At 42.2% G+C, this 72,089-nt stretch overlaps 1 protein-coding gene across 1 annotated transcript; it reads left to right on the forward strand.

Moving 5' to 3' along the window:
- Window positions 1-14,639: 14,639 nt before the first annotated feature.
- On the forward strand, window positions 14,640-44,876 carry LOC128644721 (very-long-chain (3R)-3-hydroxyacyl-CoA dehydratase 3-like; the record flags this gene model as incomplete). The annotated part of the gene is made up of 4 exons (XM_053697242.1): window positions 14,640-14,780; window positions 22,180-22,292; window positions 25,856-25,962; window positions 44,745-44,876. Coding segments are annotated over 4 exons (493 nt in total), but the record flags the coding sequence as incomplete, so codon positions are not given.
- Between the last annotated feature and the right edge of the window lie 27,213 nt (window positions 44,877-72,089).

Here is a 72,089-nt window from a genome sequence, read left to right on the forward strand (position 1 = left end):
TGCCATTTCTTTGGCATCTTGGTTGAAATCTTTAATTCATCATGCCTATGTTGAGTCGGGTAAAACTCCGCCTCAGAGGATTACAGCTCATTCTACTAGGTCAGTTTCTACTTCCTGGGCGTTTAGGAATGAAGCTTCGGTTGATCAAATTTGCAAAGCAGCAACTTGGTCGTCTTTGCATACTTTTTCTAATTTCTACCATTTTGATGTGTTTTCTTCTTCTGAAGCAGTTTTTGGTAGAAAAGTACATAGCAGCTGTTTCAGTTTGAATCTTCTGCTTATGTTTTCATTTAAACTTTATTTTGGGTGTGGATTATTTTCAGCAGGAATTGGCTGTCTTTATTTTATCCCTCCCTCTCTAGTGACTCTTGCGTGGACAGATCCACATCTTGGGTAGTCATTATCCCATACGTCACTAGCTCATGGACTCTTGCTAATTACATGAAAGAAAACATAATTTATGTAAGAACTTACCTGATAAATTCATTTCTTTCATATTAGCAAGAGTCCATGAGGCCCACCCTTTTTTGTGGTGATTATGATTTTTTTGTATAAAGCACAATTATTCCAATTCCTTATTTTTTATGCTTTCTCACTTTTTTCTTATCACCCCACTTCTTGGCTATTCGTTAAACTGAATTGTGGGTGTGGTGAGGGGTGTATTTATAGGCATTTTGAGGTTTGGGAAACTTTGCCCCTCCTGGTAGGAATGTATATCCCATACGTCACTAGCTCATGGACTCTTGCTAATATGAAAGAAATGAATTTATCAGATAAGTTCTTACATAAATTATGTTTTTAATCCTTGTGACGACCGGGGTTATCCAACCCTGCGCCAGTCACTTATTTGCACAGAAAGGGTTATCAGACCCCTTCTACTCTCACTAATATGTCACTATCTAGCCACACCAGGCAAACTTGTGATTTAGTTCAGCTTCTGCCATTTCTTCAACACTCTCCAGTCTGTACTAGACGTAAAAGAAATGCCCAAAACTCCCCTTTAATGCCACCCACAATTTAGCAGAAAATAACCTAAAATATACAGTTCTAATATTCCAGTCTCTTTCAGTAACGTGGTTCAATTATTAGACAAAGGTCAAAGCTTAATAAATGAATTATTTATTATGCCAAAAATATTATGCACAATGCATTATTAATAAAAAAAAAAAGTTGTTACAAAAAAAAATTACACACAGCAAACAGGTTAAAATAAAATGAAGAAAATAACAGACCTAATACTTTCCTAGCTTATAAGTCTGCCCCAGGGAGATGGGCAAGAGATGATGGTCACTCATGCTGTAGCAGCCTCCCAATGTAGAATGAACAATTTTTACATGTTGAAACATCAAATTTTATACAGTTTTTAAGAGATCAGGTTGCTTCCCAAACCTTTTCGCAGGGGCTAGGAAACCCCATACCTTTTACGACCTCCAATAAACTCTAAGTCTTTGCCTGAACTTATAGAATACATAATTTATGCTAGGTAAATCTATTTCTCCAACATTGGTGTGTCCGGTCCTCGGCGTCATCCATTACTTGTGGAAAATATTCTCCCCCACAGGGAAAGGCAAGGAGAGCACACAGCAAGAGCTGTCCATATAGCTCCCCCTCTGGCTCCGCCCCCCAGTCATTCTCCTTGCCGCTCTGAACAAGTAGCATCTCCACGGGGATGGTGAGGAGTTTGTGGTGTTAGTTGTAGTTTTTTTTCTCCTGTTAAGTGTAGTCAGTCCACGGGTCATCCATTACTTATGGAATATATCTCTTCCTAACAGAAAACTGCAAGAGAATTACCCAGCAGAGCTGCTATATAGCTCCTCCCCTCACATATCATACTCAGTCATTCTCTTGCAGCCTAACTAAAAAGGAAGCTGTGAGAGATCTGTGGTGTTTTTTAACTTAGTTTATTTCTACAATCAAAAGTTTGTTATTTTTAAATGGCACCGGAGTGTGCTGTTTATTCTCAGGCAGCATTAGAAGAAGAATCTGCCTGGGTTTTTTTTCTATGCTCTTAGCAGACGTAACTAAGATCCACTGGCTGTTTCTCATCTGAGGAGTGAGGTAACTTCAGAGAAGGGGAATAGCATGCAGGGCTCCCCTGCAACAAATGAGGTATGTGCAGTAATTTATTTTCTGAGGAATGGAATTGACTGAGAAAATACTGCTGATACCATTGTAAAGTAAGTTCAGCCTTAAATGCAGCGATAGCGACTGGTATCAGGCTGATGTGTTGTGTGTGTGTGTGTACACTGAATGTATTTCTCTAAGGAATGGAATTGACTCTGAAAATACTGTTAATACTGAAATAATGTATGAGCCTTAACTGCAGTAAAAACGACTGGTAGCAGGCTTATTAATAATAATACATAACTTTCAAATGTATGTTTAAAACGTTTACTGGCTTGTTAATCGTTTTTTGTGAGGTACTTGGTGATAAAACTTATTGGGGCATGATTTTTACCACATGGCCATTTTTGTTTTCTGCATAGAAACAGTTTCTGAGCTTCCCCACTGTTGTAATATGAGTGGGAGGGGCCTATTTTAGCGCTTTTTTGCGCAGTAAAAATTCAGTCACAATCTGTCTACTTCATCCTCCATGATCCAGATCGTCTCTAGAGAGCTCAGGGGTCTTCAAAATCCATTTTGAGGGAGGTAATCAGGCACAGCAGTCCTGTGACAGTGTATTTGACTGTGAGAAAAACGTTAATTATATAATTGTTATCCGTTTTTGGGTACTAAGGGGTTAATCATCCATTTGCTGGTGGGTGCAATCCTTTGCTAACTTAATACATTTACTGTGAAAATTTGGTTGCTATAACTATTTTGGTCATTGTTATTTCAACTGTCAGTTTTTCTGTGCTTCTTAAAGGCACAGTAACGTTTTTTATATTGCTTGTAAATTAATTTTGAAAAGTATTTCCAAGTTTGCTAGTCTCATTGCTAGTTTGTTTAAACATGTCTGACTCAGATGAATCTCTTTGTTCACTATGTTTAAAGGCCAATGTGGAGCCCAATAGAAATTTGTGTACTAATTGCATTGATGCTACTTTAAATAAAAGTCAATCTTTACATGTAAAGAAATTATCACCAGACGACGAGGGGGAAGTTATGCCGACTAACTCTCCTCACGTGTCAGTACCTTCGCCTCCCGCTCAGGAGGTGCGTGATTTTGTGGCGCCAAGTACGCGGATGAGATGAGAGCCATGTCAGATACTGCGTCACAGTTTGCAGAACGTGAGGACGGAGAGCTTCATTCTGTGGGTGACGGATCTGATCCAGGGAGACTGGATTCAGAGATTTCCAATTTTAAATTTAAGCTAGAGAACCTCCGCACATTGCTAGGCGAGGTATTAGCGGCTCTGAATGATTGTAACACGGTTGCAATTCCAGAGAAATTATGTAGGTTGGATAGATACTATGCGGTACTGACGTATTTCCTATACCAAAAAGGCTTACAGAGATTATTAGCAAGGAGTGGGATAGACCGGGTGTGCCTTTTACCCCTCCTCCCATATTTAGGAAAATGTTTCCTATTGACGCCACCACACAAGACTTATGGCAGACGGTCCCTAAGGTGGAGGGAGCAGTTTCTACTTTAGCTAAGCGTACCACTATCCCGGTGGAGGATAGTTGTGCCTTTTCAGATCCAATGGATAAAAAAATTAGGTTACCTTAAGAAAATGTTTGTTCAACAAGGTTTTATTTTACAGCCCCTCGCATGCATTGCGCCTGTCACTGCTGCGGCAGCATTCTGGTTTGAGTCTCTGGAAGAGGCCATTCGCTCAGCTCCATTGGATGAAATAATCAACAAGCTTAAGACACTTAAGCTAGCTAACGCATTTGTTTCTGATGCCGTTGTGCATTTAACCAAACTTACGGCTAAGAACTCCGGATTCGCCATCCAAGCGCGCAGAGCGCTATGGCTTAAATCCTGGTCAGCTGACGTGACTTCTAAATCTAAATTGCTTAATATTCCTTTCAAAGGGCAGACCTTATTCGGGCCCGGCTTGAAAGAAATTATTGCTGACATTACGGGAGGTAAGGGCCATGCTCTACCTCAGGACAGGGCCAAATCAAAGGCCAAACAGTCTAATTTTCGTGCCTTTCGTAACTTCAAGGCAGGAGCAGCATCAACTTCCTCCGCTCCAAAACAGGAAGGAGCTGTTGCTCGTTACAGACAGGGCTGGAAAGTTAACCAGTCCTGGAACAGGGGCAAGCAGGCCAAGAAACCTGCTGCTGCCCCCAAAACAGCATGAAGAGAGGGCCCCCTATCCGGAAACGGATCTAGTGGGGGGCAGACTTTCTCTCTTCGCCCAGGCTTGGGCAAGAGATGTCCAGGATCCCTGGGCGTTGGAGATCATATCTCAGGGATATCTCCTGGACTTCAAAACTTCTCCTCCACGGGGGAGATTTCATCTTTCAAGGTTATCAGCAAACCAAATAAAGAAAGAGGCGTTTCTACGCTGTGTACAAAACCTCTTACTAATGGGGGTAATCCACCCAGTTCTACGGACGGAACACGGGCAGGGATTCTATTCAAACCTATTTGTGGTTCCCAAGAAAGAGGGAACCTTCAGGCCAATCTTGGACTTAAAAATCCTAAACAAATTTCTAAGAGTTCCATCATTCAAAATGGAAACTATTCGAACCATCCTTCCCATGATCCAAGAGGGTCAGTACATGACCACAGTGGATCTAAAGGATGCCTACCTTCACATACCGATTCACAAGGACCATTACCGGTATCTGAGATTTGCCTTCCTAGACAGGCATTACCAGTTTGTAGCTCTTCCCTTCGGATTAGCTACGGCTCCAAGAATCTTTACAAAAATTCTAGGATCACTTCTGGCGGTTCTAAGACCGCGAGGCATAGCGGTGACTCCGTACCTAGACGACATTCTGATACAAGCGTCAAGTTTTCAAACTGCCAAGTCTCATACAGAGATAGTTCTGGCATTTCTGAGGTCGCATGGGTGGAAGGTGAACGTGGAAAAGAGTTCTCTATTACCACTTACAAGAGTTCCCTTTCTAGGGACTCTTATAGATTCTGTAGAGATGAAAATTTACCTGACAGAGGCCAGGTTATTAAAACTTCTAAATGCTTGCCGTGTCCTTCACTCCATTCCACACCCGTCAGTAGCTCAGTGCATGGAAGTAATCGGCTTAATGGTAGCGGCAATGGACATAGTACCATTTGCGCGCCTGCATCTCAGACCGCTGCAATTGTGCATGCTAAGTCAGTGGAACGGGGATTACTCAGATTTGTCCCCCCCTACTAAATCTGGATCAAGAGACCAGAGATTCTCTTCTATGGTGGCTTTCTCGGCCACATCTGTCCAAGGGGATGACCTTTCGCAGGCCAGATTGGTAGATTGTAACAACAGACGCCAGCCTTCTAGGCTGGGGAGCAGTCTGGAATTCCCTGAAAGCTCAGGGTTTATGGACTCAGGAGGAGAAACTCCTCCCAATAAATATTCTGGAATTAAGAGCAATATTCAATGCTCTTCTAGCTTGGCCTCAGTTAGCAACTCTGAGGTTCATCAGATTTCAGTCGGACAACATCACGACTGTGGCTTACATCAACCATCAAGGGGGAACCAGAAGTTCCCTAGCGATGTTGGAAGTCTCAAAGATAATTCGCTGGGCAGAGTCTCACTCTTGCCACCTGTCAGCGATCTACATCCCAGGCGTGGAGAACTGGGAGGCGGATTTTCTAAGTCGCCAGACTTTTCATCCGGGGGAGTGGGAGCTTCATCCGGAGGTCTTTGCTCAACTGATTCCTCATTGGGGCAAACCAGATCTGGATCTCATGGCGTCTCGTCAGAATGCCAAGCTTCCTTGTTACGGAATCAGGTCCAGGGACCCGGGAGCGGTGCTGATTGATGCTCTGACAGCCCCTTGGGTCTTCAACATGGCTTATGTGTTTCCACCATTCCCGATGCTTCCTCGTTTGATTGCCAAGATCAAACAGGAGAGAGCTTCGGTGATTCTGATAGCGCCTGCGTGGCCACGCAGGACCTGGTATGCAGACCTAGTGGACATGTCGTCCTGTCCACCGTGGTCTCTGCCTCTGAGACAGGACCTTCTAATTCAGGGTCCTTTCAAGCATCCAAATCTAATTTCTCTGAGGCTGACTGCATGGAGATTGAACGCTTGATTCTATCAAAGCGTGGCTTCTCGGAGTCGGTTATTGATACCTTAATACAGGCTAGGAAGCCTGTTACCAGAAAAATTTACCATAAGATATGGCGTAAATATTTACATTGGTGCGAATCCAAGAGTTACTCATGGAGTAAGGTTAGGATTCCTAGGATATTGTCCTTTCTACAAGAGGGTTTAGAAAAGGGCTTATCTACTAGTTCGTTAAAGGGACAGATTTCTGCTCTGTCTATTCTTCTACACAAACGTCTGGCTGAAGTTCCAGACGTTCAGGCTTTCTGTCAGGCTTTAACTAGGATTAAGCCTGTGTTTAAGACTGTTGCTCCGCCGTGGAGCTTAAACTTAGTTCTTAATGTTCTTCAAGGCGTTCCATTTGAACCCCTTCATTCCATTGATATCAAGCTGTTATCTTGGAAAGTTCTGTTTTTGATGGCTATTTCCTCGGCTCGAAGAGTCTCTAAGTTATCTGCCTTACATTGTGATTCTCCTTATCTGATTTTTCATTCAGACAAGGTAGTCCTGCGTACTAAACCTGGGTTCTTACCTAAGGTAGTTACTAACAGGAATATCAATCAAGAGATTGTTGTTCCATCTCTGTGTCCTAACCCTTCTTCAAAGAAGGAACGACTTTTGCATAATCTGGACGTAGTCCGTGCCCTGAAATTCTATTTGCAGGCAACTAAGGATTTTCGTCAAACTTCTTCCCTGTTTGTCGTTTACTCTGGACAGAGGAGAGGTCAAAAGGCTTCGGCTACCTCTCTCTCTTTTTGGCTTCGTAGCATAATACGCTTAGCCTATGAGACTGCTGGACAGCAGCCTCCTGAAAGGATTACAGCTCATTCTACTAGAGCTGTGGCTTCCACCTAAGCCTTTAAAAATGAGGCCTCTGTTGAACAGATTTGCAAGGCTGCGACTTGGTCTTCGCTTCACACTTTTTCAAAATTTTACAAATTTGACACTTTTGCTTCGTCGGAGGCTATTTTTGGGAGAAAGGTACTTCAGGCAGTGGTTCCTTCTGTTTAATGTTCCTGCCTTGTCCCTCCCTTCATCCGTGTACTTTAGCTTTGGTATTGGTATTCCATAAGTAATGGATGACCCGTGGACTGACTACACTTAACAGGAGAAAACATAATTTATGCTTACCTGATAAATTCCTTTCTCCTGTAGTGTAGTCAGTCCACGGCCCGCCCTGTTTTTACGGCAGGTCTAAATTTTAATTAAACTCCAGTCACCACTGTACCCTATGGTTCCTCCTTTCTCGTCTGCTTTGGTCGAATGACTGAGTATGATATGTGAGGGGAGGAGCTATATAGCAGCTCTGCTGGGTAATTCTCTTGCAGTTTCCTGTTAGGAAGAGATATATTCCATAAGTAATGGATGACCCGTGGACTGACTACACTACAGGAGAAAGGAATTTATCAGGTAAGCATAAATTATGTTATTCTTCTATCAAGAGTTTGTTATTTTAAATTAGTGCTGGCTTGTACTATTTACTCTACAACAGAAAAGTGATGAAGATTTCTGTTTAAGAGGGCTATGATTTTAGCACAAGTAACTAAAATCCATTTCTGTTACCACGCAGGACTGTTGAAACCAGAGAACTTCAGTTGGGGGTAACAGTTTGCAGACTTATCTGCTTCAGGTATGACTAGTCTCCTTCTAACAACACAGGCTAATGCTAGATGACAGTCATTTTTCCCCTCAGGGAAAACGGTAAGCCATTTTTCTTTCACCTCAGCAAAAAAGATAACAGGCTTCCCCTTTTTGATTTTTATGCTGGTAGACACTGTCAGGGGCCAAATTGATTGTTTTTTATTACAATATGATGGCAATTGAAATGTTTTATAAGCTCATATACACTTGGGGACGTTTTTTATTGATCTGGCTTGCTTTAGACACCTAAATCTAGTCAGGAAGGCCCCTTCACTCTAGTGTACTGAGGGAGGAGGCCTCATTTTGGCACTTCAGTTAATTTCAAGGCAGTGCATGCAGTTCCATGTGAGAGGGTCCTGTGGCTCAGAAAGTGACTCCAGAAGGCTTATTTCTGTGGAAAGGTAAAAGCTGCAGCAATGCTGTAGCAGGGATTGTGGTGTATAAAAACGGTTAAATCCAACAATTAGCTCCGGTTGGCTTGTTTTAAGAGCTAGAGTCTCCATATTTGCTGTGCAATACTTTCTAAGCATTAAGACACTGGAGTCCAAATTTCAGAACAATCAGATATTGCCTTCATAGTTTTTTGAACATTCAGAAATAAAGTGTCATTTTATTATTTAAAGAGACAGTAACGTTTTTGTTTAAAATCGTTTTTATTGCATTGTTTGCCTGCCTAAATCTGTTTAACATGTCTGTGCCATCAGATAACCTATGTTCTGTGTGTGTAGAGACAAATGTGGTTCCCCCTTCGAGTGTTTGTGATAATTGTGCCATAGCGTCCAAACAAAATGAGGACAGCTCTGTTACATTTCATAATGTTGCCCAAGATGATTTATCTAATGAAGGTAGTGGGGATAGTTCTACATCCTCTCCTTCTGTGTCTACACCAGCTTTGCCCGCGCAGGCGACACCTAGCACGCCAGTGCTTATTTCTATGCAACAATTAACAGCAGTAGTGGATAATTCTATAGCAAATCTTTTATCCAAACTGCCAGCATTTCAGAGAAAGCGTGATTGTTCAGCTTTAAATACAGATAAAAGGGATGAACAATCAGACACTGACGATGCTTTATCTATTTTACCCTCACATCAATCGGAATTGGCTGTGAGGGAAGGGCTGTCTGAGGGTGAAATTTCAGACTCAGGAAAGATTTCTCAACAGGCAGAACCTGATTTAGTAGCATTTAAGTTTAAGCTAGAACATCTCCGCGCTTTGCTAAAGGAGGTATTAGTTACTCTGGATGACTGTGATTGTATGGTAGTATCAGAGAAGTTGTGCAAATTGGACAAATTTTTAGAGGTCCCAGTGCACGACGACGCTTTTCCAATACCCAAAAGGGTAGTGAACATAGTGGAAAAGGAGTGGGAGAAGCCAGGTGTACTCTTTGCCCCACCTCCTATATTTAAGAAAATGTTTCCCATAGTAGACCCTAGAAGGGACGCATGGCAGACGGTCCCGAAGGTTGAGGGAGCTGTTTCAACACTAGCGAAGCGCACCACTATTCCTATAGAGGACAGCTGCGCTTTCAAAGATCCTATGGATAAAAAATTAGAAGGATTGCTTAAAAAGATTTTTGTTCAGCAAGGGTTCATCCTTCAACCAGCTACGTGTGTTATTACTGTCACTTCAGCGGCGTCCTTTTGGTTCGAGGAACTAGAAAGGTCGCTCCAGAAAGAGACTTCCTATGAAGAAGTCATGGACAGAATTCGCGCATTAAAATTAGCTAATTCCTTTATATTGGATGCCGCCTTTCAAATAACGAAATTGGCGGCGAAAAACTCAGGTTTTGCTATAGTAGCGCGGAGGGCGCTTTGGCTAAAATACTGGTCGGCAGATGTGTCGTCCAAGACTAAGTTACTTAATATAGCTGTGAAGTAAGAACAGCGCAGGAGAACCGAGATTCAAGGTAGTAGTTTTATTGATACAAATACAAGACACACAACGATTCCTACTTACAAACGGTAGGTTTTAAAAGAGCCTTTCACAATCTATGATGTGAACAATTCTTTAGTCCAGAAGCAAGGAAGACCACAGCTGGCAGGTATGTCTCACTTTTTGTCAAGGAGCTGCACACAGCTTAGGTCGCGGTGGGAAGCTTTTTTTCAGTAACTTCTTTAAACCATATGGATAGCTCGACGCGTTTCCCCCGGTGTACGCCCGGGCTTTATCAAGAGCAGTTTCTGCTCATAGATTCACATCATAGATTGTGAAAGGCTCTTTTAAAACCTACCGTTTGTAAGTAGGAATCGTTGTGTGTCTTGTATTTGTATCAATAAAACTACTACCTTGAATCTCGGTTCTCCTGCGCTGTTCTTACTTCACAGCTATTTTTTGATCACGTCATATCCAGTGTGGGGAGAGAGACACAGGACGAGAGCGGCTGCATCAGGATCGAGTGGCTTAGAACACTGATTGGGGGTGGAAACACCTGTATTGTTTTTTTGCTCCACAGAAGAGAAGTCTGTATCTAAGACTTGTGGTAATATTGTAAAGGTGTATGTAAAGCGCTGCTTTCCTTTTTCTTTTCTCTAAGTTACTTAATATTCCTTTCAAGGGTAAGACCCTTTTTGGGCTGGAATTGAAGTAAATTATTTCAGACATCACTGGGGGTAAGGGCCATGCCCTCCCACAGGATAGGCCTTTTAAGGCTAAGAACAAGTCTAATTTTCGTTCCTTTCGCTATTTCAGCAACGGACCGGCTAATAACTCCACTGCTGCTAGACAAGAAGGTAACGCGGCCCAGCCCAAACCCGCTTGGAAGCCCATGCAAGGCTGGAACAAGGGTAAACAGACCAAGAAACCTGCTGCTGCTACCAAGACAGCATGAAGGGGTAGCCCCTGATCTGGGACCGGATCTGGTAGGGGGCAGACTATCTCTCTTCGCTCAGGCTTGGGCAAGAGATGTTCCGGATCCCTGGGCACTAGAGAGAGTCTCCAAGGGATACCTGCTAGAGTTCAAGGGACTTCCTCCAAGGGGAAGGTTCCACCTGTCTCGCTTATCTTCAGACCAGATAAAGAAACAGGCATTCTTACATTGTGTAAGAGACCTATCAAAGATGGGAGTGATAAACCCAGTCCCCTCCGGGGAACAAGGTCTAGGTTTTTACTCAAACCTGTTTGTGGTTCCCAAAAAAGAGGGAACTTTCAGGCCAATTCTGGATTTAAAGATATTAAACAAGTTCCTCAGAGTTCCATCCTTCAAAATGGAAACCATTCGGACAATCTTGCCAACAATCCAGCAGGGTCAATATTTGACTACCGTGGATCTAAAGGATGCGTATCTACATATTCCAATCCACAAAACTCAACATCAGTTCCTGAGGTTCGCCTTTCTGGACAAACATTACCAGTTCGGGGCTCTTCCATTCGGTTTAGCCACCGCTCCCAGAATTTTCACAAAGGTGCTAGGGTCCCTTCTAGCGGTCCTAAGGCCGAGGGGCATTGCTGTAGCACCTTATCTAGACGACATCCTAATCCAAGCGTCGTCTCTTTCCAAAGCAAGGGCCCACACAGACATTGTGTTGGCTTTTCTCAGATCTCACAGGTGGAAGGTGAACATAGAAAAGAGTTCACTGTCACCGTCCACAAGGGTTCCTTTTCTGGGAACAATAATAGATTCTGTGGAAATGAAGATCTGTCTGACAGAAGTCAGAAAGCTAAAGCTTCTAAACGTTTGTCGAGTTCTTCATTCTATTCCTCAATCCTCCATAGCTCAGTGCATGGAAGTAATAGGACTAATGGTCGCAGCAATGGACGTGGTTCCTTTTGCTCGAATTCATCTAAGACCATTACAGCTGTGCATGCTCAATCAGTGGAATGGGGACTATACAGACTTGTCTCCCCAAATTCAAGTAGACCAGGTAACCAGGGACTCACTTCTCTGGTGGTTGACCCAGGATCACCTGTCTCAGGGAATGAGTTTCCGCAGACCGGAGTGGGTCATCGTCACGACCGACGCCAGCCTCTTGGGGTGGGGCGCGGTCTAGGACTCCCTGAAAGCTCAGGGCCTATGGTCTCGGGAAGAGTCGCTTCTCCCGATAAACATTTTGGAACTAAGAGCAATATTCTATGCGCTCCTGGCTTGGCCTCAGCTAGCAGAAGCCAGGTTCATAAGATTTCAGTCGGACAACATAACGACTGTTGCGTACATCAATCATCAGGGGGGAACAAAGAGTTCCCTAGCGATGAAGGAAGTAACCAAGATTATCCAATGGGCAGAGAATCACTCCTGCCATCTATCTGCTATTCACATCCCAGGAGTAGACAACTGGGAAGCGGACTATTTGAGTCGTCAGACTTTCCATCCGGGGGAGTGGGAACTCCACCCGGAGGTCTTTGCTCAGTTAACCCAATTATGGGGCATTCCAGACATGGATCTAATGGCGTCCCGTCAGAACTTCGATTCCTTGCTACGGGTCCAGATCCAGGGATCCCAAGGCGACTCTAGTGGATGCATTAGTGGCGCCTTGGTCGTTCAACCTAGCGTATGTGTTTCCACCGTTTCCTCTCCTTCCCAGGCTCATAGCCAGGATCAAACAGGAGAAAGCCTCTGTGATTCTGATAGCTCCTGCGTGGCCACGCAGGACTTGGTATGCAGACCTGGTGAATATGTCATCGGCTCCACCATGGAAGCTACCTTTGAGACAGGATCTTCTAGTACAAGGTCCATTCGAACATCCAAATCTAGTTTCTCTGCAGCTGACTGCTTGGAAATTGAACGCTTGATTTTATCCAAGCGTGGGTTTTCGAATTCTGTGATAGATACTCTGGTCCAAGCCAGAAAACCTGTGACTAGAAAGATTTACCATAAAATATGGAAAAAATATATCTGCTGGTGTGAATCCAAGGGATTCTCCTGGAGTAAGATTAAAATTCCAAAGATTCTCAACTTTCTCAAAGAAGGTTTGGATAAAGGGTTGTCAGCTAGTTCTCTAAAAGGACAGATTTCTGCTTTATCTGTCTTGTTACACAAACGACTGGCAGCTGTGACAAATGTACAAGCTTTTGTTCAGGCTTTGGTTAGAATCAAGCCTGTTTACAGACCCATAACTCCTCCTTGGAGTCTAAATTTAGTTCTTTCAGTTCTTCAAGGGGTTCCGTTTGAACCTTTACATTCCATAGATATTAAGTTATTATCTTGGAAAGTTCTGTTTTTGGTTGCTATTTCTTCTGCTAGAAGAGTTTCTGAATTATCTGCTTTGCAATGTAATCCACCCTATCTGGTTTTCCATTCAGATAAGGTTGTTTTGCGTACTAAGCCTGGTTTTCTTCCAAAAGTTTTTTCCAACAAGAATATTAACCAGGAAATAGTTGTTCCTTCTCTGTGTCCGAATCCAGTTTCAAAGAAGGAACGTTTTATTACACAATTTAGATGTTGTTCGTGCTTTAAAGTTCTACTTAGAAGCAACAAAAGATTTTAGACAAACCTCATCTTTGTTTGTCGTTTACTCTGATAAGAGGAGAGGTCAAAAAGCTACTGCTACCTCTCTCTCTTTCTGGCTGAAAAGCATTATCCGATTGGCTTATGAGACTGCCGGACGGCAACCTCCTGACTGAATCACAGCTCACTCTACTAAGGCTGTGGCTTCCACTTGGGCCTACAAGAACGAGGCTTCTGTTGATCAGATATGTAAGGCAGCGACTTGGTCCTCTCTGCACACTTTTCCAAATTCTACAAATTTGATACTTATGTTTCTTCGGAGGCTATTTTTGGGAGAAAGGTTTTGCAAGCCGTGGTGCCTTCCATTTAGGTAACCCGATTTGCTCCCTCCCTTCATCCGTGTCCTAAAGCTTTGGTATTGGTTCCCACAAGTAATGGATGACGCCGTGGACCGGACACACCAATGTTGGAGAAAACAGAATTTATGCTTACCTGATAAATTACTTTCTCCAACGGTGTGTCCGGTCCACGGCCCGCCCTGGTTTGCTAATCAGGTTGAAAAATGTTTTCTTTATACACTACAGTCACCACGGCACCCTATAGTTTCTCCTTTTTCTCCTAACCGTCGGTCGAATGACTGGGGGGCGGAGCCAGAGGGGGAGCTATATGGACAGCTCTTGCTGTGTGCTCTCCTTGCCTTTCCCTGTGGGGGAGAATATTTCCCACAAGTAATGGATGACGCCGTGGACCGGACACACCGTTGGAGAAAGTAATTTATCAGGTAAGCATAAATTCTGTTTTTCATATAAGCAGGAAGGCAATCTTTTGGTTTCATTGTGCAAATCAGTTTGATATCAAATATGACAGGGTTGTCATATTTACCTTCATTTACTGTCATAACATGTTTAAAACATTATACTACATGAAACCCATGTCCCTTTATTGACCTTATCAGTTTTTGTGCAGAGGCACTGTTCTGTATCATGCCCTCTGCTGACAGTTTGAGCCATAATGGTCTGTTCCTGTATACTACAAAGGCTTTATGAGGGGGCCTGGAATTTCAAAGGAAACACAAAGAAACATAAGAAACAGTTCTTTTTGAAAAAACAAATGATTTTTAGCTCACAGGGTAAAGAGAATTAACCCCTTGGCAGCTAAATCATGAGGTATTCGTGACAATCCTATAATTTTTTTCTTTGTTCTCTTGCTATCTTTATTTGAAAAGCAAGAATGTAATCTTAGGAGCCAGCCCATTTTTGGTTCAGCACCTGGGTAGCGCTTGAAAAATTGATAATAGGAGTAAATTAGAAAGTTGCTTAAAATTGCATGCTCTATTTGAATCATGAAAGAAAATGTGGGTTTAGTATCCATTTAAAATTCATCAATCTAAATAAAATAACCTAATTTGTCTGTTTTGCTCAATGGTTTTATTCAATACTTTCTCCCTTGATTCTCTTTACAGACTCCTTCTATGACACATTTCACACTATGGCAGACATGATGTATTACTGCCAAGCCTTGGCTCTTTTGGAGATTATAAATCCCTTAATAGGATTGGTGAAAACAGGAGTTGTACCAGCTGTGATGCAGGTATTATGAGACTATCACTATCTTAATGTGGTTTGGGGAACAAGGTTAACAAATATTAGCCATAGGTTTATGACCTTTTAAAAAGAGTATTTCTGTGATATTCTGCATTTTCATGCTCATTTAACATTAAAAAAGTCTTCTAATGGGATAAAAATAACTTGTAAAAATATGAAAAAGTTGACTTAGCATGATTTCCGTAGCATCACCTTGCATTTAAAGGGCAATTTTATTTATAAAATGACATGCTCTAATTCCTTAGAGCATGTCATTTAAAGACTAGCGACCCTGTGCCTCTGTGTTAACCCCCATAAATGTATTAAACACATAGTTAAAGTACTGTTTGGGACCCGCAGAGCACTGCTAGTACAGAGTGGAAACTGCTGCTATTACCAAATAAGCAGAGCTAGTTGCTCGACCCTGCTGTGGATCAGTGGCTGTTTCTGTGTTATGTGAGTACCACTCAATACTTTAACACCTTAACGACCACCGGCATAACCTTATTAAACAAGCCCTCTTATCGGCAAGCCCACGCTATATTTGCATACCTCCAGAAGTGAGGCATGCAGTAGTAGCACAGTTTTACCGCTTCCGGCAAAACTGCTCTAGGAAACCCTTTAACGACCTTGCGGCATACAGGGTACCTCTGTCGTTAAGGGGTTAACACATAAAAGTGCAGGGTCAATAGTCCTTAAAATGACATTCTCTAACTAATTAGATCATGTCATTTTTCAAGTATAATGGCCTTTAAAGGGACATTTTCATACAAAAATTACAAGTTGTAATTTTTATTGCATGTCGTTTTTGCATTATTAACAGAAAGCTTGCTGTGTGTTTAACCCCCCCCCCAAAAAGAGGTTAAACACATAGTTTAAGTCCCACTGAGGAGCCACAAGTATTGTAGCTGCCCAGCAGCAAATCACTATGGAGCCAATTGGGAACTTCCAATCACCAGCCTCGTTTTGCTCAGAAGCTGGAAACAACTTTGGGATTTAACCTATGTGTAAATACATAGTTAGGGTCTGCAATAGAACAGGCCAGAAGTAAGTTACATTATTATATAGGACAATAAATTAAACAAGCTAACTGAGATGATGTGAAGGATGAACACTTAGAAACATGAAACCCATTTTTGTTTTCTTTCATGATTCAGATAGAACCTATTTTAAACAATTTTACAATTTGCTTATGTTTTCAAATTTGCCTTCTTCACCTGGTATCCTTTGTTGAAGGAGTAACAATGCATTACTGGGACCTAGCTAAACACATTGGGTGAGCCAATGACATGGAGCATATAATTATAGCTAGCTCCCAATAGTGCATTTCTGCTCCTAAACCTATCTAGGTGTGGTTTTTTTCTTTCAACAAAGGATACCAAGAGAACAAAACAAATTAGGTAACAGAAGTAAATTAGAAAGTTGTTACAAATTACATGTTCTGTCTAAGTCATTAATTGTGACATTACTGTCCCTTTTAACTCTCCATATGTTGCAATAAAAGTATTACATCAGTTAATGGGATATTAAACTCTAATGATGTATGAGCAAGGATTAGCTTTATAATAATATGTAGCTGTATTTTATTTATAATTAGCTGTTTAAATATTGAAGCTACAAGTGTAAAGGTTTAGTTTATTTAAAGTACTATTGGTTTATATAAAGTAATGGGTGCTACAATTTTGGCACCTAGGTTTTCCCCTTATCTGTCTCTTATACTGTGGAAAGTTATGGACAGATATAAAACAGTAAAATAGAGTGTGCAAACAATGCCACACAGCCATTGTTTGCACATTCTCTCTTATTGCTTGTTTTATATCTGTTCCTAATTGTCCTCAGCAAAAGATATAGGTAAGGAGAAAATCCAGGTTCCAACATGGAAGCATCAGTTTCTTTATAGAACCTCTGTGAAAACAAGGAATCAATCAATTTCCAAAGTTAAATTACAGGAAAACGATAAAATAAATGGAACTATGTTAAAAATGTGGAAGCTAAATCTGCAGCCTCTAAACTAATCTAACTGCTGGAAAGTTATGAATGATGATTTAAGTTACAGTAATCAAAAAATTAAAACTATTTTCTTTATTGACTTAACCCTTTCCCTGCTTTAACATAAAAGTTCAATCTTTCTAATGGCACAAAGTACATATAAACCACTAAGCCTGATATTGTTTACGTCTTTTTTTTAACTGCATTAATACTCCTCACAGCTGTAAACACATGGATTCTGTGACGTTCACATCTTTATTTAACGCATACACACAATGATTAGTTCTAGTCCAGCACAGTGACTTGTGATACTTTAATATAAGATCGATCATTTCTAGAATTAATGTCTGTAGTTTCTTTTATATTCTAGAACAGTGTTTTTCAACCACCAGGCCAGATTTTCATTATAGCTGAACTAGAGCACAGATGAAATAATCAGCTGATCAGTTACCATGGTTACTAACCTGCTCTCACCCATCAGCTGATTACTTCACCTATGCTCTAGTTCAGCTATAATGAAAATCTGGCCTGTTGGGCTACTTGAGGACCGCGGTTGAGAAACACTGATCTAGATGACTTAGATCTCTCTGCTCATTAACACTTGGCTTCCGATTTTTATTTACATTTTTTTTTATATTAAACACCTTTTATGTATCCACATTTCCATCTAAAGGGGAGGAGAGTCCACGGCTTCATTCATTACTGTTGGTAATTAAGAACCTGGCCACCAGGAGGAGGCAAAGACACCCCAGCCAAAGGCTTAAATACCTTACCCCGTTCCCTCATCCCCCAGTCATTCTTTGCCTTTCGTCACAGGAGGATGGCAGAGGAGTGCCGGAGTTTCGGAATAGTCTCTTATGGAGGGTAGTACTCTTCGCAGTGGGACTGGAGTTTTAAGTATTCCTGTCAGCCTCTCAGTGAGAGCCTGGGCAAGAGTTAGAGTCCGGAGTTGCAGGGAGAGTCTTTCTGCGAAATCATCCCGACTCATATTAACAGCTCCATAAGCAATCAACGTTGACTAGTTTCGCTGCCTGCTTTCTTCACTCAAGTCCATGTCAGGAGCGAGGCTACTAACCTGTCACACTTGAAGGGCTGTGTTCCTGTTCCACGGCGTAGATTCTGGTAAGATCATTTAATTTTTTATTAATAATAACATAGAAGACCGGGTCACATTGTGGCCCCTTTTTATCTTTACTGAATCAAGGGTTAATATTCCTGGAAGGGGGATTATTGAACAGGGTGGGTTTATACATGATATTGTTTGTGTCATTACTGCGTTATGTGCGAGATGAGGCTCTGGCAATGTGTGGAACTTTCAGGATACTTGCGGAAATTTTGCGCAGCCATTTTTTGGCACATTTTTTTTGGCAGTCCTGCCAGGCATTCCATGTGACTGGGTGTGCCTATCCTTCTCTGTTGATCTGTGGCGCAGGAGACGTAGCGGTTTCTGTAGTCCGGGTCCTAGGAGGAGGTGAGTGCCCCGGCCATTGGTGGTATAAAGGTGCCTTTTTTTATAAATAAAGTTAGTCTACCCAAACGCGCAAGCGATGGAGGATTCTGTTGCATTGGAGGGCTCTCCTTCCTTAAAGTCTCATTCCTGTGTTTATTGGGAGGAGGTTCTGGTAGATCAGCCTGCTCAACTATGTTCCACATGCCTTGATAAAGTTACAACATCTAAATGTAAACGGATGTCTAGTACTACTGAGCCGTCCACCTCTTAGGGTTCTTCGTCCCGGGAGGTGCATTCCCTACATTCATCTCCGATTGCATATGCGGTGCCCCGGGGTCCAACCGTTACTCCTTCGGGAGAGATTCGTTGGCCGTCAGACTTTGCGGACCAACTGGAATCTGCGGTTTCGAAAGTCATCCATGCCTTACCACGTTAAGTGCAAGCATAAGGTTTATCATAGTGGCCAGGCCCAGGGTTTGTCCATGCCGATGGCTAATCCAGAGGCTCTATACAATGATGAGGCCCACTCCGACTCTTCGGAGGAGGCCCCTTCTGGGTCGGAGTTCGTGTCATCTAAACTTCCAGTGGCGGAGGAGCCTGGTTATAGGTTTAGGATGGAGAATTTGCGCTTTCTGCTACAGCAGGTGCTTGCTACTCTGGAGATTCTGGAACCTAAGATACCGGAGGAAACTGCGATTCCTAAGCTTGACAAGGTATACGAGGACAGGGTAGTGCCTCAGTCTTTCCTGCTTCCCGTTAAGATGGCAAATATTATTAAGAATGAATGGGAGCGATTAGGGTCGTCCTTTTCCCCTTTTTCGTCTTTTAAAAAACTGTTCCCCGTTCCGGAATCTCAGCTTGAGCTGTGGGGGACCATCCCTAAGGTGGATGGGGCCATTTCTATGCTCACGAAGCGGACGACTATTCCCCTCGAGGATAGTTTGTCGTTTAAGGAGTCCATGGATAAAAAGTTGGGAAACATGTTGAGAAAGATGTTTCAGCACACAGGGTTTGTTTTTCAGCCAGCAGCGGCCGTTGCGGCGGTCACTGGAGCTGCAACATATTGTTGTGAATCCCTGTGGGAAATGGTCAAGGGAGAGACATCTATCGACGAGATACAAGAGAAGATTTAAGGCGCTGAAGGTAGCTAAAATCTTGGTCTGCGGACATGACCTCTAAAGCTCCTGTTCGGTCCAGGATTGGATTTGATTATATCCACGGGTATGGGAGGCAAGGGAGCTTTCCTACCACAGGATAAGAAGGCTAAGCCTAAGGGATCTACTTTTCGTCCCTTTCGTGCGGACAAGGCCCATCGCCAGCAACCCTCCGTGAAAGCGGACCAGTCCAAGGGATCTTGGAAGCCGGCCCAGTCTTGGAATAAGTCCAAGCAGAGCAAGAAGCCCGCCGAGACGAAATCGGCATGAAGGGGCGGCCCCTAACCGGTCTCCGGATCACGTAGGGGGCAGATTATCTCTATTCTCAGACACATGGTTGCAGGTCGTTCAGGACCCTTGGGTGCTAGAAGTTGTTGTCTCCCAGGGTTACAGGATAGGGTTCAGATCACATACGCCCGAGGAGAGATCCCTGTTTGGGGTGCCAGGAATGGCACAAGCAAAGTGGTCCAGGGAGGAGTCTCTCCTTCCGATCAACATCCTAGAACTACGAGCAATCTTCAATGCTCTGAAGCCTTAGCCTTCTCTGGGGTCGGTCAGTTTCATTAGATTCCAGATCAACAACATTACCTTGGTGGCTTATATCAACCATCAGAGGGGTACAAGGAGTTCCCTTGCGATGAGGGAGGTGTCTTGGATTCTGGAGTGGGCGGAGTCCCACAAATGCTCACTCTCAGCAAATTCACATTCCAGGTGTGGATAACTCGGAAGTGGACTTTCTCAGCAGACAGTCCTTCCACCCGGGGGAATGGTCTCTTCACCCCAAAGTGTTTGCGGAGATTTGTCACTGATGGGGAACGCCGGAGATAGATCTCATGGCGTCCAGACTCAATTGCAAACTACCTCGATACGGGTCGAGGTCCAGGGATCCCCAGGCAGAGCTGATAGATGCCTTAGTGGTTCCTTGGGGATTCAGCCTAGCTTACATTTTTCCTCCATTACCACTTCTACCTCGCATAGTGGCATGCATCAAACAGGAGCAGGCCTCGGCCATTCTGATTGCTCCTTTGTGACCGCAGAGGACGTGGTTTGTGGATCTGGTGGGAATGTTATCCTCTCCGCCATGGAGGTTACCCTGTCGCAGGGATCTGCTGTCACAGGGCCTCTTTCAGCATCAAAATCTAGATTTTCTGAGGCTGACTGCGTGGAGATTGAACGCCTAGTCTTAGCCAAGAGAGGCTTTTCTGAAAGTGTGATTGATCCTCTAATTCAGGCAAGGTAGCCAGTCACTCGTCACATCTACCATAAGGTGTGGAGGACTTGTCTTGGTGTGAGAAGCATGGATATCCTTGGCATAAGGTGAAGGTAGCCAGGATTCTGTCCTTTCTCCAGGATGGTTTGGAGAAGGGTTTTGCTGCTAGTTCCTTTTTAAAGGGACAGATTTCGGCATTATCAGTCTTGTTGCATAGGAGACTCGCTGAGCTCCCTGACATCCAAACTTTTGTTCAGGCTCTGTCTAGAATCAGACCTGTCTTTAGGCAGTCGGCTCCGCATTGGAGCTTAAACTTAGTCCTTAAGGTTTTGCAGAGGGTTCCGTTTGAACCTATGCATTCCAGAGACATTTAAGATTCTGTCCTGAAAGGTTCTCTTTCTGTTGGCTATTGCATCGGCACGCAGAGCGCTAGCTGCCTTGCAATGTGACCCTTCTTATCTGGTGTTTCATGCGGATAAGGCTGTACTGCACACTGGGTTGGGGTTTCGCCCCAAGGTGGTGTCCAACCGTAACATCAATCAGGAAATGTTCCTTCTTTGTGTCCTAACCCTTCTTCTTCGAAGGAGAGGTTACTTCATAACCTGGATGTGGTTCGTGCCTTGAAGTTTTATCTTCAGGCTACCAAGGATTTCAGATAGTCTACATCTCTTTTTTGTGTGTGGTGTATTCTGGGAAGCACAAGGGGCAAAGGGCCTCTGCTACTTCTCTGTCTTTTTGGTTGAGGAGTATGATTCGCTTCGCTTATGAGACAGCAGGACATAAGCCTCCTCAGAGGATCATGGCTCATTCAACTAGAGCTGTGGCTTCGCCTTGGGCCTTCAAGAATGAGGCCTCCTATGGAGCAAATTTGTAAGGCGGCTACTTGGTCCTCCTTACACACTCTTACAAAGTTTTACAAGTTTGACGTTTTTGCTTCTGTGGAAGCTGTTTTGGGGAGAGAGGTTTTGCAGGCTGTGGTGCCCTCTGATTAGGGTCCGCCTTTTTACCCTCCCGGTTTCATTCAGTGTCCTCTAGAGCTTGGGAATATGTTCCCAACAGTAATGAATAAAGCCATGGACTCTCCTCCCCTTTAGATGAAAAACATAAATTATGCTTACCTGATAATTTAATTTCTATTGAGGGGAGGAGAGTCCACGGCTCCCGCCCGTATCTCCGATGGGCGGACCTAAGTTTAATACTCTTCTGGCACCATTTATACCCTGATATTTCTCCTACTGTTCCTGGTTCCCTCGGCAGAATGACTGGAGGATGAGGGAAGTGGGAGAGGTATTCAAGCCTTTGGCTGGGGTGTCTTTGCCTCCTCCTGGTGGCCAGGTTCTTAATTCCCAACAGTAATCAATGAAGCCGTGGACTCTCCTTGCCTCGATGGAAATTAAATTATCAGGTAAGCATAATTTATGGGGTTTTTTTCATTAGCCTGTTGTAACTCTTCTTCTGAGATGCCATTTCATGATTACCTCAATTTCCCAACGTTACACACTACAACTCCTTATTTTACCATTTCCTTAGTGCAGGAATCCTAGCACTATGTGGTCAAGCAAAATATATAGCACATACACAGTTCCCTTTTATTTCTTTTCAGGTCCTGGGCAGAAATTTCATCTTATTTATCATCCTTGGAAACCTGGAGGAGATGCAGACAAAGGGTGTGGTCTTCTTCATATTCTACCTGTGGAGCACAATTGAGGTCTTCAGGTGAGGGTTACTTCTACTTTGCCTATACTGGCTCCAGTTACCACACCTGCTTAAAGGGACAGTATACACTCATTTTCATATAACTGCATGTAATAGACACTACTATAAAGAATAATATGCACAGATACTGATATAAAAATCCAGTATAAAACTGTTTAAAAACTTACTTAGAAGCTGTCAGTTTGGCTCTGTTGAAAAGGTAGCTGGAAAGCCCACTGCAAGTGACAAATAAGACACTCCCCCCCCCTCCCCCTTCTTTTGCATATGAAAAGACCCTTTACACAAACAGGAGCAAGCTGGAGTAGGTAGCTGACGGTATTCACATAAAACTTTGGGGCTTGGTTAGGAGTCTGAAAATCAGAGCAATGTTATTTAAAAATAAGCAAAACTATACATTTAAAAAAAAAACTTTATGGGCTATATAAATAGATTATCTACAAAACATTTATGCAAAGAAAAAATAAGTGTATAATGTCCCTTTAACCTCTTTTAATGCAGATGTGAGAATCCTATTTTTTTTTTCTGTTTGAGGACAATAAAAGGTGTATCTCTAAATAGAAAATGTAATGCATTTAAAAATACAATCTAGAGACCCCTTATACAGTTTATTTTCTAGTAGACAAGTCCCTCTCTCTCAAAGATATGATTTTTGTCTGTATAGTCAGGTGACCACTGTGGTGACAGTAGACACCTTGCAATAAACAATGGAGCCTCTATTTATTTTATAACCCCCAAAAGCCTGTATGGGCCCCTATTTCTCTTGTGGTTACCCTTGATCACAATTTAGTGATCGCAGTAACAGCAGTGGTCTCTGGGCCATTTTTCAATATTATTTACTAAAATCTAAGCAACACTTTTTTTCTTTGTTTTAAATATATTTATATTTTTGCAACCTCTCATGTCATGTCAATTATAAATATAATAATGGTATAGTGTGAATCATTTGGGCCTGCCGAAAAAACACTTTATAATTTGTGTGGATAACATACAATAGTGTTTAAATGTAGATAGGATACAAAGCTCAAAATTGGCTCAGCACTGGGGTGAAAAAAAGCTTAGCAGAGAAATGGTTAAATGTAAAACCTTTATCAATAGGGGTGGGCATGGCCGTGCAGCAATTCCAAAAGGATGCACTTCCACAGGCTCTAACGTACAATCCTCTGATTATAAGCGTTAAACTAAAGCATCAATACCAGAATTATCTATTCTATTATCAATGCACAGCTTGTTGATCTAATAATACCTTTATTTGCTTTGTATGACTTGGGAGTCCTGGTTTGCAGGATAAAGGCCTTAGTGGTGACTTACTCCATGGTTACTCAGTTACTGAACATCACAGCACTTAGACTTTCTCTGTAAAATTTGCAAATTTAAGGATCATTGGCTCAATAACATTAGACCCACTACTGATTATATTAGAGATGGCATCAGCGTGGGGAGAGAGCCTAGTAGAACGCATTGACCAGTACTACATGAAAATAGAAAACCTCCTGTAATCCCTGCTTGTCAGAGCACCGCTGGATTACATTGCAGAACACATAATATTTGATATTATCCCAGGGCCTTTTGCACAAAGCCCTTACCTAATATTGATTCCACAGCAGGCATGGTATTACACCGGGTAAAGCATTGAGAACTGCAATGACAGAATATCTCCTTCGCTATACCAAGAGAACCACAGTACAACAAGACATATCCTAACCCTCGGAATTACACAACTGATCATGTCAATACACCTATATACTGGTACACATATGCTCCCTTCTGACCAGAGGTATTTGGGTCATGCATCCACCGGACCATTGGGATACTCACAAAGGGTAAGCCTGAACCCGACAAAGATTATACCTCAACACGCATATGAAAGGGACTCTCGGATCTCTGCAAAGGTCTGGATTACACATTTGTCAGTCACGAAAATAGTTACAGATCAAGACTTATATATTCTTTAAGACTACTGACCCATACATTGTTTGTTCCGTCATGATCTCTGCAGCTTCTAAAACCATTCTTCACTAATACAAAACCAAGACCTTCCATTTCTTTAGTATGGTCTATTTACTATCTTCATGGACACCCCTGAGCACAAACCAGAAACTTATTTTATTATTGTTCTCACCCAGAAATGTTCATTGTGTATATGCCCTATTTCTGTTATGATGGGAATTGCTCTTGCAACCAGTGTGGGTTTAATTTGAACTCACTGATTCTTACTTTCTGCAGCATATGTTATCATTTACATTTATGTTCCAGAAAGCAAACTAAATAGGTTCTCTAGTTGTCTGTTTATGGTTATATTTTCTTGCAAAACAAACTCTTAATAGACTTTTATAAATATTTTTTATATCTGCAGTAATAGCCACTCCTCTGTATTAATGTACAAAAATACTTAAAGGGACATTAAACACTAAATAAATCATTGCTTGAATGATGAATTCAGAACACAGATTAGCCTGAGAATAATTTGTATGTGTATTTTTTAAAAATGTATTGGTTGTTAAATATTTAAAAAATAAAGGTAAAGTTAATGTCCATAAAGCAGTGGGTGCTGCCACTTCCATATTGTAACTTAGGTTACCTTCTCCTAGTTTATCTACAAACAACCCTTTGGGCACTAGATCGCTATAAGGACATAGCAGATAAAGCAATGACGCATATTATTCAAATATATATTTGTGAAATGTGTCAAATCTCCGTTTGGCTGTACTAAAGCAAACAACGCTTGCAGAATGGGATCGCTGTCTGGAGGGCGTGCCTAGCATCATAGGGACGCCCCTCTGACCCGATCGCATGCACAATTGCAGGATTTCAATTTGTTTACATCGGAACGTTGTTGCCCATTTCTCAGTTGTTCCGATTGTAGACATATTAACCGGTCATCAAAGTGTTAATCAAAAATTATGAAGTGTAGGCCACACCCCTTTCGGCCTGCCATTTCAAATATCTAAGGATTCTTCACCTTTTCCAGAAAGTTATACTTGCACAGTGCTGTTTTTATGCCATTTCTGACTTTTACATTTGCATTCACTACACCACTTTTAATAATATAGCTTCACAGTAGTAATCTTGAATACAGACTAGCATAAGCCTAGCCTTAAACAATCCCTATATTTTATATTGCCACATAGGACCCAAGAGAGGTCTCTTGATGAATACAGGGAAAAATGAGGACAGTCCTAGAGTGTGTTTTAATTTTGCCATTCAGGCTCTTTGCAATTCTGTTGTAAGTTTTTATTCTTTCATACCTGTCTGACATGATTTTTTTTTTTTTTTTTTTTCATGTCTGTCCTCAAAAAACTGAAGTAGCAATCCTCAAAAAAGACACCTAGCATAGCACACTAACATTCAATGTGCTGAGGATAAGAGCTGTACTCACATATTACATAGGCATTATTGCTCTGAGACCTTTTATGAATATACCACAAAGGATAACAAAAAACTTGTATAAAAAAACTGGTGTTTTATGTAAATGAGTTATGTTTCCCTTATCCTTTAGCTCTCCAGAAGATATATCTGTACCCTGCTGTTTTCTGGAAGTTGTTTGAACTTTATGCCATCCCTAGGTACCCGTTCTACATGCTGGCATGCATAGACACTGAGTGGAAGCTGCTCACCTGGATTAGATACACAATCTGGATCCCACTCTACCCGCTTGGAGCATTGTCAGAAGGTAGTGCATGAATGAGTTTGTCTTGTGAACAACGTTGGTCTCACAAACCTTTGTTGGCTTTAAGAGGATGTATAGCTCAACTACTTGGCTTTATTGCATGGCTTGTAATATGATCTGCTTCTCCCTTCTATCTGTTAGTATCTTGGCTTTGGCAGCATCCATAGAAAAACATTTGGGGGGGGGGGTTGTGTTTTTTTTATTTTTGACCACACAGCTTTATAGAGACATGAACATTCTTAACTACTGCATATTTGTAGTCCTTGGCGTAGTATGCAAAACTGTTATAATTTTTAGTGCATGTTTATTTTCCTTCTTAATATGAGGAGAGTCCACGGCATCATTTCTTACTATTGGGAAATGCTGAACCTGGCTACCAGGATGAAGCAAAGACACCCCAGCCAAAGGCTTAAATACTCCCCCCACTTCCCTCCTATCCCAGTCATTCTTTGCCTTTCGTCACAGGAGGTTGGCAGAGAAGTGTTAGAAGATTTAGAGTGGTTCCTTATGGAGGGTATCTGCCCTTCGAAACAGGACTGGAGTTTTAAGTAGTCTTGTCAGCCTCTCAGTGAGAGCATTGACGAATGTTGGAGTCTGGAGATGCAGGGAGAGTCTTTCTTTCTGCTAATGCATCCAGACTCATATTAACAGCTCCTAAGCAATCAGTGTTGACGAGTTTCACTGCCTGCTTCCATCACTCAAGTCCATGTCAGGAGCGATACTACAAGACTGTCAAACTTGAGAGGCTGTGTTTCTGTTCCGCGGCATAGATTCCGGTAAGATAGTTTCATTTTTTTATATACATATGATAACGCAAGAAGACAGGGTCACAGTGTGGCTCCTTTTATCTGTATGGAATCAAGGGTTAATATCCGGAGGGGGATTATTGAACAGTGGGGATTAATGACATAAGTTTTATTTGATTATGCTGCGACATGTGTGAGATGAGGCTCAGGCAGATGTTGGAACATACAGGGTTTTTCACTTTCATTTTTGGGAGCTGCGCAGCCTAAAAGGCTTGGCGTGCTTTTTTACTAGTATAGCAGGAGCATTGCGCACCATGTGACCGGGTGTAGTCACACTTATTTCCCCTTTCCTGACAGTGCAGTTTACCGGAGAAGAAGTGGTTTCTCTGTTTGGCCTGGTTCATAGGAGATGGTGAGTGCCCCAGCCATTGGGGGTATAAAGGTGCCATTTTTTTCTTAGTAATGTATAGCCTGCTTTGTTAGCGCAAGCTATGGAGGATTCTGATGCGTTAGAGGGTACTCCCTCTTTACCTTGGTCTAATACCTGTCTATATTGTGAGGAGGCCACGGTATACCCACCTGCTCAATTATGTTCCACATGCCTTGATAAAGTAATCATGTCAAAGAAAGTTAATATGTTTACCACTGAGCCGTCCACCTCTGAGGATTCTCCATCCTGTGAGATGCGCACCCTACAGTCATCTCCTAATACACATGAAGCTTCCCGTAGCACTCCTAATCCTCCATCTGGAGAGGCCCTTTTACCGCCAGACTTTAGTGAGCAGTTACAAACGGCAGTGTCTGCGGCCTTCAGTGCTTTACCTAGCCCTGCTAAGCGCAATCGAAAGGTCAAATATTGCTATCCTTCCCAGGGGTCGTCTACTACAGTGTTTTTCAACCAGTGTGCCGTGGCACACTAGTGTGCCGTGAGAGATCCTCAGGTGTGCCGCGGCAGACTGACAACAGTGCGGGAGTGTCCCTCTTTCAAATTTTGAAATATTGGGAGGTATGTGACAGGCTCATCAGGCATAATTTACAACCATGACATTGACATTCATTCACAGACAATCATTAAGATTGTTGGTGAATGAATGTCAATATGTCATGTATAGTTTGTAGGAGGCATGACAGCACAGTACAGTGTGTGTATGTGTGTGTGTATGTATATATATATATATATATATATATATATATATATATATATATATATATCTCCTGTATTAGGCTACAATGTGTGATTTTGTAAAATTTTGGGATGGTGGTGTGCCACAGGATTTCTTTAATGTAAAAAAGTGTGCCACGGCAAAAAAAAGGTTGCATATCACTGGTCTACTAGCTTATAGGATTTATCCGATACGAGATTATCTGATGATGAAGGCGCCTCTGATACTTCAGAGGGTGCTCTTTCTGGGTCAGAATCTGCTGCCTCTAAGCCTTCAGCTGCGGAGGAACCAGACTTTAGATTTAGGATTGAGCATTTACGCTTTCTGCTGAAGGAAGTTTTGGCTTTGTTAGAGGTTCCAGAGATCAAATTGCCTGAGGAACCTTTGATTCCTAAATTAGATAAGGTCTACGAGGACAGGGTTGTACCACTAACTTTCCCGGTTCCTGTAAAGATGGTGAACATTATTAAGAATGAATGAGAAATAATTGGTTCTTCATTTTCCTCTTCCTTTAAAAAATTGTTTCCTGGACTCTCAATTGGAGTTGTGGGGTTCTATCCCCAAGGAGGATGGCGCTATCTCCACGCTTGCTAAACACACTACTATCCCGCTTGAGGATAGTTCTTAGTTTAAAGAGCCCATGGATAAGAAGATAGAAACTCTAAGAAAGATGTTTCAACATAAGGGTCATTTGTTTCAACCGGTAGCGGCTACCTACTGGTGCGACTCCTTATCAGAGTTGATAGAATTCAGACCTTAAGGGTGGCTAATTTATTTTATTTGTGATGCAAATATGCAAATTATTCGCCTGAATGCCAAGGCTTCAGCTTTTTCTGTTCAAGCCCGTAGGGCACTCTGGCTGAAGTCCTGGTCTGCGGACATGACTTCTTTCCCTCTTATTTAAGGGAAAGATTCTATTTGGTCCAGGCCTGGACTCTATTATCTCCACAGTTACTGGAGGCAAAGGTGCCAGGGGCAGATTCCTCCTCTCAAACCTGTCTTCAAGGCCAGGAAAGAGAGAAGCCTTTCTGGGGTGCGTGAGGGATCTCTCTTCCCTAGGAGTCATTGTCCCGGTACCTCTTGCAGAAAGAGGTCTGGGGTACTATTCCAACCCTTTTGTGGTCCCAAAGAAAGAGGGAACTTTCTGCCCGATTCTGGACCTAAAGTGCTTAAACACATTCCTATCTGTCCCCTCGTTCAAAATGGAAACGATAAGGTCCATCCTTCCCTTAGTTCAGGAAGGACAGTTCATGACCACTATAGATCTGATGGATGCTTACCTTCTCGTTCCAATACAGAAGAAACATTTCAAGTTCCTAAGGTTTGCATTCCTGGACCAACACTTCCAGTTTATTGCACTTCCGTTTGGTCTAGCTACTGCTCCAAGAGTTTTTACAAAGGTTCTAGGGGCTCTGCTTGCAGTGGCCAGAACCAGAGGTATAGCAGTAGCGCCATACTTGGACGATATTCTGGTTCAAGCACCATCCTGTTGTCTGGCAGAAGACCATTCAAGATCTCTTCTGTTCTTTGATCTCATGGGTGGAAGATAAACTTAGAAAAGAGTTCGCTTATTCCCAGTACCAGGGTGGAATTCCTGGGTACTATAATATCCTCCATATCTATGAGGATATTCCTTACAGACCAGAGACGTTACAAGCTAACTTCCGCTTGTCTGGCCCTCCAGACCTCCTTCAGGCCCTCTGTGGCTCGTTATATGGAGATGATTGGTCTCATGGTGTCCAGCATGGACATCATTCCCTTTGCCAGAATCCATCTCAGACCACTTCGGCTGTGCATGCTGAGACAGTGGAACGACGATCATTCGGATCTGTCTCAACAGATTTCTCTGGACAACCGGTCGAGGGGATCGCTGTCCTGGTGGCTCTGTCAAGATTACCTGTCCCAAGGGACATCCTTCTTAAGACCATCCTGGGAGATTTTGACTACGAACGCAAGTCTATCAGGATGGGGAGCTGTTTTGGGTGCCAGGATGGTACAGGGCTTGTAGACTTGATAGGAATTCCTCCTCCCGATCAACATTTTGGAACTTCGAGCGATCTTCAATGCTCTGAAGGCTTGGCCTCTTCTGGGTTCGTCCCAGTTTATCAGATTCCAATTAGACAACATAACCTTGGTGGCTTACATCAACTATCAGGGGGAACGAGGAGCTCCCTAGCAATGAGGGAAGTATCTCGGATTCTGGAGTGGGCGGAGGCCCACAACTGCTCGCTGTCAGCAATCCACATTCCGGGTGTGGACAACTGGGAAGTGGATTTCCTCAGCAGACAATCCTTTCATCTGGGGGAATGGTCTCTCCATCCCAAGGTGTATGGTCTCTCCATCCCAAGGTGTTTGCAGAGATTTGCAACAGGCGGGGGACGCCGTAGATAGATCTCATGGCGTCCAGGCTCAATTCCAAGCTACCCAGATATGGGTTGCGGTCCAGGGATCCTCAGGCGAAGCTAATAAATGCATTAGCAGTGCCTTGGAGGTTCAATCTAATTTACATTTTTCCGCCGTTACCACTTCTTCCCCGTGTAGTGGCCCGCATCAAGCAGGAGCAGGCATCAGTGATACTGATTGCTCCATCCAAGCCGCAAAGGATGTGGTTTGCGGACCTGGTGGGGATGTCCTCATCTCCTCCGTGGAAGCTTGTTGCAGGGATCTGCTGGAACAGGGTCCTTTTATTCATCAAAATCTAGATTTCTCCAACATAGGTGTGTCCGGTCCACGGCGTCATCCTTACTTGTGGGATATTCTCTTCCCCAACAGGAAATGGCAAAGAGCCCAGCAAAGCTGGTCACATGATCCCTCCTAGGCTCCGCCTACCCCAGTCATTCTCTTTGCCGTTGTACAGGCAACATCTCCACGGAGATGGCTTAGAGTTTTTTAGTGTTTAACTGTAGTTTTTATTATTCAATCAAGAGTTTGTTATTTTAAAATAGTGCTGGTATGTACTATTTACTCAGAAACAGAAAAGAGATGAAGATTTCTGTTTGTATGAGGAAAATGATTTTAGCACCGTAACTAAAATCCATGGCTGTTCCACACAGGACTGTTGAGAGCAATTAACTTCAGTTGGGGGAACAGTGTGCAGTCTCTTACTGCTTGAGGTATGACACATTCTAACAAGACGATGTAATGCTGGAAGCTGTCATTTTCCCTATGGGATCCGGTAAGCCATGTTTATTAAGATAGTAAATAAGGGCTTCACAAGGGCTTATTAAGACTGTAGACTTTTTCTGGGCTAAATCGATTCATTATTAACACATATTTAGCCTTGAGGAATCATTTATTCTGGGTATTTTGATATGATTATATCGGCAGGCACTGTTTTAGACACCTTATTCTTTAGGGGCTTTCCCTAATCATAGTCAGAGCCTCATTTTCGCGCCGGTATGGCGCACTTGTTTTTGAGGACAGGATGGCATGCAGCTGCATGTGTGTGGAGCTCTGATACATAGAAAAGTCTTTCTGAAGGCATCATTTGGTATCGTATTCCCCTTTGGGCTTGGTTGGGTCTCAGCAAAGCAGATTCCAGGGACTGTAAAGGGGTTAAATATAAAAACGGCTCCGGTTCCGTTATTTTAAGGGTTAAAGCTTCCAAATTTGGTGTGCAATACTTTTAAGGCTTTAAGACACTGTGGTGAACAATTCCTTCATACTTTTTCGCAATTGCAGTAATAAAGTGTGTTTAGTTTAAAATTTAAAGTGACAGTAACGGTTTTATTTTAAAACGTTTTTTATGCCTGTTTAACATGTCTGAACTACCAGATAGATTGTGTTCTGACTGTGGGGAAACCAAGGTTCCTTCTCATTTAACTATATGTATTTTATGTCATAAAAAAAAAAAAAATTTAGTAAAAATGATGCCCAGATGATTCCTCAAGTGAGGGGAGTAAGCATGGTACTGCATCATCCCCTCCTTCGTCTACACCAGTCTTGCCCATACAGGAGGCCCCTAGTACATCTAGTGCGCCAATACTCCTTACTATGCAACATTTAACGGCTGTAATGGATAATTCTATCAAAAACATTTTAGCCAATATGCCCACTTATCAGCGAAAGCGCGACTGCTCTGTTTTAGTAAATTCTGTAGAGCATGAGAACGCTGATGATATGGTTTTCTCCAACATAGGTGTGTCCGGTCCACGGCGTCATCCTTACTTGTGGGATATTCTCTTCCCCAACAGGAAATGGCAAAGAGCCCAGCAAAGCTGGTCACATGATCCCTCCTAGGCTCCGCCTACCCCAGTCATTCTCTTTGCCGTTGTACAGGCAACATCTCCACGGAGATGGCTTAGAGTTTTTTAGTGTTTAACTGTAGTTTTTCATTATTCAATCAAGAGTTTGTTATTTTCAAATAGTGCTGGTACGTACTATTTACTCAGAAACAGAAAAGAGATGAAGAATTCTGTTTGTATGAGGAAAATGATTTTAGCAACCGTAACTAAAATCCATGGCTGTTCCACACAGGACTGTTGAGAGCAATTAACTTCAGTTGGGGGAACAGTTTGCAGTCCCTTGCTGCTTGAGGTATGACACATTCTAACAAGACGATGTAATGCTGGAAGCTGTCATTTTCCCTATGGGATCCGGTAAGCCATGTTTATTACGATTGTAAATAAGGGCTTCACAAGGGCTTATTTAAACTGTAGACTTTTTCTGGGCTAAATCGATTGATTATTAACACATATTTAGCCTTGAGGAATCATTTTATCTGGGTATTTTGATATAATAATATCGGCAGGCACTGTTTTAGACACCTTATTCTTTAGGGGCTTTCCCAAAGCATAGGCAGAGTCTCATTTTCGCGCCGGTGTTGCGCACTTGTTTTTGAGAGGCATGGCATGCAGTCGCATGTGAGAGGAGCTCTGATACTTATAAAAGACTTCTGAAGGCGTCATTTGGTATCGTATTCCCCTTTGGGTTTGGTTGGGTCTCAGCAAAGCAGATACCAGGGACTGTAAAGGGGTTTAAAGCTTAAAACGGCTCCGGTTCCGTTATTTTAAGGGTTAAAGCTTCCAAAATTGGTGTGCAATATTTTCAAGGCTTTAAGACGCTGTGGTGAAAATTTGGTGAATTTTGAACAATTCCTTCATGTTTTTTCGCAATTGCAGTAATAAAGTGTGTTCAGTTTAAAATTTAAAGTGACAGTAACGGTTTTATTTTAAAACGTTTTTTGTACTTTCTGATCAAGTTTATGCCTGTTTAACATGTCTGAACTACCAGATAGACTGTGTTCTGAATGTGGGGAAGCCAGAATTCCTATTCATTTAAATAAATGTGATTTATGTGATAATGACAATGATGCCCAAGATGATTCCTCAAGTGAGGGGAGTAAGCATGGTACTGCATCATTCCCTCCTTCGTCTACACGAGTCTTGCCCACTCAGGAGGCCCCTAGTACATCTAGCGCGCCAATACTCCTTACTATGCAACAATTGACGGCTGTAATGGATAATTCTGTCAAAAACATTTTAGCCAAAATGAACCCTTGTCAGCGTAAGCGTGGCTGCTCTGTTTTAGTTACTGAAGAGCATGACGACGCTGATATTAATATCTCTGAAGGGCCCCTAACCCAATCTGAGGGGGCCAGGGAGGTTTTGTCTGAGGGAGAAATTACTGATTTAGGGAACATTTCTCAGCAGGCTGAATCTGATGTGATTACATTTAAATTTAAATTGGAACATCTCCGCATTTTGCTTAAGGAGGTATTATCCACTCTGGATGATTGTGAAAATTTAGTCATCCCAGAGAAACTATGTAAAATGGACAAGTTCCTAGAGGTGCCGGGGCTCCCAGAAGCTTTTCCTATACCCAAGCGGGTGGCGGACATTGTTAGTAAAGAATGGGAAAGGCCCGGTATTCCTTTCGTCCCTCCCCCCATATTTAAAAAATTGTTTCCTATGGTCGACCCCAGAAAGGACTTATGGCAGTCAGTCCCCAAGGTCGAGGGAGCGGTTTCTACTTTAAACAAACGCACCACTATTCCCATAGAGGATAGTTGTGCTTTCAAAGATCCTATGGATAAAAAATTAGAAGGTTTGCTTAAAAAGATGTTTGTTCAGCAGGGTTACCTTCTACAACCCATTTCATGCATTGTCCCTGTCACTACTGCCGCATATTTCTGGTTTGATGAACTGCTTAAGGTGCTCGATAGTGACTCTCCTCCTTATGAGGAGATTATGGACAGAATCAATGCTCTCAAATTGGCTAATTCTTTCACTCTAGACGCCTCTTTGCAATTGGCTAAGTTAGCGGCTAAGAACTCTGGGTTTGCTATTGTGGCGCGCAGAGCGCTTTGGTTGAAATCTTGGTCGGCTGATGCGTCTTCCAAGAACAAGCTACTAAACATTCCTTTCAAGGGGAAAACGCTGTTTGGTCCTGACTTGAAAGAGATTATCTCTGATATCACTGGGGGTAAGGGCCACGCCCTTCCTCAGGATCGGCCCTTCAAGGCAAAAAATAGACCTAATTTTCGTCCCTTTCGTAAAAGCGGACCAGCCCAAGGTGCTACGTCCTCTAAGCAAGAGGGTAATACTTCTCAGGCCAAGCCAGCTTGGAGACCAATGCAAGGCTGGAACAAGGGAAAGCAGGCCAAGAAACCTGCCACTGCTACCAAGACAGCATGAAATATTGGCCCCCGATCCGGGACCGGATCTGGTGGGGGGCAGACTCTCTCTCTTCGCTCAGGCTTGGGCAAGAGATGTTCTGGATCCTTGGGCGCTAGAAATAGTCTCCCAGGGTTATCTTCTGGAATTCAAGGGACTTCCCCCAAGGGGGAGGTTCCACAGGTCTCAGTTGTCTTCAGACCACATAAAAAGACAGGCGTTCTTACATTGTGTAGAAGACCTGTTAAAAATGGGAGTGATTCATCCTGTTCCATTAAGAGAACAAGGGATGGGGTTCTACTCCAATCTGTTCATAGTTCCCAAAAAAGAGGGAACGTTCAGACCAATCCTAGATCTCAAGATCTTAAACAAATTTCTCAAGGTCCCATCGTTCAAGATGGAAACCATTCGAACTATCCTTCCTTCCATCCAGGAAGGTCAATTCATGACCACGGTGGATTTAAAGGATGCGTATCTACATATTCCTATCCACAAGGAACATCATCGGTTCCTAAGGTTTGCATTCCTGGACAAACATTACCAGTTCGTGGCGCTTCCTTTCGGATTAGCCACTGCTCCAAGGATTTTCACAAAGGTACTAGGGTCCCTTCTAGCGGTGCTAAGACCAAGGGGCATTGCAGTAGTACCTTACCTGGACGACATTCTGATTCAAGCGTCGTCCCTTCCTCAAGCAAAAGCTCACACGGACATTGTCCTGGCCTTTCTCAGATCTCACGGCTGGAAAGTGAACGTGGAAAAGAGTTCTCTATCCCCGTCAACAAGGGTTCCCTTCTTGGGAACAATTATAGACTCCTTAGAAATGAGGATCTTTCTAACAGAGGCCAGAAAAACAAAGCTTCTGGACTCTTGTCGGATACTTCATTCCGTTCCTCTTCCTTCCATAGCTCAGTGCATGGAAGTGATCGGGTTGATGGTGGCGGCGATGGACATAGTTCCTTTTGCGCGCATTCATCTAAGACCATTACAACTGTGCATGCTCAGTCAGTGGAATGGGGACTATACAGACTTGTCTCCGAAGATACAAGTAAATCAGAGAACCAGAGACTCACTCCGTTGGTGGCTGTCCCTGGACAATCTGTCTCAAGGGATGATGTTCCACAGACCAGAGTGGGTCATTGTCACGACCGACGCCAGTCTGATAGGCTGGGGCGCGGTCTGGGGATCCCTGAAAGCTCAGGGTCTTTGGTCTCGGGAAGAATCTCTTCTACCGATAAATATTCTGGAACTGAGAGCGATATTCAATGCTCTCCAGGCCTGGCCCCAGCTTGCGAGGACCAGGTTCATACGGTTTCAATCAGACAACATGACGACTGTTGCGTACATCAACCATCAGGGGGGAACAAGGAGTTCCCTAGCGATGGAAGAAGTAACCAAAATTATTCTTTGGGCGGAGTCTCACTCCTGCCACCTGTCTGCTATCCACATCCCAGGAGTGAAAAATTGGGAAGCGGATTTTCTGAGTCGGCAGACATTGCATCCGGGGGAGTGGGAACTCCATCCGGAAATCTTTGCCCAAGTCACTCACCTGTGGGGCATTCCAGACATGGATCTGATGGCCTCTCGTCAGAACTTCAAAGTTCCTTGCTACGGGGCCAGATCCAGGGATCCCAAGGCGGCTCTAGTGGATGCACTAGTAGCACCTTGGACCTTCAAACTAGCTTATGTGTTCCCGCCATTTCCTCTCATCCCCAGGCTGATAGCCAGGATCAAGCAGGAGAGGGCGTCGGTGATCTTGATAGCTCCTGCGTGGCCACGCAGGACTTGGTATGCAGATCTGGTGAATATGTCATCGGCTCCACCTTGGAAGCTACCTTTTGAGACGAGACCTTCTTGTTCAGGGTCCGTTCGAACATCCGAATCTGGTTTCACTCCAGCTGACTGCTTGGAGATTGAACGCTTGATTTTATCGAAGCGAGGATTCTCAGATTCTGTTATCAATACTCTTGTTCAGGCCAGAAAGCCTGTGACTAGAAAGATTTACCACAAAATTTGGAAAAAATATATCTGTTGGTGTGAATCTAAAGGATTCCCTTGGGACAAGGTTAAGATTCCTAGGATTCTATCCTTCCTTCAAGAAGGATTGGAAAAAGGATTATCTGCAAGTTCCCTGAAGGGACAGATTTCTGCCTTGTCGGTATTACTTCACAAAAAGCTGGCAGCTGTGCCAGATGTTCAAGCCTTTGTTCAGGCTCTGGTTAGAATCAAGCCTGTTTACAAACCTTTGACTCCTCCTTGGAGTCTCAATTTAGTTCTTTCAGTTCTTCAGGGGGTTCCGTTTGAACCCTTACATTCCGTTGATATTAAGTTATTATCTTGGAAAGTTTTGTTTTTAGTTGCGATTTCTTCTGCTAGAAGAGTCTCAGAATTATCTGCTCTGCAGTGTTCTCCTCCTTATCTGGTGTTCCATGCAGATAAGGTGGTTTTACGTACTAAACCTGGTTTTCTTCCAAAAGTTGTTTCTAACAAAAACATTAACCAGGAGATTATCGTACCTTCTCTGTGTCCAAAACCAGTTTCAAAGAAGGAACGTTTGTTGCACAATTTGGATGTTGTTCGCGCTCTAAAATTCTATTTAGATGCTACAAAGGATTTTAGACAAACATCTTCCTTGTTTGTTGTTTATTCAGGTAAAAGGAGAGGTCAAAAAGCAACTTCTACCTCTCTCTCTTTTTGGATTAAAAGCATCATCAGATTGGCTTACGAGACTGCCGGACGGCAGCCTCCCGAAAGAATCACAGCTCATTCCACTAGGGCTGTGGCTTCCACATGGGCCTTCAAGAACGAGGCTTCTGTTGATCAGATATGTAGGGCAGCGACTTGGTCTTCACTGCACACTTTTACCAAATTTTACAAGTTTGATACTTTTGCTTCTTCTGAGGCTATTTTTGGGAGAAAGGTTTTGCAAGCCGTGGTGCCTTCCATTTAGGTGACCTGATTTGCTCCCTCCCTTCATCCGTGTCCTAAAGCTTTGGTATTGGTTCCCACAAGTAAGGATGACGCCGTGGACCGGACACACCTATGTTGGAGAAAACAGAATTTATGTTTACCTGATAAATTTCTTTCTCCAACGGTGTGTCCGGTCCACGGCCCGCCCTGGTTTTTTTTAATCAGGTCTGATATTTTATTTTCTTTAACTACAGTCACCACGGTACCATATGGTTTCTCCTATGCAAATATTCCTCCTTAACGTCGGTCGAATGACTGGGGTAGGCGGAGCCTAGGAGGGATCATGTGACCAGCTTTGCTGGGCTCTTTGCCATTTCCTGTTGGGGAAGAGAATATCCCACAAGTAAGGATGACGCCGTGGACCGGACACACCGTTGGAGAAAGAAATTTATCAGGTAAACATAAATTCTGTTTCTGAAGGGCCCCTACACCAGTCTGAGGGGGCCAGGGAGGTTTTGTCTGAGGGAGAAATTTCAGATTCAGGAAACATTTCTCAACAAGCTGAACCTGATGTGATTACTTTTAAATTTAAGTTGGAACATCTCCGCGCTCTGCTTAAGGAGGTGTTATCCAATTTGGATGATTGTGATTATCTGGTCATTCCAGAACCACTATGTAAAATGGAAAAGTTCTTAGAGGCCCCGGGGCCCCCCGAAGCTTTTCCTATATCCAAGCGGGTGGCGTACATTGTTAGTAAAGAATGGGACAGGCCCGGTATACCTTTAGTACCTCCCCCCATATTTAAGGGCCAAGTTCATACATCAACCATCAGGGGGGAACAAGGAGTTCCCTAGCGATGGAAGAAGTGACCAAAATCATTCTATGGGCGGAGTCTCACTCCTGCCACCTGTCTGCTATCCACATCCCAGGAGTGGAAAATTGGGAAGCGGATTTTCTGAGTCGTCAGACATTGCATCCGGGGGAGTGGGAACTCCATCCGGAAATCTTTGCCCAAGTCACTCAACCGTGGGGCATTCCAGACATGGATCTGATGGCCTCTCGTCAGAACTTCAGAGTTCCTTACTACGGGTACAGATCCAGGGATCCCAAGGCGGCTCTAGTGGATGCACTAGTAGCACCTTGGACCTTCAAACTAGCTTATGTGTTCCCGCCGTTTCCTCTCATCCCCAGGCTGGTAGCCAGGATCAATCAGGAGAGGGCGTCGGTTATTTTGATAGCTCCTGCGTGGCCACGCAGGACTTGGTATGCAGATCTGGTGAATATGTCATCGGCTCCACCATGGAAGCTACCTTTGAGACGAGACCTTCTTGTTCTAGGTCCGTTCGACCCACTCCAGCTGACTGCTTGGAGATTGAACGCTTGATCTTATCAAAGCGAGGGTTCTCAGATTCTGTTATTAATACTCTTGTTCAGGCCTGAAAGCCTGTAACCAGAAAAATTACCACATAATTTGGTATATCTGTTGGTGTGAATCTGCAGGATTCCCTTGGGACAAGGTTAAGATTCCTAAGAGTCTATCCTTCCTTCGAGAAGGATTGGAAAAAGGATTATCTGCAAGTTCCTTGATGGGACAGATTTCTGCCTTGTCTGTGTTACTTCACAAAAAGCTGGCAGCTGTGCCAGATGTTCTAGCCTTTGTTCAGGCTCTGGTTAGAATCAAGCCTGTTTACAAAATTTTGACTCCTCCTTGGAGTCTCAACCTAGTTCTTTCAGTTCTTCAGGGGGTTCCGTTTGAACCCTTACATTCCGTTGATATTAAGTTATTATCTTGGAAAGTTTTGTTTTTGGTTGCAATTTCTTCTGCTAGAAGAGTTTCAGAATTATCTGCTCTGCAGTGTTCTTCTCCTTATCTGGTGTTCCATGCAGATAAGGTGGTTTTGCGTACTAAACCTGGTTTTCTTCCAAAAGTTGTTTCTAACAAAAACATTAACCAGGAGATAGTTGTGCCTTCTTTGTGTCCTAATCCAGTTTCAAAGAAGGAACGTTTGTTGCACAACTTGGATGTAGTTCGTGCTCTCAAATTTTACTTAGCAGCTACTAAGGATTTCAGACAAACTTCGTCTTTGTTTGTTGTTTATTCTGGTAAACGGAGAGGTCAAAAAAGCAACTTCTACCTCTCTCTCCTTCTGGATTAAAAGCATTATCCGATTGGCTTATGAGACTGCCGGACGGCAGCCTCCTGAAAGAATCACAGCTCACTCCACTAGGGCTGTGGCTTCCACATGGGCCTTCAAGAACGAGGCTTCTGTTGATCAGATATGTAAGGCAGCGACTTGGTCTTCACTGCACACTTTTTCTAAATTTTACAAATTTGATACTTTTGCTTCTTCTGAGGCTATTTTTTGGGAGAAAGGTTTTGCAAGCCGTGGTGCCTTCCATTTAGGTGACCTGATTTGCTCCCTCCCTTCATCCGTGTCCTAAAGCTTTGGTATTGGTTCCCACAAGTAAGGATGACGCCGTGGACCGGACACACCTATGTTGGAGAAAACAGAATTTATGTTTACCTGATAAATTACTTTCTCCAACGGTGTGTCCGGTCCACGGCCCGCCCTGGTTTTTTTAATCAGGTCTGATAATTTATTTTCTTTAACTACAGTCACCACGGTAACATATGGTTTCTCCTATGCAAATATTCCTCCTTAACGTCGGTCGAATGACTGGGGTAGGCGGAGCCTAGGAGGGATCATGTGACCAGCTTTGCTGGGCTCTTTGCCATTTCCTGTTGGGGAAGAGAATATCCCACAAGTAAGGATGACGCCGTGGACCGGACACACCGTTGGAGAAAGTAATTTATCAGGTAAACATAAATTCTGTTTTTCTGAGGCTGACTGCGTGGAGATTGAACGCTTAGTCTTAGCCAAGAGAGGTTTTTCTGAGAGGGTTATTGACACTCTCATTCAAGCTTGTAAGCCTGTTACTCGACGCATCTATCATAAGGTGTGGAGACCTTACTTATTCTGTTGTGAAGAGCTTTGTTTAGCCTGGCATAAAGTTAAGGCTGCCAGGATTCTTTCCTTTCTCCAGGAGGGTCTGCAGAAGGCCTTTCTGCCAGTTCGACGAGGGGACAGATTTCAGCCCTTTCTGTTTTGCTGCACAAGAGGCTTGCAGAGCTCCCTGATGTGCAATCTTTTGTTAAGGCTCTGATTAGGATCAGACCTGTGTTTAGATCCAACGCTCCACCTTGGAGTTTGAATCTTGTTAAGTTTTTGCAACAGGCTCAGTGTAAGCCTATGCATTCGGTTGACATTAAATTGTTGTCCTGGAAGGTTCTTTTTGGCTATGGCGTCGGCACGCAGAGTTTCTGAAATGGCTGCCTTGCAATGTGAGCCTCCTTATCTTGTGTTCCACACTGATAAGGCTGTCCTTCGAACCTGCTTGGATTTTCTACCTAAGGTGGTGTCTGATCGTAACATCAATCAGGAGATTGTGGTTCTTTTCCTATGTCCTAATCCTTCTTCGAAGGAACGTTTACTTCATAAATTGGATGTGGTTCGAGCTTTGAAGTTTTATCTTCAAGCTACTAAGGAATTTAGACAAACTTCTACCTTGTTTGTTATCTATTCTGGGAAGCGTAAGGGTCTGAAGGCTTCTTCGACTTCCTTATATTTTTGGTTGAGGAGTGTTATACGCTTAGCTTACGAGTCAGCGGGACTTAAACCTCCTCAGAGGGTTACGGCTCATTCCACTAGAGCGGTGGCTTCCTCTTGGGTCTTTAAAAACGAGGCCTCTATGGATCAGATTTGTATACGGCTACCTTGTCCTCCTTACATACTTTTTTAAAATTCTACAAATTTGACATTTTTGCTTCGGCTGTGGTGCCCTCAGGTTAGGGTCCGCTTTTGCTTTACCCCTCCCGTTAACATTCAGTGTCCTCTAGAGCTTGGGTATAGTTTTCACAACAGTAAGGAATGATGCAGTGGACTCTACTTATATTAAGAAGGAAAATTATGCTTACCTGATCATTTTAATTTCCTTCTGTATAGGGAGAGGCCATGGCCCCCGTCTGTATTTCCCCGATGGGCGGACCTACATTTGTTTTTCTCTTCCGGCACTATTTATACCCTGATATTTCTCCTACTCTTCTTTGTTCCCTTGGCAGAATGACTGGGATATGAGGGAAGTGGGGGGATTATTTAAGCCTTTGGCTGGGGTGTCTTTGCCTCCTCCTGGTGGCTAGGTTCAGTATTTCCCAAAAGTAAGGAATGATGCCGTGGACTCTCCTCATACAGAAGGAAATTTAAATGATCAGGTAAGCATAATTTTTGTTTTTTTTTGCAAAATTTAAATCTAAAATTACACGCTCTGCATTTTAAAGGACAAGACAGTGTACTCCTGAGGATTTGTAGGCAGCTTCCTGCATAGGAGATCTTGTAACCATTTAATTTAGTGACTGAAGAAGAAACCACAAGCAGCTTAGAAATCTTCAGGAGCACACCCCTATATACTAAAATAGCTTAGGAAATATGGCTTGATAGATATCTATGCACAAAACAACGATTTAACTCTTTGATTGCTCAGAACATGCAGAGCAGTGATTTGTCCCTTGCTGTAACATGTCTTAGTCAACCAAGCACATTATGTTGCCACTGTAAGTGCTGAAAGTAAGTATAGGGATGGGTAGAAGGAGAGAAAACATGCGGATTTTAAACAGCATCTGAGCAGAAATGACTTAGTTGTGTCAGTGCACACCATGGAGGGGAGAGGTGAGGCTGTTAGCCTTGCACTTATCTGACAAAGAGAGCATGATCTAACATGGGTGCCATGCCACTCTAGCATCCAGTATTTGTTAAACCCTTCTTTTAAAAAATTGCAAGTGTTTTGCAGCAGGGGCTGGAATAGATAAATCTCTCTTCCATGTTCCTTTATTTTATTTATTTAATGAGATATAATGGATTTATGGCCTCACCCCTAACCATGTTAGTGCACACAGTTTACCTTCATTAATGAGTTGAACATAAAATTTACCTTCAATCAATGAGTTGAGATGTGAAAAAAATATTACCTGTACATGACTTAATTTTATTACAAAAGTATTCTTGGCTTATTTTAGAAATCGGCGGAGTAAGAAATAGAGACTGGAGAGACTAAATAAGCATGAAAAGGTAGAATTTTGGAGGTGGAAGAAGGATGAATATAATAATGGGGGTAGACTAAATAGCTACTGGAGTAGGTAGAGGCCTTCCCTGAAGTCTGTGGGCCGTATTTTAGTCATAGACATACCCCTCCTGTACGAGTCTGTTTAAATTCTGCATTGTTGTTTTTTGTTCTGCATAGTATATATATATATATATATATATATATATATATATATATATATATATATATATATATATATATATATATATATATATATATATATATATATATTTCATGGTTTAACAAGAAAGAGAAAATCCTGGAAAAAATAGATACCAGGATAAAAGACAGGGAAATCAGCACTCTTTTAAAAAAAGTTTTATTAAGCTCAAAAAATATAATAAGGTGTATCCAAAATGGAAGCTATAGTGGTTTCAAGAGAGATCAATCTCTGACACTTGAATCCTAGGACAAAATTATCTTAGGAATATACTTAGCAATAGGTAAATACACAAATGACCAAGTAGTGTGTGTAATAGAAACATAAAACATAATAATTAACAAACCTGACCGGTCAGGGGTGAGTGTTCAAGCATGAACAGGATATATTAATAAAAGACGTTACTTCTATATAATATTAGACAAGGGTATCTCATTGTACTCAACGCTATAAGTGCAGTATATGTCTTGGGAAACTATAGTCAGACTGCTACTTTTTACTGCAGTCGGCACCTTGTAGAAATATAAGGCAATCTGCCGAGCAGATATCAAATTGTGAACAAGAAAGTTTCTGACTATGTGCCTCAAGATATAGTACAAGTATATGTAATACAGATTTGAGCAAAAGCAATGTGATAATTGTACAAAGTATTACTGAGATATATTAGTGAGGAACAATTATCAAACTACTACACCCTGCTGCGTACGGCACCTTATCAAATAAGGCTTAATGCCGGGCAGGTATAGTGATGGGATCTAAGTAGTTACTGATAATGTGCCTCAAAATATTTACATATGTCTGTAAATAAGCAAGCAAGCAAGCATCAAAAAGCAGAGATAAAATATACTCAGCAATGATTAGTAATAAGCAAGTAGTAGCGTGATGTTTGAAAAGTCATTGCAGAGGTCCTTAGCTTAAGGTCATATATGCATAAGATGGAAAAGTCATGAAAAGATGACAAGCATTGTGCAAAATGTAGAGTTGCAGATCAAGTATGCAAGATGTTAGTATGCCGTGAGCGATAGATAGAAATCACAAACTCTTATATGTAGAGTGGCTTCTGTTTACACCCTCTCTGCAGGGTAACGATATCCAAGTCGAACATCAGTTTGCCTATTTGTCAGGCCAAGTTATAACAACATACGACCTGTCTCCTGTCAAGTCCTCAGACTGATGCTTGCTGTATAATCATCAGTGGTTTTCCCGGGACCTCCAAACTTTTCCTGGATGCGATGCTTGTTGTGTCTCCGTTCAGTGGCGTTCACACTGACCACATGCACCGTGTCGGCTCGTCCAATGCCGACGCGCGTTTCGCCAGTTGGGTGTGTCGGGCTTCGTCAGGGCGTGATGACGTAGGGAGCGTCTCATCTCCCTTTTAAGCTTCCTAGGTTGCACGCTCCTTCTTTCCAAATTTCTTAGGAACCAATCATATTTAGAGAGAATAAATGCATAAATACTTAACTCTCTATAGCTTACATGATTGTGATGCAAACCTGTCAAAACCGGGCTAGTAAGCCCAAATAGAAAAAAAAAAAAGTATTCTTGGCTTATTTTAGAAATCGGCGGAGTAAGAAATAGAGACTGGAGAGACTAAATAAGCATGAAAAGGTAGAATTTTGGAGGTGGAAGAAGGATGAATATAATAATGGGGGTAGACTAAATAGCTACTGGAGTAGGTAGAGGCCTTCCCTGAAGTCTGTGGGCCGTATTTTAGTCATAGACATACCCCTCCTGTACGAGTCTGCTTAAATTCTGCATTGTTGATTTTTGTTCTGCATAGTATATTTTTATATATATATATATATATATATATATATATATATATATATATATATATATATTTTATTTTTTTTAATAACCTATAATGTGTCTGCTTTATATCAGAAGTGGTTATTCTGTTTAGATCTTGACCTCTAATTTTAATCTTTTGAAGTTTTTCTCTTTGAGAGGGGTTAATAATAGGGATGGATCTATATAATGTTATGTAATTCTATCACTTTTACAACACATTCACAATTATCAATTCTCCTTTTTGCAGCTGTGTCTATTGTTCAGGCAATTCCAATTTTTAATGAAACTGGGAAATTCAGCTTCCAACTTCCTTTTCCCCTTGAAGTGACTGTTGGCTTTCCTGTATTTCTTGTGATCTACCTACCGCTCCAATTATTGGGTAAGTTTTAAAATTCCATAATGCTTTGTACTAGCACTGAATATGTTAATTTATATCATCCTGGTTCATCCCCAGTGGGTTAACTTTCCACAAAGAGAGTTGTACATTCTTACTTTAGAGGACAGATCAGCTGATTATTTTTGCAGAAGTAGTGAGCCAAAGGGATTTGCACCCTGTAGTTGATTTTGGATAGATCTGGAGACATTAGAAGCTTCCAGGGTAGTAGTTGGTTAGTGTCTCTCCCTTCATAGCACGTTGAGTCATTAAAGGGACATTATACTCAAAAAGGTCTCTCTTTCTCCAACATAGGTGTGTCCGGTCCACGGCGTCATCCTTACTTGTGGGATATTCTCCTCCCCAACAGGAAATGGCAAAGAGCCCAGGAAAGCTGGCCATATAGTCCCTCCCAGGCTCCGCCTACCCCAGTCATTCTCTTTGCCGTTGCACAGGCAACATCTCCACGGAGATGGCTAAGAGTTTTTTTTGGTGTTTAAATGTAGTTTTATTCTTCAATCAAGAGTTTGTTATTTTAAAATAGTGCTGGTATGTACTATTTACTCTGAAACAGAAAAGAGATGAAGATTTCTGTTTGTAAGAGGAAAATGATTTTAGCAACCGTTACTAAAATCGATGGCTGTTTCCACACAGGACTGTTGAGATGAATTAACTTCAGTTGGGGGAAACAGTGAGCAGACTTTTGCTGCTTGAGGTATGACACATTTCTAACAAGACTTGGTAATGCTGGAAGCTGTCATTTTCCCTATGGGAACCGGTAAGCCATTTTCTTAGTTTAGTATAAGAATAAAGGGCTTCATTAGGGCTTAAAAAACTGGTAGACATTTTTCTGGGCTAAAACGATTACTTTACTAAGCATATTTGGCAGATTATAACTATTAATAGTTATTATAATCTTGGGGATTGTTTTAAAAAAACGGCAAGCACTGTATTGGACACCTTTTTCACTGGGGGCCTTTTCTAGTCATAGGCAGAGCCTCATTTTCGCGCCACTAATGCGCAGTTGTTTTTGGAAAGCAAGGCATGCAGATGCATGTGTGAGGAGCTAAGAACCACTGAAAAAGCTTATAGAAGGCATCATTTGGTATCGTATTCCCCTCTGGGCTTGGTTGGGTCTCAGCAAAGCAGATACCTGGGACTGTATAGGGGTTAAATGTAAAAACGGCTCCGGTTCCGTTATTTTAAGGGTTAAAGCTTTCAAATTTGGTGTGCAATACTTTTAAGGCTTTAAGATACTGTGGTGAAATTTTGGTGAATTTTGAACAATTCCTTCATACTTTTTCACATATTCAGTAATAAAGTGTGTTCAGTTTAAAATTTAAAGTGACAGTAACGGTTTTATTGTAAAACGTTTTTTGTGCTTTGTTGAAAAGTTTAAGCCTGTTTAACATGTCTGAACCATCAGATAACGATGTTCTATATGTATGAAAGCCAAGGTTTCTCCCCATTTAAATATATGTGATAATTGTGTCATAGTGTCCAAACAAAGTAGGGACAATAATGCTATAGATAATGATATTGCCCATGATGATTCCTTAAATGAGGGGAGTAAGCATGGTACTGCATCATCCCCTTTTGTGTCTACACCAGTTTTGCCCACACAAGAGGCCCCTAGTACATCTAGTGCGCCAATACTTATTACCATGCAACAATTAACGGCTGTAATGGATAATTCTATTGCAAACATTTTATCCAAAATGCCTACTTATCAGAGAAAGCGCGATTGCTCTGTTTTAAACACTGAAGAGCAAGAGGACGCTGATGATAACTGTTCTGACATGCCCTCACACCGATCTGAAGGGGCCAGGAGGGAGGTTTTGTCTGAGGGAGAAATTTCAGATTCAGGGAAAATTTCTCAACAAGCTGAACCTGATGTTGTAACATTTAAATTTAAATTAGAACATCTCCACGCACTACTTAAGGAGGTATTATCTACTCTGGATGATTGTGACAATTTGGTCATTCCAAAGAAATTATGTAAGATGGACAAGTTCCTAGAGGTTCCGGTGTCCCCTGATGCTTTTCCTATACCCAAGCGGGTGGCGGACATAGTAAATAAGGAGTGGGAAAGGCCCGGCATACCTTTTGTTCCTCCCCCTATATTTAAGAAATTATTTCCTATAGTCGACCCCAGAAAGGACTTATGGCAGACAGTCCCCAAGGTCGAGGGGGCGGTTTCTACTCTAAACAAACGCACTACTATTCCTATAGAAGATAGTTGTGTTTTCAAGATCCTATGGATAAAAAGTTAGAGGGTTTGCTTAAAAAGATGTTTGTTCAGCAAGGTTACCTTCTACAACCAATTTCATGCATTGTTCCTGTCACTACAGCTGCGTGTTTCTGGTTCGAAGAACTAGAAAAGTCGCTCAATAAAGAATCTTCGTATGAGGAGGTTATGGACAGAGTTCAAGCACTTAAATTGGCTAACTCTTTTATTTTAGATGCCGCTTTGCAATTAGCTAGATTAGCGGCGAATAATTCAGGGTTTGCTATAGTGGCGCGCAGAGCGCTTTGGCTAAAGTCTTGGTCAGCGGATGTGTCCTCCAAGACCAAATTGCTTAACATCCCTTTCAAGGGTAAAACACTGTTTTGGCCCTGACTTGAAAGAGATTATTTCAGACATCACTAGGGGAAAGGGCCACGCCCTTCCTCAGGATAGGTCTTTTAAGGCTAAAAATAAGCCAAATTTTCGTCCCTTTCGCAGAAACGGACCAGCCTCAAATTCTACACCCTCTAAGTAAGAGGGTAATACTTCTCAAACCAAGACAGCCTGGAGACCGATGCAAGGCTGGAACAAGGGTAAGCAGGCCAAGAAACCTGCCACTGCTACCAAAACAGCATGAAGTGTTGGCCCCCGATCCGGGACCGGATCTGGTGGGGGGCAGACTTTCTCTCTTTGCTCAGGCTTGGGCAAGAGATACTCAGGATCCTTGGGCGCTAGAAATAGTTTCTCAAGGTTATCTCCTGGAATTCAGGGAACTACCCCCAAGGGGAAGGTTCCACAGGTCTCAATTATCTTCGAACCAAATAAAAAGACAGGCATTCTTACATTGTGTAGAAGACCTGTCAAGAATGGGAGTGATTAGACCAATTTTAGATCTCAAGATTCTAAACAAGTTTCTAAGGGTTTCATCGTTCAAAATGGAAACCATTCGAACGATCCTTCCTACCATCCAGGAAGGTCAATTCATGACCACGGTGGATTTAAAGGATGCGTACCTACATATTCCTATCCACAAGGAACATCTTCGGTTCCTAAGGTTCGCCTTTCTGGACAAGCATTACCAGTTTGTGGCACTTCCATTTGGATTAGCCACTGCTCCAAGGATTTTCACAAAGGTACTAGGGTCCCTTCTAGCGGTGCTAAGACCAAGGGGCATTGCAGTAGTACCTTACTTGGACGACATCCTGATTCAAGTGTCGTCTCTGTCAAAAGCAAGGGCTCATACGGACATTGTCCTAGCCTTTCTCAGATCTCACAGGTGGAAAGTGAACATAGAAAAAAGTTCTCTGTCCCCGTCAACAAGAGTTCCCTTCTTGGGAACAATAATAGTTTCCTTAGAAATGAAGATTTTTCTGACAGAGGCCAGAAAATCAAACTTCTAAGCTCTTGTCAGGTACTTCATTCTGTTCTTCTTCCTTCCATAGCGCAGTGCATGGAAGTAATAGGTTTGATGGTTGCGGCAATGGACATAGTTCCTTTTGCACGAATTCATCTAAGACCATTACAACTGTGCATGCTCAGACAGTGGAATGGGGATTATACAGACTTGTCTCCGACGATCCAAGTAGATCAAAGGACCAGAGATTCACTCCGTTGGTGGCTGACCCTGGACAACCTGTCACAGGGAATGAGCTTCCGCAGACCAGAGTGGGTCATTGTCACGACCGACGCCAGTCTGGTGGGCTGGGGCGCGGTCTGGGAACCCCTGAAAGCTCAGGGTCTATGGTCTCGGGAAGACTCTCTTCTCCCGATAAACGTTCTGGAACTGAGAGCGATATTCAATGCTCTCAAGGCTTGGCCTCGACTAGCAAAGGCCAAATTCATAAGGTGTCAATCAGACAACATGACGACTGTTGCATATATCAACCATCAGGGGGGAACAAGGAGTTCCCTGGTGATGGAGGAGCATCCGGGGGAGTGGGAACTCCATCCGGAAATCTTTGCCCAAATAACTCAATTATGGGGCATTCCAGACATGGATCTGATGGCCTCTCGTCAGAACTTCAAGGTCCCTTGTTACGGGTCCAAATCCAGGGATCCCAAGGCGACTCTAGTGGATACAATAGTAGCACCTTGGATCTTCAACCTAGCTTATGTATTCCCACCGTTTCCTCTCATTCCCAGGCTGGTAGCCAGGATCAATCAGGAGAGGGCTTCGGTGATCTTGATAGTTCCTGCGTGGCCACGCAGGACTTGGTATGCAGACCTGGTGAATATGTCATCGGCTCCACCATGGAAGCTACCTTTGAGACAGGACCTTCTTGTTCAGGGTCCATTCGAACATCCGAATCTGGTTTCCCTCCAACTGACTGCTTGGAGATTGAACGCTTGATTCTATTAAAGCGTGGGTTTTCAGATTCTGTAATAGATACTCTTATTCAGGCTAGAAAGCCTGTAACTAGAACAATTTACCATAAAATATGGAAAAAATATATCTGTTGGTGTGAATCTAAAGGATTCCCATGGAACAAGATAAAAATTCCTAAGATTCTTTCCTTTCTACAAGAAGGTTTGGAGAAAGGATTATCTGCAAGTTCTCTGAAGGGACAGATCTCTGCTTTATCTGTTTTACTTCACAAAAGGCTGGCAGCTGTGCCAGACGTTTAAGCGTTTGTTCAGGCTCTGGTTAGAATCAAGCCTGTTTACAGACCTTTGACTCCTCCCTGGAGTCTTAATCTAGTTCTTTCAGTTCTTCAAGGGGTTCCGTTGGAACCCTTACATTCCGTAGATATTAAGTTATTATCGTGGAAAGTTTTTTTTTTTGGTTGCAATTTCTTCTGCTAGAAGAGTTTCTGAGTTATCTGCTCTGCAGTGTTCTCCGCCCTATCTGGTCCATGCAGATAAGGTGGTTTTGCGTACTGAGCCTGGTTTTCTTCCGAAGGTTGTTTCCAACAAAAATATTAACCAGGAGATAGTTGTACCTTCTTTGTGTCCGAATCCAGTTTCAGAGAAGGAACGTTTGTTACACAATTTGGACGTAGTCCGTGCTCTAAAATTCTATTTAGAGGTTACTGAAGGTTTCAGACAAACATCTTCTTCGTTTGTTGTTTATTCTGGTAAAAGGAGAGGTAAAAAAGCAACTTCTACCTCTCTTTCCTTTTGGCTTAAAAGCATCAGATTGGCTTTTGAGACTGCCGGACGGCAGCCTCCTGAAAGTATCACAGCTCACTCCACTAGGGCTGTGGCTTCCACATGGGCCTTCAAGAATGAGGCTCCTGTTGACCAGATATGTAAGGCAGCGACTTGGTCTTCACTGCACTCTTTTGCCAAATTTTACAAATTTTATACTTTTGCTTCTTCGGAGGCTATTTTTGGGAGAAAGGTTTTGCAAGCCGTGGTGCCTTCCGTTTAGGTGACCTGATTTGCTCCCTCCCTTCATCCGTGTCCTAAAGCTTTGGTATTGGTTCCCACAAGTAAGGATGACGCCGTGGACCGGACACACCTATGTTGGAGAAAACAGAATTTATGCTTACCTGATAAATTACTTTCTCCAACGGTGTGTCCGGTCCACGGCCCGCCCTGGTTTTTTAATCAGGTCTGATGAATTATTTTCTCTAACTACAGTCACCACGTTACCATATGGTTTCTCCTATATATATTTCCTCCTGTCCGTCGGTCGAATGACTGGGGTAGGCGGAGCCTGGGAGGGACTATATGGCCAGCTTTGCTGGGCTCTTTGCCATTTCCTGTTGGGGAGGAGAATATCCCACAAGTAAGGATGACGCCGTGGACCGGACACACCGTTGGAGAAAGTAATTTATCAGGTAAGCATAAATTCTGTTTTCTCTCTTGTCCTAAATCTGATTCTGTTAAAAATTAAATTGACACTATGGGAAAAAAAATCTTTCCATCTCAACCTTGAAAACAAATCTCTCCAATCCTTAAAAAAAAAAAAAAAAAAAAAATCTCCCCCCCCCCACCCACCACCACCACCACTACTACAAACTAACGGACAATCTACTTATTATTTTATGACCCCAAGGCAGAACATGAGGTGACCTGAGATGTCCTTTTAGAAAAATTAAGCATATCTCTAAAACAGCTCTTTTCTTTAACAGCAAATGTTCTGATACGTTACCTCTCTCATTAACGTCACCACAAGACTCTGCTGTGGGACCCTTGCTTTTTTCTATCTAATCATCCTCACTTGAAAAACTTATCTTCCTTCGGGTGTCACTACCACTTGGATGCTGATGATACCTTTTCATGTTATTTAACTCTATAGATTGTTGGTTTTCTAAATTGCTCTAAGTTTTAACTTACGTTTCCCCTTTTCTATCTTTTTTGCTGGTGACAATTAGGCACAGATATAAAACAGGCAATAAAAACATAATTTATGTAAGAATTTACCTGATGAATTCATTTCTCTTGCTAGGGGTATCCAGTCCACGGATTCATCCTTTACTTGTGGGATATTCTCATTCCCTACAGGAAGTGGCAAAGAGAACACACAGCAAAGCTGTCCATATAGCTCCCCCCTTAGCTCCACCCCCCAGTCATTCTCTTTGCCGGCTCTAAGCACTAGGGTCTCTCTACGGGAGGGTAAAGTGAATGTGGTGTTAGAATTGTAGTTTCTTTCATGTAATTAGCAAGAGTCCATGAGCTAGTGACGTATGGGATATACATTCCTACCAGGAGGGGCAAAGTTTCCCAAACCTTAAAATGCCTATAAATACACCCCTCACCACACCCACAATTCAGTTTTACAAACTTTGCCTCCGATGGAGGTGGTGAAGTAAGTTTGTGCTAGATTCTACGTTGATATGCGCTCCGCAGCAAGTTGGAGCCCGGTTTTCCTCTCAGCGTGCAGTGAATGTCAGAGGGATGTGAGGAGAGTATTGCCTATTTGAATGCAGTGATCTCCTTCTACGGGGTCTATTTCATAGGTTCTCTGTTATCGGTCGTAGAGATTCATCTCTTACCTCCCTTTTCAGATCGACGATATACTCTTATATATACCATTACCTCTGCTGATTCTCGTTTCAGTACTGGTTTGGCTTTCTACAAACATGTAGATGAGTGTCCTGGGGTAAGTAAATCTTATTTTCTGTGACACTCTAAGCTATGGTTGGGCACTTTGTTTATAAAGTTCTAAATATATGTATTCAAACATTTATTTGCCTTGACTCAGAATGTTCAACTTTCCTTATTTTTCAGACAATCAGTTTCATATTTGGGATAATGCATTTGAATTAATCATTTTTTCTTACCTTTCAAAAATTTGACTCTTTTTTCCCTGTGGGCTGTTAGGCTCGCGGGGGCTGAAAATGCTTCATTTTATTGCGTCATTCTTGGCGCGGATTTTTTTGGCGCAAAAATTCTTTTCCGTTTCCGGCGTCATACGTGTCGCCGGAAGTTGCGTCATTTTTTTGACGTTATTTTGCGCCAAAAATGTCGGCGTTCCGGATGTGGCGTCATTTTTGGCGCCAAATAATGTGGGCGTCTTGTTTGGCGCTAAAAAAATATGGGCGTCGCTTTTGTCTCCACATTATTTAAGTCTCATTATTTATTGCTTCTGGTTGCTAGAAGCTTGTTCACTGGCATTTTTTTTCCCATTCCTGAAACTGTCATTTAAGGATTTTGTTCAATTTTGCTTTATATGTTGTTTTTTCTATTACATATTGCAAGATGTTCCACGTTGCAACTGAGTCAGAAGATACTTTAGGAAAATCACTGCCGGGACTGGAGCTACCAAGCTAAGTGTATCTGCTATAAATTTTTGGTATCTGTTTCTCCAGCTGTTGTTTGTATTGCATGTCATGACAAACTTATTAATGCAGATAAAATTTCCTTTAGTACTGTTATATTACCTGTTGCTGTTCCGTCAACATCTAAATTTCAGAGTGTTCCTGATAAACATGAGATTTTATTTTTTAAATCCATTTAGAAGGCTATGTCTGTTATTTCTCCTTCTAGTTTACATAAAAGTCCTTTAAAACTTCTCTTTTTTTCAGATGAATTTTTAAATGAACATCATCATTCTGATACTGATAATGGTTCTTCTGGTTCAGAGGTTTCTGTCTCAGAGGTTGATGCTGATAAATCTTTGTATTTGTTCAAGATGGAATTTATTCGTTCTTTATTTTAAAGAAGTATTAATTGCTTTAGATATAGAGGATTCTGGTCCTCTTGATACTGAATCCAGACGTTTAAATAGGGTTTTTAAATCTCCTGTAGTTATTCCAGAAGTGTTTAATCTCCCTGATGTTTTTTCTGAAGTAATTTCCAGGGAATGGAATAATTTGGGTAATTCTTTTACTCCTTCTAAACGTTTAAGCAATTATATCCTGTGCCATCTGACAGATTAGAGTGTTTTGGGACAAAATCCCTAAGGTTTGGGGCTGTCTCTATTCCTGCTAAAATGTACTACTATTTCTACGGCAGATAGTACTAAATTTAAGGATCCTTTAGATAAGAAAATTGAATCCTTTCTAAGAAAAGTTTACTTATGTTCAGGTAATCTTCTTAGACCTGCTATATTTTTACCGGATTTTGCTGCAGCTTCAACTTTTTGGTTAGAAGTTTTAGCACAACAAGTAACATAGAATAATAATAATGCTATAAAATTATGATCTAACATGCTAATAATTTTATTGGTGATACCATCTTTTGATATCATTAGTGTTGATGTCAGGTATATGTCTCTAGCTATTTTAGCTAGAAAAGCTTTTTGGATTAAACTTGGAATGCTGATATGTCTTCTAAGTCAACTTTGCTTTCCCTTTCTGTCCAGGGTAATAATCATTTTTCTTTCTTTTTTTCATAATAAGGAACAAAAGCCTGATCCTTCATCCTCAGGAGCGGTATCAGTTTGGAAACTTTTTCCAGTTTGGAATATATCCAAGCCTTATAGAAACCTATAGTCAGCTCCTAAGTACCCATGAAGGTGCGGCCCTTTTTTCCAGTTCAGCTGGTATGGGGCAGATTACGTTTTCTTCAAAGGAATTTGGATCAATTCCGTTCTCAATCTCTGGTTTCAGAACATTGTTTCAGAAAGGTACAGAATTGGCTTCAAGTTAAGGCCTCCCGTGTCCCAGTTAACACAGCAAGGCTCAGCATTTCTGAAATGTGTTTCAGATCTAGAGTTGGCTGGAGTAATTATGCCAGTTCCAGTTCTGGAACAGGGACTAGGGTTTTATTTTATCTCTTCATTGTACCAAAGAAGGTCAATTCCTTCAGACCAGTTCCGGATCTATCAATATTGAATCGTTATGTAAGGATACCAACATTCAAGATGGTTACTGTAGGACTATTCTGCCTTTTGTTTAGTAAGGGCATTATATGTCTACAATAGATTTACAGGATGTGTATCTGCATATTCCGATTCATCCAGATCATTTTTAGTGTCTGAGATTCTCTTTTTAGACAAGCATTACCAGTTTTGTGGCTCTACCGTTTGGCCTAGCCTCAGTTCCAAGAATTTTTTTCAAAGATTCTCGGTGCCCTTCTTTCTGTATTCAGACAACGGGGTTTTGGTATTTCCTTATTTGGACGATTATCTTGGTATTTGCTCAGTCTTCTCATTCGAAGAATCTCATGCGAATCGATTTGTGTTGTTTCTTCAAGATCATGGTTGGAGGATCAATTTACCAAAAAGTTCATTGATTCCTCAGTCAAGGGTAACCTTTCTGGGTTTCCAGATAGATTCAGTGTCCATGACTCTGTCTTTAACAGACAAAAGACGTCTAAAATTGATTTCAGCTTGTCGAAACCTTCAGTCACAATCATTCCCTTCGGTAACCTTATGCATGGAAATTCTAGGTCTTTATGACTGCTGCATCGGACGCGATCCCCTTTGCTCGTTTTCACATGCGACCTCTTCAGCTCTGTATGCTGAATCAATGGTGCAAGGATTACACAAAGATATCTCAATTTATATCTTTAAAAAACCGATTGTTCGACACTCTCTAACGTGGTGGACAGATCACCATTGTTTAATTTAGGGGGCTTCTTTTTGTGCTTCCGACCTGGACTGTAATTTCAACAGATACAAGTCTCACAGGTTGGGGAGCTGTGTGGGGATCTCTGACGGCACAAGGAGTTTGGGAATCTCAGGAGGTGAGATTACCGATCAATATTTTGGAACTCCGTGCAATTTTCAGAGCTCTTCAGTTTTGGCCTCTTCTGTAGAGAGAATCGTTCATTTGTTTTCAGACAGACAATGTCACAACTGTGGCATACATCAATCATCAAGGAGGGACTCACAGTCCTCTGGCTATGAAAGAAGTATCTCAAATTTTTTTGGTTTGGGCGGAATCCAGCTCCTGTCTAATCTCTGCGGTTTATATCCCAGGTGTAGACAATTGGGAAGCGGATTATCTCAGTCGCCAAATGTTCCATCCGGGCGAATGGTCTCTTCACCCAGAGGTATTTCTTCAGATTGTTCAAATGTGGGAACTTCCAGAAATAGATCTGATGGCGTCTCATCTAAACAAGAAACTTCCCAGATATCTGTCCAGATCCCGGGATCCTCAGGCGGAGGCAGTGGATGCATTTTCACTTCCTTGGAAGTATCATCCTGCCTATATCTTTCCGCCTCTAGTTCTTCTTCCAAGAGTAATCTCCAAGATACTGAAGGAATGCTCGTTTGTTCTGCTGGTAGCTCCGGCATGGCCTCACAGGTTTGGTATGCGGATCTTGTCCGGATGGCCTCTTGCCAACCATGGACTCTTCCGTTAGACCAGACTTTCTGTCGCAAGGTCCTTTTTTTCCATCAGGATCTGAATCATTTTTCTTGGCATTCTTTTAGAATGCCGAGAATTTTTTTCAGTTTCTTCAGGATGGTTTAGATAAGGGTTTGTCTGCAAGTTCCTTGAAAGGACAAATCTCTGCTCTTTCTGTTCTTTTTCACAGAAAGATTGCTATTCTTCCTGATATTCATTGTTTTGTACAAGCTTTGGTTCGTATAAAACCTGTCATTAAGTCAATTTCTCCTCCTTGGAGTTTGATTTTGGTTCTGGGAGCTCTTCAAGCTCCTCCCTTTGAACCTATGCATTCATTGGTCATTAAATTACTTTCTTGGGAAGTTTTGTTCCTTTTAGCCATCTCTTCTGCCAGAAGAGTTTCTGAATTATCTGCTCTTTTCTTGTGAGTCTCCTTTTCTGATTTTTCATCAGGATAAGGCGGTGTTGCGAACTTCTTTTGAATTTTTACCTAAAGTTGTGATTTCCAACAACATTAGTAGAGAAATTGTGGTTCCTTCATTATGTCCTAATCTTAAGAATTCTAAGGAGAAAGCATTGCATTCTTTGCATGTTGTTAGAGCTTTGAAATATTATGTTGAAGCTACTAAGTCTTTCCGAAAGACTTCTAGTCTATTTGTTATCTTTTCCGGTTCTAGAAAAGGCCAGAAAGCTTCTGCCATTTCTTTGGCATCTTGGTTGAAATCTTTAATTCATCTTGCCTATGTTGAGTCGGGTAAAACTCCGCCTCAGAGGATTACAGCTCATTCTACCAGGTCAGTTTCTACTTCCTGGGCGTTTAGGAATGAAGCTTCGGTTGATCAGATTTGCAAAGCAGCAACTTGGTCCTCTTTGCATACTTTTTCAATTCTACCTTTTTGATGTATTTTCTTCTTCTGAAGCAATTTTTGGTAGAAAAGTACTTCAGGCAGCGGTTTCAGTCTGAATCTTCTGCTTATGTTTTTTATTAAACTTTATTTTGGGTGTGGATTATTTTCAGCAGGAATTGGCTGTCTTTATTTTATCCCTCCCTCTCTAGTGACTCTTGTGTGGAAAGATCCACATCTTGGGTAATCATTATCCCACACGTCACTAGCTCATGGACTCTTGCTAATTACATGAAAGAAAACATAATTTATGTAAGAACTTACCTGATAAATTCATTTCTTTCATATTAGCAAGAGTCCATGAGGCCCACCCTTTTTGTGGTGGTTATGATTTTTTTGTATAAAGCACAATTATTCCAATTCCTTATTTTATATGCTTTCGCACTTTTTTATCACCCCACTTCTTGGCTATTCGTTAAACTGAATTGTGGGTGTGGTGAGGGGTGTATTTATAGGCATTTTAAGGTTTGGGAAACTTTGCCCCTCCTGGTAGGAATGTATATCCCATACGTCACTAGCTCATGGACTCTTGCTAATATGAAAGAAATGAATTTATCAGGTAAGTTCTTACATAAATTATGTTTTTATATCTTCAATCAAGAGTTTGGTATTTTTAAATGGTACCGGTTCGTACTATTTACTCTTTAGCAGAAAAGTGATGAAGAATTCTGCTGAGAGGAAAATGATTTTAGCATGTTGTAACTAAAATCCACTGCTGTTCCCACACAGGACTGAGGAGTACCAGAAAACTTCAGTTGGGGGGAACAGTTTGCAGGCTTGACTGCAATGAGGTATGTTCTGTCAATTTTTTCTAGACAAGACTGAAATAATGCTAGAAGACTGACAGGATCCCCATGTGGGGAGGGTAAGCTATGCTCTGAGACTTAGTATAGAATTGCATGCTTACATAACAGGGCTAAATAGGCTGGTTGACACTAATACAGGGCAATCGATTATTTATTCAAGAAATATTCGTTGGTGACACTTTTCTTAAGCACTTTGGTGTTTTTACTGGGGTATTATCCACATGGCATAAATTTAGTCACTTAGAAGTGATTTTTGTAGGCCTCATAACTGTGGAGTGGGAGGGGCCTAATTTTGCGCCTCAGATTCGCATTGAGAATTGAAAGTCTGTTCATGCTGCTTCACATGGAGGGTCCAGCTGCTGTTTGAGGGCCCAAAAGAAGCTTTATTCCCCCAAATCTGATCCCTAAGGGCAGGTAGGGCCACAGCTGTAAGCTGTGGCAAGGTGCTGTAGTTCTTAACCGGTTGTTGGCTTTAGGCTGCTCCGGTTTGGGCATTAAGGGGTTAATCGTTCTGAAACTTGTGGTGCAATCATATTAAAGCCTTAGGTACATACTGTAAAAATTCCAAAAAGAATGGTGCATTTTTCACTGTTTTGTAAAATTGTGTGCTCTTTTTATTTCTTAAAGGCACAGTAACGTTTTTTCAAATTGTGTTTTTTATTTGATTAACGTGTTTTCCAAGCTTGCTTGTGTATACTACTAGTCTGTTAAACATGTCTGACACTAAGGAAAATCCTTGTTCAATGTGTTTAGAAGCCATGGTGGAACCCCCTCTCAGAATGTGTCCCAATTGCACTAATACGTCTATACACTTTAAAGATCATATTGTTGCACTTAAAAGTGTGGCCCTAGATGATTCTCTGACTGAGGAGAATGAGGATAGTCCGTCTACCTCTCCCCATGTGTCACAACCAGTTACGCCCGCTCAAGCGATGCCTAGTACCTCTAGTGCGTCTGCCCCTATTACTTTGCAACAACTAGCGACAGTCATGGATAATTCCCTTGCGGCCTTTCTATCCAAACTGCCAGTTTTCCCTACAAAGCGTGACAGCTCTGTTTTAAGAACAGATGATGAGCAGTCTGAAGCTTTGGTAGCCTTATCTGATGTACCCTCACAACACTCCGATGTGGGGGTGAAGGATTTGATGTCTGAGGGAGAAATTTCCGACTCAGGAAAGATTGCTCGTCAGGCAGAGTCAGATTCATTAGCGTTTAAATTTAAACTGGAACACCTCTGCGTATTACTCAGGGAGGTATTAGCCACTCTTGAAGATTGTGACCCTATGGTGGTCCCAGAGAAATTGTGTAAAATGGACAAGTACTTAGAGGTCCCTGTGTACACTGATGCGTTTCCGATCCCCAAAAGGGTTGCGGATATTGTTACTAGGGAGTGGGATAGACCAGGTGTCCCTTTTGTTCCCCCCCCCCCCCCTATTTTTTAAGAAAATGTTCCCCATAACTGACCCCAGGCTGGACTCGTGGCAGACGGTCCTTAAGGTAGAGGGGGCTGTTTCTTCACTTGCTAAGCGCACAACTATACCAATTGAAGACAGTTGTGCTTTTAAAGATCCTATGGATAAAAAGTTAGGTTTACTTAAGAAAATTTTTGTTCAACAAGGTTTCCTTCTCCAACCTATTGCCTGCATTATTCCAGTAACTACTGCAGCGGCTTTCTGGTTTGAGGCGCTGGAGGAATCGCTCCAGACGGAGACCTCATATGACGAGATTATGGATAGAATTAAGGCTCTAAAGCTGGCTAATTCTTTTATCACAGATGCTGCTTTCCAGTTAGCGAAGTTAGCGGCAAAAAATTCAGGTTTCGCCAATATGGCGCGCAGAGCACTTTGGCTCAAGTCATGGTCGGCCGATGTGTCGTCAAAATCCAAATTATTAAATATCCCTTTCAAGGGAAAGACCCTTTTCGGCCCAGAATTGAGAGATTATTTCAGATATCACAGGGGAAAAGGGCTATGCTCTCCCCCAGGACAAGCCCTTTAAGGCTAGAAACAAAGCTAACTTTCGTTCCTTTCGTAACTTCAGGGGCGGTCCCGCTTCAGCCTCTACAGCGGCAAAGCAAGAGGGTAACGCTTCACTGCCCAAGGCAACCTGGAAGCCTTACCAGGGCTGGAACAAGGGTAAACAGGCCAAAAAGCCTGCAGCTGCTACCAAGATAGCATGAAGGGGTAGCCCCCGATCCGGGACCGGATCTAGTAGGGGGCAGACTCTCTCTCTTCGCTCAGGCCTGGGCAAGAGATGTTCACGATCCCTCGGCATTAGAGATTGTTACCCAGGGATATCTTCTAGAATTCAAGGACTCTCCTCCAAGGGGAAGGTTCCACATTTCTCGTCTGTCTACTGACCAGACAAAGAAAAAGGCGTTTTTACGCTGTGTAGAAGATCTACTTACAATGCGAGTGATCCACCCAGTTCCAATTGCAGAACAAGGGCTGGGGTTTTACTCAAACCTGTTTGTGGTTCCCAAAAAAGAAGGAACTTTCAGACCAATCCTGGATCTCAAAATTCTAAACAAATTCCTCAGAGTTCCATCGTTCAAGATGGAGACCATTCGGACAATCTTACCAATGATCCAGGAGGGTCAATATATGACTACTGTGGATCTAAAGGATGCGTACCTACATATTCCTATCCACAAAGATCATCACCAGTTTCTCAGGTTCGCCTTTCTGGACAAGCATTATCAGTTTGTGGCTCTTCCTTTCGGGTTGGCCACTGCTCCCAGAATTTTCACAAAGGTGCTAGGGTCCCTCCTGGCGGTGCTAAGACCACGGGGCATAGCAGTGGCGCCTTACTTAGACGACATCTTAATTCATGCGTCGACTTTCCAAAAAAACAAGTCTCACACGGAGATCGTATTGGCCTTTCTAAGGTCTCACGGGTGGAAAGTGAACGAAGAAAAGAGTTCTCTCTCCCCTCTTACAAGAGTTTCATTCCTAGGAACCCTGATAGACTCGGTAGAAATGAAAATATTTCTGACGGAGGTCTGAAAGTTAAAGCTGTTAAATACTTGCCGAGCTCTTCATTCCATTCCTCGGCCATCTGTAGCTCAGTGCATGGAGACAATCGGACTAATGATGGCGGCAATGGACATAGTCCCTTTTGCTCGGATCCATCTCAGACCACTGCAGCTATGCATGCTCAAACAGTGGAATGGGGATTATGCAGATTTGTCTCCTCAAATTCAGCTGAACCAGGAGACCAGAGATTCTCTTCTCTGGTGGTTGTCTCAGGACCACCTGTCTCAGGGAATATGTTTCCGCAGACCAGAGTGGATCATTGTAACAACCGATGCCAGCCTGTTAGGCTGGGGAGCGGTCTGGGACTCCCAGAAAGCTCAGGGCTTATGGTCTCGGGAAGAAACTCTTCTCCCGATAAACATTCTGGAACTGAGGGCGATATTCAACGCTCTTCAGGCATGGCCTCAACTAGCTGCGGCCAAATTTATCAGATTTCAGTCGGACAACATCACGACTGTAGCTTACGTCAATCATCAGGGGGGGAACAAAGAGTTCCCTAGCAATGACGGAGGTAACCAAATAATCGGGTGGGCGGAGGATCACTCCTGCCATCTCTCAGCAATTCACATCCCAGGAGTAGACAACTGGGAGGCGGATTTTCTAAGTCATCAGACTTTTCACCCGGGGGAGTGGGAACTCCACCCGGAGGTATTTGCCCAGCTGACTCAGCTATGGGGCACTCCAGAGTTGGATTTGATGGCGTCCCGTCAGAACGCCAAACTTTCTCTCTACGGGTCCAGGTCCCGGGACCCCAAGGCGGTATTGATAGATGCTCTAGCAGCGCCTTGGTCCTTCAATCTGGCTTATGTTTTTCCACCGTTTCCTCTCCTCCCTCGTCTGGTTGCCAGAATCCAGCAGGAGAAGGCTTCGGTGATTCTGATAGCGCCTGCGTGGCCACGCAGGACTTGGTATGCAGACCTAGTGGACATGTCATCTGTCCCACCATGGACACTGCAATGAGGCAGGATCTTCTAATACAGGGTCCGTTCAAGCATCCAAATCTAGTTTCTCTACGTCTGACTGCTTGGAGATTGAACGCTTAATTCTATCAAAGCGTGGTTTCTCTGACTCAGTTATAGATACTCTGATTCAGGCTAGAAAGCCTGTCACCAGGAAAATCTACCATAAGATATGGCGGAAATATATTTGTTGGTGTGAATCCAAGGGTTACTCATGGAGTAAGATTAGGATTCCCAGGATATTGTCTTTTCTCCAAGAAGGATTGGAGAAAGGATTGTCAGCTAGTTCCTTAAAAGGGACAAATATCTGCTCTGTCTATTCTTTTACACAAGCGTCTGGCAGAGGTACCAGACGTTCAAGCGTTTGCTCAGGCTTTAGTCAGAATCAAGCCTGTCTATAAACCTGTGGCTCCGCCATGGAGTCTAAATCTAGTTCTTTCAGTTCTTCAAGGGGTTCCGTTTGAACCTTTACATTCCATAGATATTAAGTTGTTATCTTGGAAAGTTTTGTTTTTAGTAGCTATCTCTTCTGCTTGAAGGGTTTCAAAATTATCTGCCTTACAGTGTGATTCACCTTACCTGGTGTTCCACGCAGATAAGGTAGTTTTGCATACCAAGCCTGGTTTTCTTCCTAAAGTTGTTTCTAACAAGAATATTAACCAGGAAATAGTTGTTCCTTCTCTGTGTCCTAATCCATCTTCAAAGAAGGAACGTCTACTGCACAATCTTGATGTTGTTAGTGCTTTAAAGTTCTATTTACAGGCAACTAAGGATTTCAGACAAACACCTTCCTTGTTTGTTATCTATTCTGGTAAGAGGAGAGGTCAGAAAGCGACTGCTACCCTCTTTCTTTTTGGCTGAAAAGCATAATCCGTTTGGCCTATGAGACTGCTGGCCAGCAGCCTCCTGAACGTATTACTGCTCATTCTACCAGAGCAGTGGCTTCTACATGGGCTTTCAAAAATGCTTCTGTTGAACAGATTTGTAAGGCAGCGACTTGGTCTTCACTGCATACTTTTGCCAAATTTTACAAATTTGATACTTTTGCTTCTTCGGAGGCTATTTTTGGGAGAAAGGTTTTACAAGCAGTGGTGCCTTCCGTTTAAGGTACCTGTCTTGTTCCCTCCCTTCATCCGTGTCCTAAAAGCTTTGGTATTGGTATCCCACAAGTAAAGGATGAATCCGTGGACTGGATACACCTTGCAAGAGAAAACAGAATTTATGCTTACCTGATAAATGACTTTCTCTTGCGGTGTATCCAGTCCACGGCCCGCCCTGGCATTTACGTCAGGTAAAAATTTTTTGTTTAAACTACAGTCACCACTGCACCCTATGGTTTCTCCTTTTTCTTCCTAACCTTTGGTCGAATGACTGGGGGGTGAGCTAAGGGGGGAGCTATATGGACAGCTTTGCTGCATGCTCTCTTTGCCACTTCCTGTAGGGAATGAGAATATCCCACAAGTAAAGGATGAATCCGTGGACTGGATACACCGCAAGAGAAAGTAATTTATCAGGTAAGCATACATTCTGTTTTCTTTCATATTGGCAAGAGTCCATGAGCTAGTGACGTATGGGATATACAATCCTACCAGGAGGGGCAAAGTTTCCCAAACCTCAAAATGCCTATAAATACACCCCTCACCACACCCACAATTCAGTTTAACAAATAGCCAAGAGAGTGGGGTGAATGGAGTAAAAAGCATCAACAAAGGAATTTGGAAATAATTGCGCTTTATTACAAAAAATCATAACCACCATAAAAAGGGTGGGCCTCATGGACTCTTGCCAATATGAAACAAATGAATTTATCAGGTAAATTCTTACATAAATTATGTTTTCTTTCATCTAATTGGCAAGAGTCCATGAGCTAGTGGCGTATGGGATATCAATACCCAAGATGTGGAACTCCACTCGAGTCACTAGAGAGGGAGGGATAAAAATAAATAACAGCCATTTTCCGCTGGAAAAATAATCCACAACCCAAAATAAGTTATTCTCATAATGAAAAGAAAAACTTAAAACATCAGCAGAAGAATCAAACTGAAACAGCTGCTTGAAGAACTTTTCTACCAAAGACTGCTTCTGAAGAAGCAAATACATCAAAATGGTAGAATTTAGTAAATTTATGCAAAGAGACCAAGTTGCTGCTTTGCAAAGTCTGATCAACTGAAGCTTCATTCTTAAAAGCCCACGAAGTGGAGACTGATCTAGGTAGAATGAGCTGTAATTCTCTGAGGGCGGGCCTGACCCGACTCCAAATAAGCTTGATGAATCAAAAGCTTTAACCAAGAAGCCAAGGAAATAGCAGAAGCCTTCTGACCTTTCTAGGACCAGAAAATATAACAAATAGACTAGAAGTCTTCCTGAAATATTTAGTAGCTTCAACATATTTCAAAGCTCTCACCACATCCAAAGAATGTAAGGATCTTTCCAAAGGCATTCTTAGGATTAGGACACAAGGAAGGGACAACAATTTCTCTACTAATTTTTGATAGAATTCACAACTTAGGTAAAAATGTAAATGAAGTCTGCAAAACCGCCTTTATCCTGATGAATAATCAGAAAAGGAGATTCACAAGAAAGAGCAGATAGCTCAGAAACTCTTCTAGCAGAAGAGATGGCCAAAAGGAACAACACTTTCAAGAAAGTAGTTTAATGTCCACAGAATGCATAGGCTCAAACGGAGGAGCCTGTAACGCCTCAAAACCAAAAGACTCCAAGGAGGAGAAATGTATTTAATGACAGGCTTAATACAAACTAAAGCCTTGTACAAAACAGTGAATATCAGGATGTTTTAGCAATCTTTCTGTAAAATAAAACTGAAAGAGCAGAGATTTGTCCCTTCAAGGAACTTGCAGACAAACCCTTATCCAAACCATCCTGAAGAAACTGTAAAATTCTAGGAATTCTAAAAGAATACCAAGAGAATTTATGAAAAGAACACCATGAAATGTAGGTCTTCAAAACTCGATAATAAATCTTACTAGAGACAGATTTACGAGCTTGTAACATAGTATTAATCACTGAGTCAGAGAAACCTCTATGACTTAGTACTAAGGCGTTCAATTCCATACCTTCAAATTAATAATTTGAGATCCTGATGGAAAAAACGGACCTTGAGACAATGGGGGGTAGTTATCAACGTGTCAACTTTCCTGCCTTCGCCGGCCCAATACGCCCGCCTAAGCTCGCCCACCTTCGCCGCCGCGGACCTGAAAAAATACGCCTAAGTTAGCAAGAAAGCTGTCAAAAAGCCGCGGGGCGATGAGCAGCGGACTGTGAGAGTTATCACTCATCCGATCTCGCTGCTCTTCGGCTGTTTGACAGCTTTCTTGCTAGCCTGTCACTAAGCACTCACACTAAACTACACTGTTCTACCCCCTATACCGGCACCCCCGGAGCCCCCCGCAACTAAATAAAGTTACTAACCCCTAAACCGCCGCTCCTAGACCCTGCCCCAACTCTGAAAATGTATTAACCCCTAAACCGCCGCTCCTAGACCCTGCCCCAACTCTGATAAATGTATTAACCCCTAAACCGCCGCTCCTAGACCTTGCCGCAAGTCTTATAAATGTATAACCCCTAAACCGCCGCTCCTAGACCCTGCCCCAACTCTGATAAATGTATTAACCCCTAAACCGCCGCAACCGGACACCGCTGCCACCTACATTATACCTAGTTACCCCTATCCTGCCCCCCCCTATACCGTCGCCCTCATAATAAAGTTATTAACCCCTATCCTGCTGATCCCACACCTCGCCGCAAATAAAAAAATAGTTTAACCCCTAAACCGCCGCTCCCTGGACCCGCCGCAACCTATATTAAATTTATTAACCCCTATCCTGCCCCCCCTACAACCGTCGCCACCTATAATAAATTTATTAACCCCTATCCTGCCCCCCTACACCGTCGCCACCTATAATAAACTTATTAACCCCTATCCTGCCCCCCTTACACCGTCTTCACTATAATAAACTTATTAACCCCTATCCTGCCCCCCTATACCGTCGCCCTCTATAATAAAGTTATTAACCCCTATCCTGCCCCCCACTACACCGCCGCCACTGTAATAAAATTATTAACAAATAAACCTAAGTCTAACACTAACCCTAACACCCCCCTAACTTAAATATTAATTAAATAAATCTAAAATATTTCTATTATTAACTAAGTTAATCCTATTTAAAACTAAATACTTACCTATAAAATAAACCCTAATATAGCTACAATATAAATAATAATTATATTGTAGCTATCTTAGGATTTATTTTTATTTACAGGTACCTTTCAATTTATTTTTAACTAGGTACAATAGCTATTAAATAGTTATTAACTATTTAATAGCTTACCTAGCTAAAAAAAGAGAAATTTACCTGTAAAATAAAAACTAACCTAAGTTACAATTAAACCTAACACTATACTTCATTAAATAAATTAAATAAACTACCTACAAATAACTACAATTAAATACAATTACATAAACTAACTAAAGTACAAAAAATAAAAAAAGCTAAGTTACAAAAAATAAAAAAAATAAGTTACAAACATTTAAAAACATATTACAACAATTTTAAGCTACTTACACCTAATCTAAGCCCCCTAATAAAATAGCAAACCCCCCCAAAATAAAAAAATGCCCTACCCTATTCTAAATTAAAAAAGTTCAAAGCTCTTTTACCTTACCAGCCCTTAAAAGGGCCATTTGTTGGGCATGCCCCAAAGAATTCAGCTCTTTTGCCTGTAAAAGAAAAATACAACCCCCCCAACATTAAAACCCACCACCCACATACCCCTAATCTAACCCAAACCCCCTTAAAATAACCTAACACTAATCCCCTGAAGATCATCCTACCTTTAGTTGTCTTCACTCAGCCGAGCCACCGATGGAACTGAAGAGGACATCCGGACCGGCAGAAGTTATCCTCCAAGGGGCGCTGAAGAAATCTTCAATCTGAAGAAGTGATCCTCCAAGCGGCGCTGAAGAAATCTTCCATCCGGGCGAGGTCATCTTCCAAGAGGCGCTGAAGAAGTCTTCTATCCGGGCGAGGTCATCTTCGAAGCCGGGTCTTGAATCTTCATCCCGCCGACGCGGAACATCCTTCTTTCCCGACGAACTACCGACGAATGAAGGCTCCTTTAAAGGACGTCATCCAAGATGGCGTCCCTTCAATTCCGATTGGCTGATAGGATTCTATCAGCCAATCGGAATTAAGGTAGGAAAAATCTGATTGGCTGATGGAATCAGCCAATCAGATTCAAGTTCAATCCCATTGGCTGATCCAATCAGCCAATCAGATTGAGCTCACATTCTATTGGCTGTTCCGATCAGCCAATAGAATGTGAGCTCAATCTGATTGGCTGATTGTATTTAATTGTAGTTATTTGTAGGTAGTTTATTTAATTTATTTAATGATAGTGTAGTGTTAGGTTTAATTGTAACTTAGGTTAGGATTTATTTTACAGGTAATTTTGTATTTCTTTTAGCTAGGTAGTTATTAAATAGTTAATAACTATTTAATAACTATTCTAACTAGCTAAAATAAATACAAAGTTACCTGTAAAATAAATATAAATCCTAAGATAGCTACAATGTAATTATTAATTATATTGTAGCTATATTAGGGTTTATTTTACAGGTAAGTATTTAGTTTTAAATATGAATAATTTATTAAAGTATAGTGTAGTGTTAGGTGTAATTGTAACTTAGGTTAGTTTTTATTTCACAGGTAAATTTCTCTTTATTTTAGCTAGGTAAGCTATTAAATATTTAATAACTATTTAATAGCTATTGTACCTAGTTAAAATAAATTGAAAGGTACCTGTAAAAAAAAAAAATCCTAAGATAGCTAGAATATAATTATTATTTATATTGTAGCTATATTAGGGTTTATTTTAAAGGTAAGTATTTAGTTTTAAATAGGATTCATTTAGTTCATAAAAGAAATATGATTTAGATTTATTTAATTAATATTTAAGTTAGGGGGGTGTTAGGGTTAGTGTTAGACTTAGGTTTAGGGGTTAATAATTTTATTACAGTGGCGGCGGTGTAGTGGGGGGCAGGATAGGGGTTAATAAATTTATTATAGGTGGCGACGGTGTAGAAGGGGGCAGGATAGGGGTTAATAAATTTATTATAGGTGGCGACGGTGTAGGGGGCAGGATAGGGGTTAATAAATTTAATATAGGTTGCGGGGGTCCGGGAGCGGCGGTTTAGGGGTTAAACTATTTATTTAGTTGCGGCGAGGTGCGGGATCGGCAGGATAGGGGTTTGTTACAAACTGCTGTTTGTAACTGGCCCTTTAAATGGAAAATTGCCCCGCTTCCCTGGATTTTGGAGAAGCCTATTTGCCAGCCTCCTTCCACATGACTATGGCCCCTGGAAGATTGTGCCCCTGAAAACATATTAACTTTTATTGGGTGTGTATGGCCCTTTAAGAACCGTCTGGGGACATATTGTGACTTTGGTGAACAATGCCCCTTTAAGACTATGTCCCCAGACCTGTGAAATGACTTGTCCCGGGCTTTCTCCCACTTGGTTCAGTTTCATTGTGTGCCATTAAGTGCTATGTGACAGACCCTTCGGTCAGAACTACAGAGATAACTTTGTTCAGCTTCAAGAAGCATTCTAAATACAAGTTTGCTGGGATCAGCTCTAATTAAGTTTAGTGATAAAACATTCCCATTGTCTAATCAGACTTCTAGTAGTGATAAGGTGGACTGCATTGTTTTATTGTGTGTAAAATGTTATCTGCTGAAGTAATTTTGTGGCCTGGCAAAGGGAGTGTCTCTCTATCTAATATCAAATGTGTGATGGGGGATTTTATGCCTCCCCCTGAGAGTGTCCTGTTTGCATGTAACCTCAATAAAAAGCAGGCTGTGTGCTCCAGCACATCAGACCTATTTTTGACCCTCTAACTTGCAGCTTTGACTCATGTTTGTAGGGGACAGCTTATAATCACTACAGGGATTGCTATGTTTTTCATACTCCCTTAGCTACAGGGATTGCTACAGAAGGAAGAGGTTCGCCTACTGGAGCCTGGTCGTAGGTCCAGGGCGCAGAGCAGACGGCGAGATACCAGCCCAGCAGTGGTGGTTCATATAGTCTGCATTACTGATGGTGGCTACGCAGTAGTTATAGTGTCCACTGTGCTGCTGCTCCTTTGGTGAGCGCTAGGAGCATCCTTTTCTACGGTCCAACTTCCAGCCAGCCTGGAGGCAACCGTAACAGGGTTAATAAATTTATTATAGAGGGCGGCGGTATAGGGGGGGCAGGATAGGGGTTACTATGTATAATGTAGTTGGCGGTGGGCTCCGGGAGCGGCGGTTTAGGGGTTAATATGTATAGAGTAGCTTGCGGTGGGCTCCGGGAGCGGCGGTTTAGGGGTTAACATATTTATTATAGTGTCGGTGGGCTCCGGGAGCGGCGGTTTAGGGGTAATAACTTTATTTAGTTGCGGCGGTGTAGGGGGGACAGATTAGTGGTGTTTAGACTCGGGGTACATGTTAGGGTGTTAGGTGCAGACAGCTCCCATAGGAATGAATGGGATGTCTGTCAGCAGCGAACTTGTACTTTCGCTATGGTCAGACTCCCATTGATTCCTATGGGATCCGCCGCCTCCAGGCTGGCGGTTTGAAAACCAGGTACGCTGGGCCATAAAAGTGCCGAGCGTACCTACTAGTTTTTTGATAACTAGCAAAAGTAGTGAGATTGTGCCGTACTTGTGTGCGGAACATCTGGAGTGACGTAAGAATCGATCTGTGTCGGACGGAGTCCGGCGGATCGAAGTTTACGTCACAAAATTCTACTTTTGCCGGTCTGTAGCCTTTGATAACTAAGGCGAATCAGCCTCGCCACAAATACGCTGCGGAATTCCAGCGTATTTGAGGTTGACGGCTTGATAACTACCCCCCAATAGGTCCGGCCTTAACAGAAGTGGCCAAGGTTGGCAACTGGACATCTGAACAAGATCCGCATACCAAAACCTGTGAGGCCATGCTGAAGCCACCAGCAACACAAACAATTGTTCCATGATGATTTTGGAGATCACTCTTGGAAGAAGAACTAGAGGCGGGAAAATATAAGCATGTTGATAACACCAAGGAAGTGTCAATGCATCAACTGCTTCCATCTGAAAATCCCTGGACCTGGACAGGTATCTGGGAAGTATATTGTTTAGATAAGAGGCCATCAGATCTATCTCTGGAAGACCCCACATCTGAACAATCTGAGAAAACACATCTGGATGAAGAGACCATTCCCCCAGATGTAAAGTCTGATGGCTGAGATAATCCGCCTCCCAATTGTCTACACCTGGGATATGCACAGCAGAAATTAGACAGGAGCTGGATTCCACCCAAACAAGTATCCAAGATACTTCTTTCATAGCTTGGGGACTGTGAGTCCCACCCTGATGATTGACATATGCCACTGTTGTAATATTGTCTGTCTGAAAACAAATGAACGGTTCTCTTTTTAACAGAGGCCAAAACTGAAGAGCTCTGAGAATTGCACAGAGTTCTAAAATATTGATTGGTAATCTCGCCTCTTGAGATTTCCAAACCCCTTGTGCTGTCAGAGATCCCCAAACAGTTCCCCAACCTGAAAGACTCGCATCTGTTGTGATCACAGTCCAGGTTGGCCGAACAAAAGAAGCCCCTTGAACTAAACGCTGGTGATTTAACCACCACATCGGGAGAGTGTCGAACATTGGGATTTAAGGATATTAATTGTGATATCTTTGTATAATCCCTGCACCATTGATTCAGCATACAAAGCTAAAGAGGTCTCATGTGAAAACGAGCAAAGGGGATCGAGTCCGATGCTGCAGTCATGAGACCTAAAACTTCCATGCACTTAGCCACTGAAGGGAATGACTGAGACTGAAGGTGCCGACAGGCTGCAACCAATTTTAAACGTCTCTTGTCTGTTAGAGACAGAGTCATGGACACTGAATCTATCTGGAAGCCTAAAAAGGTGACCCATGTCTGAGGAATCAAGAAACTTTTTGGTAAATTGATCCTCCAACCATGTTTCCGAAGAAACAACACTAGTTGATTTGTGTGAGATTCTGCAGAACGTAAAGACTGAGCTAGTACCAAGATATCGTCCAAATAAGGAAACAGAGAGCAGGGCAACGAGATCCTTTGAAAAGATTCTTGGAGCTATTGCTAGGCCAAAAGGAAGAGCAACAAATTGGTAATGCTTGTCTAGAAAAGAGAATCTCAGGAACTGATAATGATCTGGATGAATCGGATATGAAGGTATGCATCCTGCAAGTCTATTGTGGACATATAATGTCCTTGCTGAACAAAAGGCAGAATAGTCCTTATAGTTACCATCTTGAAAGTTGGTACTCTTACATAATGATTCAAATTTTCAGATCCAGAACTGGTCTGAATGAATTTTCTTTTTTGGGACAATGATTAGATTTGAATAAAACCCCAAACCCTGTTCCTGAAAAGGAACTGGCATGATTACCCCTGATAACTCCAGGTCTGAAACACACTTCAGGAAACCCTGTGCTTTTACTGAATTTGCTGGGATACGTGAGAGAAAAAATCTTCTCACAGGAGGTCTTACTCTGAATCCTATTCGATACCCTTGAGAGACAATGCTCTGAATCCAATGATTTTGGACAGAATTTATCCAAACATCCTTGAAAAACCTTAATCCGCCCCCTACCATCTGAGCTGGAATGAGGGCCACACCTTCATGCGGACTTAGGGGCTGACTTTGGTTTCTTAAATGGCTTGGATTTATTCCAATTTGAGGAAGGCTTCCAATTGGAAACAGATTCCTTGGGGAAGGATTAGGTTTTTGTTCCTTATTTTGATGAAAGGAACGAAAACGGTTAGAAGCCTTAGATTTACCCTTAGGTTTTTTATCCTGAGGCAAAACAATTCCCTTCCCCCCAGTAACAGTTGAAATAATAGAATCCAACTGAGAACCAAATAAATTATTACCTTGGAAAGAAAGAGATAGCAATCTAGACTTAGATGTCATATCAGCATTCCAAGATTTAAGCCACAAAGCTCTTCTAGCTAAAATAGCTAAAGACATGGATCTAACATCAATTTTAATATAAAAAATGGCATCACAAATAAAATGATTAGCATGTTGCAGTAAGCGAACAATGCTAGATACGTCAGAATCCAATTCTTGTTGCGCTAAATTCTCCAACCAAAAAGTTGATGCAGCTGCAACATCAGCCAAAGAAATTGCAGGCCTGAGATACAATTTTTTAAACCTTGAAGAAGGAATAAAAGAAGTACCCGGCTTATTCCATTCCTTTGAAATCATATCAGAAATAGCATCAGGAATAGGAAAAACCTCTGGAGTAACCACAGGAGGTTTAAAAACAGAATTTAAACATTTACTAGTTTTAATGTCAAGAGAACTAGTTTCCTCAATATCCAAAGTAATTAACATTTCTTTTAACAAAGAACGAATATACTCCATTTTAAATAAATAAGTAGATTTGTCAGTGTCAATATCTTAGGAAGGATCTTCTGAATCAGATAGATCCTCATCAGAGGAGGATAATTCATTATGTTGTCGGTCATTTGAAATTTCATCAATTTCATCAATTTTTTTCAAAGTTTTAAA

This window comes from Bombina bombina, unplaced genomic scaffold (genome assembly GCF_027579735.1).
Source record: "Bombina bombina isolate aBomBom1 unplaced genomic scaffold, aBomBom1.pri scaffold_1267, whole genome shotgun sequence".
NCBI classification, from domain to species: Eukaryota; Metazoa; Chordata; class Amphibia; order Anura; family Bombinatoridae; genus Bombina; species Bombina bombina.